We start from the raw sequence: 71,255 nt of genomic DNA on the forward strand, positions 1-71,255 counted from the left end.
GACCCTTAATTGACTTACTGATACGTTCACTCCCTAATTCAACAGTTGTTTATTGTGTCTCTGCTATGGGCGAAATGCTCGGGGTCAAGAGGTAAGGTCCCTGCCAATGGGACATACAATTCACTGATATAGACGAAATCATCATGTGATCCGGCACTTCCAAACTAGGCGCAGTGCAAGCTCACTCAGTCAGCATCTAAGCCGGGATTCGGGCCCAAAGGGCCAGTTAGAAAGTGCCCGGGGCAGGGCTATTGCCCACCTCTGATTGGCTGGAGCGCCCGGCCTCGGCCAATCGGATACCGTCACGGCTCGAAACTTGAAAAGTAAAGAGGTCCCAGGAAAGCCGGCCCCTCACTCCGCCCTTGGTTTTGGGTTTTGTCGCCTGAGAGTTTTCTGCAATTCGGTTGCCCAAATTTGCCGCTTATTAAGCCATATGGTCTTGGAAAGTCAACTTCTCTGAACGTCAATTTCCTTATTTGTAAAATGGAGAAAACAGAATTGTTGCGAGAATTCAAGTAAATCATGTAGGATGCATTTTTTTTTTTTTTTTTGCGGTACGCAGGCCTCTCACTGTTGTGGCCTCTCCCGTTGCGGAGCACAGGCTCTGGACGCGCAGGCTCAGCAGCCATGGCTCACGGGCCCAGCCGCTCCGCGGCATGTGGGATCTTCCAGGACCAGGGCACGAACCCATGTCCCCTGCATCGGCAGGCAGACCCTCAACCACTGCGCCACCAGGGAAGCCCCAAGGATGCATTTTTTAAATGTTAGCTCTTGTTGTCATCTGCCCAGTTTAACTGAATACGACTCAGGGCAGGCTGTCTAGTTCGCAGCTTCATGAGAACGTGCCCTTCTCGTTGGTCTCGGATCTGAAGAGGAATGGGATTCTCAGTGGCTACCAGCGGGATGCTGTCCTTTAGGGATATAAACCTCAGCTGACGAGGGTATTGGCATCCTTGGCAGAGGGTTCCCTGTTGCCCAGAGCTGCTCCAAACAGGCTGGCTGGTTTCACTGTCCCAGCTGGAGCCTCGGCCTGCACCTCCCTGAGAACACTCACCTGGATCAAACAAATGCCAATCACCCTTCCAGTAGGTGCAGGCAGTGAAATAAATTTAAAAAATTTTTAGTAAGCACCCTGAAATCAAATGCAAGGAAAAATCCTATTCTCAATTCCCCCAGAGACCACGTTTATCTCTAGGAATTGTGTTTCAGTGGAAGCAATGTAGGAATCACCCTCTCAGTGCTAGAGCAGCTGTACTTCGTAATGAAACAGCAGTGGAAAGAGGGTAGTGGGCACCCAGACTTCAATATTTGCTCTAAGCAAGATCCTCTGCCTCCATAATAACTTTAAATTGAGTCTTGATACTGCTGCTTTTGACTGTCATGAAAAGTTTTGCTGTGTTTGAGATTAAAAAGAGGGATAGTTGCCTCAAGATCTAGATTTTTTTTAAAGCGATTGTTATAACAGTAAGACAGAAGGAGCATTTTTCCCTTCGATAACCAACTAGCAGTCTCCCTCAGTGTTGCTGCCTTACGTGGAGTTAGAACGTGGCGCTGTCTCCTAACAAACAATGTAGTCTCTAAGCAGTAACTCCATTGGTGATGTGCTGGGAATTAGACTAGTCACTTGGGAAGACAATATGGCGTTTGGCATTCTTACTTCTGTAAGCATAATGTGTGCATGCCCTCTGTTTTGATCAGTAGTTAAGAACTGAGAAAACATTCTTACCCTCTCCCCACTTTTTTTAAGTAAAAATAAATGTTTTACTACCTCTATTTTTTACACTTTGATTTTCTCATTACATTGCTTTGTTTTATTTTTAATTGACATATACATAGATGTGCAATGCACAAATATTAGGTGTATAATTCTGAGTTTTGACAATTGTATACACATGTGTAACCACCACTCCAATTAAGATACAGAACATTATAAAAAAATACAGAACATTTTCACTGTTATCGAATGGGGGTCCTGCTGCTTGCTGCTTACAAAACCAATACTCACAAATGGTAAAAAGGAAAAGTGCCTTTAATCAGAATGCCAGCAATCTGGGGAGATGGTGGACTCAACATACCCCAAAAACCACCTCCGAAGATTCTGCTCATGAAACTTTTAAAGGGAAGGAGGGAAGTAATCTCAGTTAATCATTGAGTTTGGGGTCTGAGCCGTCGCCATCCCCCACTGTGTGCAGGCTCCTCAACTTCTTGTGATCTTCCTCTAGATGTGATCATATTCACACAGTTTGATCACAGAGTTTATTTGGGAGATTACTGAAGGGGAAGCTAGGGAAGAGATCTGGTCATCTGTTAATCACTTATTCTTCTCTTCTACTTCTTTAATCTGTGGAAAGGACCAACAAGTTAGGCAAGGCTTTGTGTGACTAAAAGATTTGAAAGGTGTGCTTGGGCCGTTGATGAGTAGAGCATGGGGGTGCTGGGCTTAAAAGCTCGTTACTATACAGCTTTACTAAAGTGACAAGAAAAGGGGCTTCCTGCTGAGGGCGGTCTCCTGCAAAGAGCTGCTTACATTGACTCTCATACAAATGGATTATACAGTATGCATCTCTTGTGTCTGGCATCTTTCCTTCAACATAATGTCTGTAAGATTCATCTATTTCATCATGGGTATCAGTAGTTTGTTCCTTTTCATTGCTGAGAAGTATTCCATTTAATAAATATACCAAAATTTATTTATCCATTCTCCTGTTATTTATTTATTTATTTTTGGCTGTGTTGGGTCTTCGTTGCTGCGCACGGGCTTTCTCTAGCTGCGGCGAGTGGGGACTACTCTTCGTTGCAGTGCACGGGCTTCTCATTGCAGTGGCTTCGCTTGTTGTGGAGCACGGGCTTAGTTGCTCTGCGGCATGTGGGATCTTCCCGGACCAGGGCTCGAACCCGTGTCCCCTGCATTGGCAGGTGGATTCTTAACCACTGCACCACCAGGGAAGCCCCTATCCATTCTCCTGCTGATGAACATTTGGGTTGTTTCCAGTTTGGGACTATTATGAGTAAATCTGCTGTGAACATTTGTGTACAAGTCTTTATGTTTCATTTCTCTTGGATAGTAACTAGGAGTAGAACTGCTGGATCACAGAGTAAGTATAGGTTTAACTTCTTGAGAAACTGCAGAACAGTTATACAAAACCATTATACCATTTTACCTTCTCTCCAGAGGCTTAAGAGAGTTCCAGTTGCTCCTGACAGTTTCCTTGCTTGACCAACATTTAGTCAGGCTCCTGAACCTTCTCCTAGGACCACCTGTGCACTTGTAAAATCTAGTTTTAACAAGAACTGCCCACCCTTGATATCTGACCGCCCTCACTATCTGGTCAGGTTCTTCATCCTCCACCATCTCCCAGGTGTTGTCTGATCATCCTGGCCTGTCTTCAGCAAGAATCCTGTTACATCAGTTTAACAAAAACTCTCCTTAACCCTGATGTTTCCTCTTAGTAATTTTCCATCCACTCCCCTGTTCCTTGGCTATAAATTCCCACTTGCACATGCTGTATTTGGAATTGAGCCAAATTTTTCTCCTCTGGTGCAAAATCCCATTGCAGTCATCCCTGTACTTATGGCGATGGTCCTAAGTAAAGTCTGCGTTATCATCTTTAACAAGTGCCTTTGATTTTTTTTTTTTAACATTCCACAACCTTACCAACACATGGTGGGTCAATCTTTAATTTTAGCCATTCTATCCAGTGTGCAGTGGTATCTCATTGTGACTTTGATTTGCATTTCCTTAATAAGTAATGATTTTTAATGAGCTCTTTTTCTTGTGCTTACTGACCATTTATCCTTTTTTTTTTTTTTTGCGGTACGCGGGCTTCTCACTGTTGTGGCCTCTCCCGTTGCGGAGCACAGGCTTTGGACGTGCAGGCTCAGTGGCCATGGCTCACGGGCCTAGCTGCTCCGCGGCACGTGGGATCCTCCCAAACCAGGGCACGAACCCGTGTCCCCTGCATCGGCAGGCTGACTCTCAACCACTGCGCCACCAGGGAAGCCCTATCCTTTTTTTTTTTTTTAAATATTTATTTACTTATTTATTTTAGCTGCGCCAGGTTTTAGCTGTGGCATGTGGGATCTTTGTTGCAGCATGCGGGATCTTTTTTTTTTTTTTTTAGTTGCGGCATGCGTGTGGGATCTAGTTCCCCGACCAGGGATCAAACCCTGGCCCCCTGAATTGGGAGCTCCGAGTCTTAGCCACTGGACCAGCAGGGAAGTCCCTCATTCATACATTTTGACATAAATGTTGCAATGCTTAGAAATGTGTCCTAGAGTAACACATTTTAACTAAAATCTTCATTAGTCTATTCAGCCATACATTAAAAAATATTTATTGGGTGTCTACCATGTGCCATGAACTTTTCTAGGTGCTTTAATCAACTGTGATTAAGACAGATAAAGTCTTTGCTCTTGTTTGAAGAGTTAATATTTTAGTGGGGAGAGACAAAAAGTAAACTGGAAGCAAACAAGTAATATGATTTTTGATAGGATGGAAATGCTCACTGAAGTGTTATCAATTAATAATAAAACATGGAAAAAACCTATATCCCTAACGGCGGGGGAGAAAGGGGGCTTAGATAATTTACGTGATATGAGACTGACGGACTACAATGACATTAAATCGACAACTGACTTTAAAAAATATTTAGCCGTATAAAAAGTCGAATTTAAAATTGTATGTGTACTTTGTTTAGGACTATGTAAAACACCTGTGCTACGATGCATATGTACAGAAATTAGAAGGACCCAGAAGGTAAAGAAAACGCTGGGGGCTTTTTTGGTTTTGTTTTTGGTTTTTGTGGTGGAATTATGGGGGTTTAGGGCGTTTGGTTTCGCTTTCTTTTTTGCTGTCTTACACGTTATCTCGTTCGTTAACAGAAGAAACTGGAATCATATAGTTTTCTCCTAGGACTTTCCTTTGCGCAAGGCTTTACAGCTCAGAGACTTACACATTTATTATGAGACGTGGCAGACGTAAAAATAAAATTTAGGTTACTTCAGAGTGACGTAAGGCAAAGAAGTGAGGTCTACGAGTTTCACCCCACAGAACTTACGGATTTCCAGGAACGATGAGGTGGCTCCTAGGGAAGTCCGCGGAAAAAGCGGGTGTGGGCACGAAGGGTGGAAGCGAAGCCAGGTGTTAGGCGCTGCGTGGCGCCGCGCGGACGGTGACGTCTCGTCCCGGACGGAAACTGACGTCACCTTCGCGCATCGCCACTTCCGGTCCGCGTGAGTGTGGTTCTTGCGCCTGCAGAGAGTTCGGGGCTGGTGTTACCTTGCGTGCGGTTGTGTTTTTCGCCAGTCGGCCTTCCTCCTCCGGGACCATGGCCACCGATTCGTGGGCCCTGGCAGTGGACGAGCAGGAAGCGGCTGTCAAGTCGGTCAGTGGCTTCAGCTCCAGGCGGGGCGAGCGTAGTAGGAGGGCCCAAGCCGACCCTGCTTGGAGTCCAGGGAGCTCCCTGGGTTGGGCAGGCCGTGGCCCACACACCCCTAAAGGTTTGCTGGGAGGAATCTCTTAGCCTTGATTTGCGGCTAAGGCAGAAGAGACCAGTATGGAGTCTTTTCCTTTGATCTGGGCCAGTTAAAGACTTTTATCCTGTGGCAAATCTGTCCCTGCTATGTATGCTGTCTTTTCTGCACTGCACCTCCTCCTCAGTGGGGATTGTAAGAAAAGGCGCAATGTTGATTCTCTTTTTCATCTGGTTTCTGAGTGATTCTCTGCTACTCTTATTTTACCATTTTTTAGATGCATGCTTAACATGGTTGGCGGTTTGTAGCAATTTGCAGAATAACAGATTCAGGTTTATATTTAGTGTTTCAATCTACTGCAAACGGGGGGAGGCACTACAAATTGTTTCATGTGTGTTTAAAGAGACATTTAATTTCATATACTGGTTCTTTGATTAATGAAGATCCATTCAGTGGGAAGTTAACTATAGTGTAAACTGTGACTCCCCGTTCTTTAAGTTACCTTTGGTGGTAATGGACCATTGATTTTAAGAATATAGGGGTTTTTTGTAGTCAGAAGTCTCTCCCCCCACCCCCCCCCTCGGTGCGGCATGAGGGATCTTAGTTCTCCGACCGGGGATCGAACCTGTGCCCCCTGCAGTGGAAGCGTGGAGTCTTAACCACTGGACCGCTAGGGAAGTCCCATGTAGTCTGAAGTCTTATGTAACCTTTTAATGCCTAAATTACATTTCTTCTCCAGTCACCCTTTATTGCTTTGGGAGGATTGTCAGTTTCTCAGCAGATAGTTGAAATGGGCTAAATCCAGGGAAGTTTAGGAAGAAGCTTTACAATCTAGTTAGGAAGCCTAGAATGTGGGAGGTGCTGTGAAAATGGTAAGAATAATGTGAGAAATGAACTTTGAATGGGGAGAGGATGTTTATGAGTAGGAAAGTCAGGGAAATTCCTCGTGAAAAGTTTATGTTTGTGCTGGATATTAGAAAATAATCATTTAAGATAGAGATGAAGGTGAACGGCGTTTTAGAATAGAATGCACAGAAGTGCTGGACTTGCCTAGAGAACAGGAATCAGAACTCATTTTTGCTGCAGCTTAAGGTTATCGGGTTGTAGTAGGAGCAGTACTGAAAATATCGTAGGAATGTACTTTGGCCCTTAACAAAGAACTTGATGAAAGGCTTTATTTGGCTGGTTTGGGGTTTTTTAAGAAGGATACTGACAAGATTAGATCTGAGAGCTAGCAAGATTTATTGGACTGCAGAGAACAGAATATATTAGGAGTGATGTCTAAAGGAAAGGAGATCAATGTGGAAGTTACTCTCATAGCCCAGAGATAGGGGGCCTATGTTGAATGATGAAAGTGAAGATGAGGGGATGGATTCAAGAGATAATTGTGAAGGTATGAAGATTTAAAAAAAAGAAAAGGGAGATAAAGGCAAAGATGACTGTTTTCACCCTGGATCCCACAAGGTGGTATTAATATAGTGCTAATAACAGGGTTAGGGGAGTGGGAGGAACAGCAGATTTGATATGTAGGGTGATGAGTTCATGTTTGGCTGTTCTGAATTTGAGGTAAGGAGGACAACTTGGTAAGTACCTGTGTTGGGAATCAGCAAGAGGTGTCCAGGTTCAATGATGTCCTGGGAGAACTCATAGCGCTCAGCATATGATTGTACTCACAGCTGTGATTTATTACAATGAAAAGCAAAATGAGCAAAAGGAAAAGACCTGTGTTGCAAAGTCCAGAGGAAACCAGGCACAAGCTTCCAAGAATCTTCTCCCAGAGGAGTCACAAGCTCCACTTAATTCCTGCTTAATTCCTCTAGCCACAGATTGTAACAACACATATGAAGTGTTGTCAGAGAAGCTCATTGGAGACTCAGTGCTCAGGGTTTTTATTAGGGGTCTATCACATCGTCATTCTTTGCCTAGCAGGTACCAAAATTCCAGACACCTGGAAGGAAACCAGGTGTTATCATAAAGCACATGTTTTTAGAAAGATAGTGAACCCCTCAGTGGTTCTGGGAATGGTGGGAACTCTCTCCAAATCCAAGTTTCCAGATGCCAACCAGGGGCCAACTTTGCAAGCTGGCCTTCCTAAGGATAGCAGTCAGACCTGCTGTGTTAACTCTTTTCTATACAGTGCCCATCAAGCATTTGGAAACGCGGCACTGGAGTTCAGGAGGAATCAGGTCAGAAGTATAAAATTGACAGCCACAAATAAATCAAAAAGTATTATAAAGGATATGATTCTGTACTCCAGAATTTAAATCTAGTATTTAGCATCAGCTATTCCCTAAAAGACAGTTACTGAGAATTGGTTTCAAATCTTTTTTTAACCTACAACCCTAATCTAGCTGTGTTATTATGAATAACACAAATATAGACCTAAAGATACTTGGTATCTAGTTTCGACCACTCTGCTTATTGGGTGGCTGATATAAGTAAATGTTTTAAAATGTTGCTTCCTGGGAATTCCCTGGCGGTCCAGTGGTTGGGACCCCGCACTTCAACTGCAGGGGGCACAGGTTTGATCCCTGGTTGGGGAACTAAGATCCCACAATGTAGCATGGCCAAAAAAATAAAATTAAAATTAAAAATAAGTAAATAAACATTGCTTCCTAACAGTTGGGTAAGACCCTCCCCCCTTTTTTGTTTTACCATTTAGACTTGTGTACATGAGCTTAATAAATGTAGTTAACCATTGAACAACTTGGGGGTTATGAGCCCCCAACCCTCCCTGCAGTTGAAAATCCCCAAATAACTAACATTGTCCTTCCGTATATGTGGTTCCACATCTTTGGATTCAACCAACCATGGGTTGAGTAATACAGTAGCATTTATCCTTGAATAAGTGAACCCTTGAAGTTCAAACCTGTGTTTAATGGTCAATTGTGTAATTCATGGTATTTGGTTATCAGGTGTTTCTACTCTTAAGTGTTTCCTTTTATTACCATTCAGATGACTAATTTGCAGATCAAGGAGGAGAAAGTCAAACCAGATACCAATGGTGAGTCACTAGTAACTACAAGCTACATGTGCACTTCTGCTTTGCACTCATAGGTGCAACGTGGAAAGGAGCTTTCATTTAGCACATTTGGCAAATGTCAGCACTGGATTTGAGAACCAGTAAATTCGGTTTCATTAATGATGGAGATAGATTAGTTTTCCACATTTTATCTAGCTTCTGACTCCTTAAAATCAAGAATCACTATTGGATTGTACAGTCACTGTTCACTTGATAATGTTTCCTTAAGTTTTTTTTTAATTTAATTTTTTGAAAGGTTAATCTGGGTTCAAAATTCAGAAAGTATAAGTAAGTGAAAGGCCTCCTTCCCATCCTGGACCACCATTTACCCAGATCCCACTCCCCACCTATATTACTTTGCTAGGGCTCCCACAACAAAGTATCACAAACTAGGTGGTTTAACAACAGAAATTTATTGTCTCAGATCTGGAGGCCAGAAATGTGAGATCAAGGTGTCAGCTGGTTTAGTTCCTCCTAAAGGCTGTGAGGAAGAATCTATTCCATGTCTCTTCCTAGCTTCTGATGGTTTGCTGGCTATCTTTGGCATTCCTTGGCTTATAGGCATTTCTGCCATCATCACCCCAGTCTCTGCCTTCATGGTGTTGTGCATGTCTATATCCAGAATTTCCCTTTTTTTTTTTTGCATTACGTGGGCTTCTCACTGCTGTGGCCTCTCCCGTTGCGGAGCACAGGCTCTGGACGCGCAGGCCCAGTAGCCATGGCTAACGGGCCTAGCCGCTCCGCGGCATGTGGGATCCTCCCAGACCGGGGCACGAACCCGCGTCCCCTGCATCGGCAGGCGGACTCTCAACCACTGCGCCACCAGGGAAGCCCAGAATTTCCCTTTTTAATAAGAACATTGGTCATACTGGATTAGGGCCCATCCTAACAACCTCATCTTAACTAATTACATCTGCAGTGAACCTATCTCAAAAGGAGATCACATTCTGAGATACTGGGGGGTTAGGACTTGATCATATGAATTTTGGGGGGGACAGAGTTCAACCCATATACCACCCTATGCCATAAGTAACCACTGTTATTGGATTTTTAATATTCTTCCAAAGTTTCTTTTTTTTAATTGAAGTATAGTTGATTTACAATGTTGTGTTCATTTCTGCTGTACAGCAAAGTGATTCAGTTACACATACATACACAGACTTTTTTTATATATTCTTTTCCATTATGGTTTATCATAGGATATTGAATATAGTTCTCTGTGCTATACAGTAGGACCTTGTTTATCCATTCTATGTATAATAGCTTACATCTGCTAACCTCAGCCTCCCACTCCATCCTTCCCCCAGCCCCCTCCCCCTTGGCAACCACCAGTCTGTTCTCTATGTCTGTGACTCTGTTTCTGTTTCATAGATAGGTTCATTTGTGCCATATTTTATATTCCACATATACGTGATCTCATATGGTATTTGTCTTTCTCTTTCTGACTTACTTCACTTGGTATGAGAATCTCAGTTGCACTTCCAATGTTTCTTTATGCAAAACAAATACAGATTTTTCTCCCTCTCCCTCTCTCTCACCAAAAGATGGCAGAGTATACACAGTGTACTTACTTTTTTCATTCAACAACATACCTTGGCAAGCTTTCCTTACCAGTAAATGGAGTTTCCTCACTCAAGTTTTGTAACTGCATAGTATTACATTGTGTTGATAGACCATAATTTATTTAACCAGTCATCTTTTGATAGATACTTGGGTTGGTCACATTCTTTCAGTGTTATAAAGTGTTTCATGGAATAACCATGAACTTAATTCTTTTTACATGTATGCAAATACGTTTGTAGGATAAATTCCCCCAAAATGGATATCCATGGTCAAAGGCATATGCACCTGTACTTTTTATCAGTATTTTTCAAGGTACCCTCCATAAGTATTATACCAATTTATATTTCTGTCAGTAAAGCATGAAAGTGTTTCCCTACAGCCCCACCACAGAATTTTTAGTCAAAAACTTGAAATTTTGCTAATCTGACAGGTAAAACATGGTGGATCAGTGTAATACATTTTGTATTTCATTAATAAGGTTGAATATTTTCATAAGTATAAAGGAATTTGTGTTTCCTTTTCTACTGAGCTTTTTGTCTTTTTTCTAAATATGAAGAACTTCATATTTTAAGATTGTGATAGAAGTTGCTAATACTTCAGTCAGTTTTGTCTTTTGACTTTTTTCTTGTGTATTTTTGCTCTGCAAACTTTTTTTTATTATTATTTATTTATTTATTTGGCTGTGCCGGGTCTTAGTTTCGGCATGCAGGATCTTCATTGCAGCACACGGGATCTTTAGTTGCTACATTCGGGATCTAGTTCCCTGACCAGGGATGGAACCTGGGCCCCCTGCATTGGGAGCATGGAGTCTTAACCACTGGACCACCAGGGAAGTCCCTCTGCAAACATTTTTATATAGTCAGACGTATCAGTCTTTTACATTATTATTTCTGGAATTTGAGTCAGTTTTGGTAGTTCAGTCTTTGATCCTTTTGGAATTTTTCCTGGTGTGGATTGTGAGGTATGGATCCAAAGTGTTTTCTCTAGTGTGTTTCACCTTTTTAATTTCAAGATGGCTACAGATTTGTTTCAGTGCCACTTTTGTAATAGTCCATTCTTCCTCTCTAGTTTGAGATCCACCTGTATTATATACCAAATTCTGCATTTTCTCATCTATCCTATCAAGTTTATTTTGCATATTCATGTACCAGGATCATATTCCTGATTGCTGGAGCATTATGACATGCTTTAATACCTGTGAGTGCTGGTCCCCATTCATTGATCTTTTTTTTTTTTTTTTTTTTTTTTTGGCTGTGCTGCACAGCATGTGGGATCTTAGGTCCCCAACCAGGGATCAAACCCATGCCCCCTGCAGTGGAAGCGCAGAGTCTTAACCACTGGACCACCAGGGAAGTCCCCATTGATCTTTTTTTAGAGTGTTCCTGGCTATTCTTATTTTCCATACGTATTCTGTTATAGTCAACTTGACTAGTTCTAAGAAGACAAAGAATCTTTTAGTATTTCTCCTAGGACCATGTTACATTTATAACTTAACATCTATATGCTATTGAGTCTTTTTATAAAACCTATGATTAAGTCTTTCCATTTTTTTCAAATCCCTTTTTGTGTCCTTTAGGAATGTTTTAATGACTGTAGCATATATGATGTCCCCTCTTTCATTTCTATTACTGGTGGTATGTGTTTGTTCTCTTTTTTTTGATGAGTCTACCTAGAGACTTATCAGTTTTTTTAATCTTTTCAAAGAGCTAGGCTTCGGCAATGTTAATTTTCTTGAATGTTTGTCTTTTATTTCATTGATTTCTACTCTGTATTTTTTTCCTTCTACTTACTTTGGGTTTACTTTCCTCTTCTTTTTTATCATATACTTCAAATAGTTTCAGTTTCCCTTTTGGTTTCTTCATTGGCCCATGGATAATTTAGAAGTGTGTTGTTTGATTTCCAGATATTTGGGGGGTTTTTAGGTATCTTATTAATTTCTAATTTAACTCCATTTTGATCAGAAACCATTAAATATGATTCTGCAGTTATTGGATATAGTGTCCTCTAAATGTCAATTAGGCCACCGTCGTTGATAGTGTTAGCTCAGATCTTCTATGTCTTAACTGTTTTTTGTTTGTTTGCTTTTTGGTCTAGTTCTTCCAGTTGTTGAAAGAGAAGTGTTAAAATTTCCAACAACAGTTGTGGAATAGTCTTATTTCTCCCTTTAATTTTGTCAGTTTTGGCCTCCTGTGTTTTGCAGATCTGTTGCCAGGTACATTCACATTTATGTCTTCCTGATGAATGGACCTCTTATTAGAAATATCCTTTATCTCTGGTGGTGATTTTGGTCTTAAAATCTGCATTACCTGAGCCACTCCAGCCTTCGTATGCTTACTGGTTGCGTGATGTATCTCTTTCCATCCACTGACTTTCAACTTATTTGTGTCTTTATATTTAAAGTGTGTCTCTTGTAGGAGTATAATCTATAAAAATTTTGAATCACTATGTTGTACACCTGAAACTAATACAATATTGTAAATTAACTATACCTCAATTTAAAAAAATTTAAAAATAAAGTGTGGGGCTTCCCTGGTGGCGCAGTGGTTGAGAGTCCGCCTGCTGATGCAGGGGACACGGGTTTGTGCCCCGGTCCAGGAAGATCCCACATGCCGTGGAGTGGCTAGGTCCGTGAGCCATGGCCGCTGAGCCTGCACCTCCGGAGCCTGTGCTCTGAAACGGGAGAGGCCACAACAGTGAGAGGCCCACGTACCGCAAAAAAATAAAAATAAATAAATAAATAAAGTGTGCCTCTTGTAGACAGCTGACAGTTGGATCTTGCTTTTTTATCCATTCTAATAATATGTCTTTTAATTGGAGTATTTTATCCATTTGCATTTAATGTAATTATTGATGTGGTTGGGTTTAGGTTAGCAATTTTACTGTTTGTTTGTCCCCTTATATTTTGTTTCTCTGGCTCTTTTCCTGCTTTCTTTTGGGTTAATTGAATATCTTAGAGTTCCATTTTAATTTATTTATGAGCTTTTTAGCTTTATCTCTTTGCATTAGTTTATGAGTGTTTTAAAGTTTTCTTCATATAAGTCTCACATATTTTTTGTTAATTTTATTTCTAGGTGCACTATTTTATCTTTTTAGTTGGTGTTATAAAGAGGATCTTTTCAATAATATCTCTATTTATAAAAGCTACTGATTTCTATTTATTTATTTTGTACCTAGCTCTTTTATCTTTTACTGAGATATCTTATTTTGTAGTCATTTTTAAGTTGATACTCTTAGTCCTGCAAGTTTACAATCTTTTGTAATCTAAAAAAGTGATCGTTTTACCTCTTCCTTTTAATTTTTAATAACTTTATTTTCTTTCTCATGTCTAATTGTGTCTGCTAACATAATGCTATAGTTTAAATATAGTTATACTAATGCTCTATTTTAAATAAGTCAGAGGTGACATATCTGATCACTCTGAAGTCAGCCAGCATTTCTAGAAATTTGAAATTTTCTTATGCACTAAACTTCCTAGGAATAAAAATCCATTAAATGTATAGAAACGCCAACTATTTAAATTTTGATCACTTAAATAAGGTTTGATATTTATATTGTTCCACCTTTTGAGTGGATTTTTATTTTAAATAAATTTATTTATTTATATATTTTTGTGGCTGTGTTGGGTCTTCGTTGCTGTGCACAGCCTTTCTCTAGTTGCGGCGAGTGGGGGCTACTCTTTGTTGCATTGTGTGTGCTTCTCATTGTGGTGACTTCTCTTGTTGTGCAGCACAGGCTCTAGGCGCGCGGGCTTCAATAGTTGTGGCTCGCAGGCTCTAGAGCGCAGGCTCAGTAGTTGTGGCGCACCACTTTAATTGCTTCACCACATGTGCAGTCTTCCTGGAACAGGGCTTGAACCCGTGTCCCCTGCATTGGCAGGCAGATTCTTAACCACTGCACCACTAGGGAGGTCCCCTTTTGAGTGGATTTGATACTTGCCTTTCTGATTATGATAACTTTTCTTGTGTAGGTGTTATCAAAACTAATGCCACTCCAGAGAAAACAGATGAAGAAGATAAAGGTAACTAATCTTTGAAACCCTGTAGCAAGAGACATAGTATCACCTAGGACGTGCCTCTCTGGAGCCAGAGGCATTCTGAGTTATAAGATCAAGGAGATGAGGGGAATCAGCCAAGGAAATTGAAAACAGTGAGATAGAAGGAGAACCAAAAGAGAGTGGTATCCCAGAAACCAAAAGAAGGAAGTGTTTCAAAAGTAGGGAGTCATATATAGGTAATAAGTTGGTTAAGAGAACTAAAAATTGTTCAGTTGATTTAGAGTGTAGAGTCATTGGTGAGCTTGACAAGGGCTGTTGAGGTCAGGTGGGGAGGTTAAGTTAAAAAAACCTCTTCAGTAAAGAGAAAGTGAAGACATGAGTATAGACAGCCCTGTCAGGGAATGTTCCATAAAAGGGAGCAGAGAACTGGGACAGTAACTGGATGGGGATGTGGGATAAAGGAGGAAGCACATTTATGATGAAAGGTGTTACAACGTGTATACATGCTGGTGGGAATGATCCATTAGAGGGAGAAACTGATGATGCGAGAGAGAAGGTCACTGCTGGGAGAAATACCCTTGTCTGAAAGACGGAATGGGACCCATTGTATAAGTAGAGGGGCTAGCCTCAGGAGCATGGCGGTGCATCCATAGTTACAGCAGGGAAGGTGGAAAGGACGCTCACAAACGCAAGTGGGTGTGTGGGTTGTCACGGCAGCGCTTGGAGGTGCTTCTGATTACGTTCACTTCTCAGGGAAGTGAGTAGCAGGGTCATTAGATGAGTGAGAATGTGGAGAGGTTAGAAGTTGAAGAGAGAAGAAGAGTGAATAAGTGGCGTATAGAAACAAAGTCTTGCTGGGCAGCTCAGCCCACTTGAGTCTAGCAGTCAGGAGTTTAAAGTGAGAGCTTTTGGTGTGATTATGTTTTTCTCCCACCTTGCTGGGCCATTCAGGTGTGGGTGCAGACATGGGGAGAGAGGTTTCACAAGGGTGGGGTTTGCCCAGTGAGTATGAGGAAGATCTACTGGTTTTTTCCTACAGAGGACAGAGCCGCCCAGTCCTTACTCAACAAGCTGATCAGAAGCAACCTTGTCGATAACACCAACCAAGTGGAAGTCCTGCAGCGAGATCCAAACTCCCCACTCTACTCGGTGAAGTCCTTCGAGGAGCTTCGGCTGTGAGTATCCGTTCCTTTGAACAACTGTTCCTTGCTAGTCCCTCCTTTATAAGACTTAGCATATCAGAGATCTTGTGGGAATTTTACTTTCTACTTTTATTTTTTTTAAATCTTAGTATATTTACTTTCTTTGACTAGTTAATAATTCACATGATTCAAAAGTTTAAAAGTATGAAAAAGTGATGGTCTCCCTCCACCCTTGTCTCTTGGCTACCCAGTTCTTCTCCTTAGGGATTTTTAAATGCCACAAATTTATTCATCATAGCTGAAAGTCTTTTTTCTTTTATGCTCTTAGAACTTTCAATAAAATATTGGCTGACAGGTGATTTCTGGATGTCAGGAACATTTCTTATTAGGTAAGCCCTTTTGTTAGACTATAGGGTTTACAGTGTTAAGAACAGTTTATCTTTTATAAAATCTGTCCAAGAAGCCTGTGCAGGATTCCCAGTAACTGCAGTGGAAATCAGCCTTCAGTGTTCCAGAATTTTTTTAAAAATCCAGAACCCAGAATTAAGCCTCAAGTGTGCACACTTATGCACTGTGGTGAGAATGACTTCTAACATGTCCTTGTTTTAAAGGCAGAGAATTATGTAATGTTATGCCAAGTTTTGCGTTTCCTTCAGTAAGTTAGTAAAGAGGTATTTAGGGTCATTGTGGGTGTTATGAGTAACACAAGACATAGCTACCATTCTTGCTGCCTGCCAGGACTCCAATCATTGACAGAAAATAGCTAGTGAATAAGAAAGTGGTGGAATGAATGGATTCTTTGCCTTTGTTCAGCAAAATCTATCATATGCCCACTGTAGGCAAATAGGGGCCACGTTTCTGCCAACTATTGCCACCACTTTAGAGTAAGAGACACTTAAAATAAGAGAGCTAACTAGAACCAAATCAAGTTGTTAATGCAGCAATAGCTAAGAGCAAGGTTTTTAAATGTGGCCTTTTTTTTGAATATTTTCAGGACATTATACTTTTCTATGTGTATTTTCTCTGTCAAAGGCTTTTTTCAGCAAGTCTGTCATCTCTGCTTCCATTCATAAATTCTGTCCGAGCAGCTAGATGTGCTCTGACAGCTTGCTTTTCCAAGTATCAGTGGTCTTTTTAAGTTCCTTTCATTTAAAGGACTGGAGTTCTCAGGTCAACCAGTGATGAACTGTCCTCTTTGAAAAGGCAAGTTCTTTCTGATTTAATTGTTAGTAGCCAAAGGAAACAGAGAATAAAACCTAGGTCACCTAATATACTTGGTCTATTTTTTACTGAAAAGATCTGCAAAATAAAAGAAAAATAATGAGCCACTGAAAGTTCTTGGATCACTTGAGTCCTCTTTCAGTAGTGACTTTGTTTCCTTGGCAACCAAATCAGAATCTGCTAAGCTTCACAACCTTTTCTTCCAAATGGATGTTACTTTTCAAAGTTCTTTGTGTCTGAGAACCACCATATGCCAGAAGAATTGCCTTTTAGAGAGCCTGTTAAACTCTAAGGAAGGCCTAGAGAACACTCTTGACTTGGTTTGACTTTTCTTTAAAAACAGTGTGGTGGGATTTTTGTCAAACACCCTGTCAATTTAGAGGTAGCAGAGAGCTTATTATAAATGTACTACAAAAGTAGCTTTATTTGATATTTGTTGTGTGGCTACTTATGTAAGAAGTTGGTGCTTTTCTAGTTTTGATTTTGACTAGACATAATAAGTAAATCTAATCACTTGTAAAGTTCAGTATGATAACTGAACTCCCTTTACCTATTTACTAGAAACTGGCTGAATCAATTTTCTTACCTCTCAATTGTCCCGAGTTCTTGCACAGCTGGCTTTGGAAGGCCCATGGAACACAAAATGACTGTGGTTCAGTGGAGCATCTGCACTGAGAAATGAAAACTGAAATCTCATTCCCTAAAGGGACTTCTGTATCTTAGCGGCATAGTAAGCAGTGTTTATTTTTAGATATGTCTTTTATAATTTATTTTCTACTATGAATTAATAAGTACCATTCTTCCAGTATCCTGGGAATGTTTGTCATCCAAGGCCAACCAAATTTGTGGGTCTCCTGAAAGATTAATTTCTCCAAGAAAGGAAACTAGCCCAGATTTTATAAATTGCATAATAGTTTCAGATTAAGATTTACTAGGGAAAGATTTTGGTTTGGTTTTGTTTTAGTTAGTATTTTTTAAGGCACAGGAAAATATGTCTGACAGGAAGTATCATTCTTTGCTAGATATAGGGAAAAATAAAATTCTAGGCTTTTAAAACAATTTCAACAACTAGGAATCCATCTTTCTCTCCCTGGCCTCCTAGGAAACCACAGCTTCTGCAGGGAGTCTATGCCATGGGGTTCAATCGACCATCCAAGATACAAGAGAATGCGTTACCCATGATGCTTGCTGAGCCGTAAGTATATGGACCCTGGTACACCTCTTCAGAACTGGGTTCAACGTCTTCCACCAAGAGCTGTAGTGTTCCTGAGCACAAGATGGGGTGTTGAGAGCAACGTGCTTCTTCAGGGGAACAGCTTAGACAAGTGCAGAGAGAGTCAGATGCAATTCAATACAGTTTCTGCCTTTTCCACTTAATAAAAACTGATAGAAAAAGTTAGTGCTGTTATTCTATGCAGTTTTAAAAACTGTTTTTTTGTTGTTGTTGTTGTTGCTATTGTTTTTTAATAATTTTGAAATTTTTGAGACCTGCAAAGAATATCAGGAGCAATACCAGGAACATCTCCGTAACCCCATCCTGCCAAGAAATAAAGCTGCCATTAATCTAGTTGGCAGTTGTAGCCCCCATGTAACTCCCTCCATTCACAGCCCCCTCCCCTCCCCCTCCCAAGTGAGCATCACTGATGTGGGTCATTATTCTCTCATGTTTCTTTATCCTTTTACTACGTAGTTTGCTTTCATTGTTTGTTTGTTTTTTTTTTTTGGCCACGCTGCGTGGCTTGTGAGATCTTAGTTCCCTGACCAGGGATTGAACCCGGGCCCCGGCCCTCGGTAGTGAAAGCGCCAAGTCCTAACCACTGAACTGCCAGGGAATTCCAAGTTTGCATATTTTTAAACCTTACATAAATGGTATCATACTTTTTTAGCAACTTTTTTCATTCAACTGTATTATTTTTGTTTGTTTGTTTATATTTTGGCTGCACTACACAGCATGTGGGATTTTAGTTCCCCAACCAGGGATCAAACCTGTGCCCCCTGCAGTGGAAGCTCGGAGTCTTAACTACTGGACCACCAGAGAAGTCCCTCTTTTTTAATGATAAAAATGCCACCTAGGACTTCCCTGGTGGCTTAGCGGTTAAGAATCCGCCTGCCAATGCAGGGGACACGGGTTCGAGCCCTGGTCCGGGAAGATCCCACATGCCGTGGAGCAACTAAGCCTGTGCGCCACAACTACTGAGCCTGTGCTCTAGGGCCCGTGAGCCACAACTCCTGAGTCCGCATGCCACAACTACTGAAGCCCACACACCTAGAGCCCATGCTCCGCAACAAGAGAAGCCACCGCAATGAGAAGCCCGCGCACCACAACAAAGAGTAGCCCCTGCTCACCGCAACTAGAGAAAGCCCACACGTGGCAACAAAGACCCAACGCAACCAAAAATAAATAAATTAAAAAAAAAAAATGCCACCTATTCCCATGACATTGGGTTACCTGAAGTGAAATGTGAAAGTTCCCTCTAAAGCATCTGACTTGTTCTCTTAAATTTTCCATAAAGATGAGAAAAGGGAGCACATAGTAGGGGCCAAGTCCTGAAGACACATTATGGCTCAGGGATTTGTCTGGGCACAGATGTTACTCTGTAGTCTTAATTTCCATAGGCCCCTTGGGGTATAAAACTAGGGCACTCTAGCTGTGCTAGAGTCTAGAATGAGGATTTCTTAGTGTGAGCCCATCTAAAATAATCATCATTTCACTTAATATTTAAGCAGGGTTTTTTTAACATATAAAAAGTTTATCATTGTACTCAGTGCAGAAAACCTGGATAATAGAAGCATGAAGGGGGGAAAATCCCTATTCCTACCACCCAGAAAGAACGTTTGGACACTTGATTGTTTTTTGTTTTGTTTTTAATAAATTTGTTTATTTTTGACTGTATTGGGTCTTCGTTGCTGTGCACAGGCTTTCTCTAGTTGCAGCGAGCGGGGGCTACTCTTTGTTGTGGTGCGCAGGCTTCTCATTGCCGTGGCTTCTCTTGTTGCAGAGCATTGGCTCTAGAACGCAGGCTCAGTAGTTGTGGCACACTGGCTTAGTTGCTCCACAGCATGTGGGATCTTCCCAGACCAGGGCTCGAACCTGTATCCCCTGCATTGGCAGGCGGATTCTTAACCACTACGCCACCAGGGAAGTCCCAACACTTGATTGTTATTAACCAATATTATTTTCATCTCTGTTCTTCCTTCATCCAGCCCACAGAACCTGATTGCCCAGTCTCAGTCTGGTACTGGTAAAACAGCTGCCTTCGTCCTGGCCATGCTCACCCGAGTGGAACCAGCAGAGAGATACCCCCAGGTGAGCGGGTGGAATCCTGGGGGCCCTGGCTTGCTCGTCCTGGGAATGGCTGCGCCATCTGGGGGGGTTGTCTAACGAGGGTGCCCCTGGTACGGTCTGAATGCGTCTGATGCCTCAGACTGTTGCTCAGGCAGAGCCCAATGGTGCACCAGGCCCTTACCTGGGTAGAATTGATTTGGAAGCAGCAGCCTTAAACAGTGGCTTCTGAAGGCATCTGCCAAGACAGGGCTCCCTATTGAAGGCTTCTGTCTACAGCTGAAATGTGGGCCTGGTTGACGAGGATGTGGTTTCCTACACTGTTCAAGTGGTAATGACATCAGTGTACTTGTTGCTTTAGAGCCTGTTGTCTGTTACTACAAGCCTCTCCTAAACTCATCTTCTATGATCTGCCCATTAGTGTCTGTGCCTCTCCCCAACATATGAGCTGGCGCTTCAGACAGGAAAAGTGATTGAGCAGATGGGCAGATTTCATCCAGAACTAAAGCTTGCTTATGCTGTTCGAGGCAATAAATGTGAGTATAAAGGGGCAAGACGTAGGCCGTGAGTTGGGGCGGGTGGTTGGGTATTTGAATTTTTTTTTTTTTTTTTTTTTTTTTTTTTTTTTTTTTGCGGTAGGCGGGCCTCTCACTGTTGTGGCCTCTCCCCTTGCGGAGCACAGGCTCCGGAGCACAGGCTCAGTGGCCATGGCTCACGGGCCCAGCCGCTCCGCGGCATGTGGGATCCTCCCAGACCGGGGCACGAACCCGTGTCCCCTGCATCGGCAGGCGGACTCCCAACCACTGCGCCACCAGGGAAGCCCGGGTATTTGAATTTTGAAGATGAGATGATGATATTCAACTTTCTAGTTCAGTCTGACCTTGGAGCCCAGTGTTGCCTTTAGCAAATCTACTTAAATACTTGCTGATTTGTTAACAATTCTCTCCACTCCTAAAATAAGATTTTAAGTTGTTAAAAAAAAAAAATCCCTGCATGAGTCATGGGGTTCTTAAAGTGTGGAGTATTTCACTGAGGAGCCAGGGTTTGAATTCAGCATCCAGAGTGCTGGAAGGTGCTTACAAGGGAGGGATGAGCACTGAAGATGGTAGGTTGGGTCAGTTCCCTTTCCTTAAAAGTAAAGCACAGCTTTAGTAAGAGTAATCTAAGAGCACGTACAGCTCACTTGCTTTTACCAAATCAGAAATCCTTCCACCAATTCTTTTTTCATGTGTTCTGCAGAATGTAGAAAATATGGGTTAAAATGGGAGGAGGGCAGGTAGAAAATGGGTAATGGAGAAGTTATCAGAATATATGAAACTACAAATCAATGAGAAAAAAGTAAGCATTCCAATAGGAAAATGGATGAGAGAGGCCCAGTTGAACAGACGCTTCACAAAGGAAGGAATTCAGATGGCCAGTAAACGTGAAAAGATGATGGGCTTCATTAGTCATCAGGGAAACGTCAGGTGAAACCACTGTATGCCTCTCAGGTGGTAGAAATGAGGAAGTCTGACAAACCAAGTGTTGACCAAGATGTAGAAGAACTGGAAGGCTCATGTGCTCCAGTGGGGAGTATACATTGGCACACTGACTTCCAGAAGCAGTTGGCATTACCTAGAAAAATGGAAAAGAGAGACATCCCTTCAACCCAGCAGTTTATAATCGCCTAGAGCAGCGGTTCTTAAACTTTTTACTCTCTTACACTCTTAAACATTACTGAGGACCCCAAGTACTTACTTTGGAAGAATATGAAGAAAATCTAGCCTTTCTTATAATTTTAGATATTGTTTTTTTGGATGCCATACCAAAACTTATTAACAAATGGTAATTACTTAAAAGTTAGTTGCCATGTGATATTTGAAATCATATTAATGAATTCTTCATACTGTTACATTAAAATTCCTTGGTCTCCCTTGCACTTTGAATGCATCTTTTGCCCAACTGTGATTTTCTAACATCATACCTTGGTCATTTGGAAAATACTGTCTTATTGAGTTACGCTGATCTTCCAAATGTTGACATATTTCATAATACAGAATTTTAAATAGCATTTAAAATGCATTAATATCACCACCAACCGACTCAGAGGAGTTTATACACGGAGAAACTCTCAAACCTACAGCAGCACATAGAAGTGTTCCAAAATTCTAATTTTCCCTTAAGCTGAAACGTTATCATGACAACAAATAACAGTCAGTTGTTTTCATTTAGAGATAGGCTCTCTTTGTTCATTTTCAAGAAAATGTATATCAAATTCCCTACTTGATTTTCTTTCTTCTTTTTTTTTTTGGCCGCACTGTGCGGCTTGTGGGACTTCAGTTCCCCGACCAGGGGTCGAATTTGGGCCCTCGGCAGTGAGAGTGCAGAGTCCTAACCAATGGACCGCCAGGGAACTCCCCCTGTTTGATTTTCTGTAGTTTGTCTGTCAGTCAACAAACAAAAACGGCTAGTACAGTTACCACACAAATAATCACACAAGGGCTTTTCCTGGAGGAAACCATCATGTTTCAGCATGCAGAAAGAGTACTTTAACCAGAAATTATTAGTATTTTTGTGTGTGTTTGATGTCTTACACTGATAGGTGCAGCTAAGTGTAGTGTACCAGAATCTTGTGACAACATGGATCTTCTCTAGATTGTTTTATAATAACAGGGGACTTCACTGTGTGAAGGATTAGTATATTAACTATTTAAGGTATCATTTTTTTTAAAGTTCAATTTAGACTGATGGGCAGTGGACAGTGAGAACCACAATGTATTGAAGAGTTCATTTAAAACTTTTCCAGTGGAGTTAATGAATTCCTGACCGAAGTCCCTTTCTCCTCGATCTTTAAATTTTGTTTTGAAAATAGTTGACATTCACATGTTTCAAAATTGAAAAGGATATATGGTAGAAACTTTTCTTTTCCCATACCCTTCAACCGCCTGGTTCTGCCTGCCTAAAGGCACCCAGTACTAACCCGTTCCTCACATGTCCTACCAGAGATAGTCTGTGTGGCCACAGGCAAGTGATAATGTGATAACGTGTAGGGACTTCCCTGACAGTCCAGTGGTTAAGACTCTGCGCTTCCATTGCAGGGGGCACGGGTTCGATCCCTGGTCGGGGAACTAAGATCCTGCATCCCTCATGGCACGGCAATAGAGATAGATGAGATAGATAGAACACTCACACACGCATGTACATATATTACATGTATTCTTTTTTGCCCCTATTGGTATACAAATTGCTCTGCAACCTCTTTTTCACATTTAGTATTTTGGAGATTGTTCCACATCAGTTCCTAAACAGTTTTATACTTTTATTGGTGTCATCCATTCGGTGTGTCGTATTTTGCTTAGTTATGTTTTAATGCATGCATATCCTTGCATATATGTTATTTCACACATATTCATGTACATACAGGATTGATTTGTAATAGTGGAAGCACTGGTCAAAGGCTACATGCATTAGTAATTTTGATAGATGGTTATATCAGTTTCAACTCCCACCAGCTATAGTTTGAGAGTAATGTGTTTTTTTCAATCAAAGAGAATTTGTACTTAGGAAAACTGTCTACACAATTAGAATGTCTAACAAAGCAAAAAATCACTGGGCCAGGATCCTAGGACTCAAAACTACCAATTTATAAGGAAATCAATGAACCATGAGTGAAGGGATGGTATAAAAAGAGTAAGTATTATGCTAAAGAAAAAGAATTGGGTGATGGGGAATTACAGGAGAAAGTAGAAAAAGGGAAACTAACACCCATGGAGGAGGGTTGACTGTGTAGGATTTAATCCTGACCACAGTGCAGTGAGATAGGTGTCATTATGCCCATTTTATAGTAGAAGAACACAAAACTTTTGGGTAACACTCCTGTGTTTTGAAATCTGGAATTAACTTGTTCTAGCTCTGGAAGGATGGGCAAGGAGGCTTTCATTTCGAAAGCGGGTTTAGCCATGGAAATACCCACAGAGCACATCTTGTCTCCACAGTGGAAAGAGGTCAGAAGATCAGTGAGCACATTGTCATTGGCACCCCTGGAACCGTTCTGGACTGGTGCTCCAAGCTCAAGTTCATTGACCCCAAGAAGATCAAGGTGTTTGTTCTGGATGAGGCTGACGTGATGATAGCTACTCAGGGCCACCAAGATCAGAGCATCCGCATCCAGAGGTAGGAACTCTTGAGCCAGGAGGAACTTCTCGGCCTCCTGATCTGCAGCGTCATCTCCTTTTACTTCACCCTCCTTTTCTTGCCCCCTGCCAGGTTCTTTACTCTGCAGCTTTCAGAGGCATTAGTTTGGTGGGCCGTTTCCATGTCGCACTGACCATACCCCCAGCCTGGGTTGAGGAAGGAGACTTAGGGACTCTACCACCACCCGTCCCTGCCCCACGTCTGCTCCTCCCTCCTCCCTGCAGTGCTCCTCCCTGCTTTGCCACCTTCCTGGGGACGCAGGTCATCCAAGCCTGGGGAGGCTGTGCTTCTGTTCCTTCCAGTGAAACACTCGGTCAGGGTCATGTCAAACACCTGGGCCTTCCCTTGCAGGATGCTTCCCAGGAACTGCCAGATGCTGCTTTTCTCTGCCACCTTTGAAGACTCTGTCTGGAAATTTGCCCAGAAAGTGGTCCCAGACCCAAACATCATCAAACTGAAGCGCGAGGAGGAGACACTGGACACCATCAAGCAGTATTACGTCCTGTGCAACAGCAGAGATGAGAAGTTCCAGGCCTTGTGTAATATCTACGGGGCCATCACCATTGCTCAAGCCATGATCTTCTGCCATGTGAGTAGCAGCAGCAGCAGGAGGAGGCCTGTGGGGGAGGAGCTCCACTGGAGGGTGTGGCCCCGCGCCCTCCCTCTCAGCCAGCGCCACGTAGTGCTGGGGCACCAGGTTCCTTCCCTGTGGCTGGAAAGGAAGTGGTTTGTGAAGATGTAAGAAACAATTTCTTCTTAGTATCCTGAGGCATATATATAGTCTAAGCATAGAGTCTCCTGAACTTTATATCATTTGTAGGTGATACATTAGAAAACCCAAGTAAATCAACTGATGTTTGTAGGAAAAATAAGAAACTAAACAGGATGGTTGGTTAGAAAATTACTAGAAAATAAGTAGTTTTCCAGTGTCAAACACAAACACTTAGAAAATGGAAGGATAGACCCCATTTATAATAGCCAAAATAATTTTTCAGGAATAGTTAAGATCGCTGAAGGAAACATCAAAATTCTGTTAAGTGATGTAAGAATAAGAGAACTCTTACTCTATTATTGGAATACTTGTAGATTAAAAAAAATTTTTTTTTAGAGTGGCATTGTTTTCCCAAACTCAAATGGAAACTTTCAAACCTACAGAAAAGATGAAAAAAATATGAAATGAGCACTTTCATGCCCTTCACCTATTGTCAACATTTGCTTTATCCATAAGCTTTTGTGTGTGGGATATCTGTACATTTTCCTGAATCTTTTTTTTTTTTTTTTTTTTGGCTGCATTGGGTCTTCGTTGCTGCGTGCCAGCTTTCTCTAGTTGTGGCGAGTGGGGGCTACTCTTCGTTTTGCTGCGCGGGCTTCTCATTGCAGTGGCTTCTCTTGTTGCGGAGCACAGGCTTTTGGCGCATGGGCTCAGTAGTTGTGGCACATGGACTCTAGAGTGCAGGTTCAGTAGTTGTGGCGCACGGGCTTAGTTGCTCTGCAGCATGTGGGATCTTCCCGGACTAGGGCTTGAACCCATGTCCCCTGAGTTAGCAGGCGGATTCTTTTTTTTTTTATTTAATAAAATACTTTCAGTTATTTTGCTTTGGGATATATATCTAATGCCATATATGGTAGAAAACTGCAGTATAGATCCTTTTGATTCACTGTTTTATTCCAGACATAATGTAACTCAGTATATTTAGAAAGTATGAGTGTATATAAATACTTACTATAAAAAAAACCTTTTGTAAGCATGTTATTCGTCTACTGAAATGTAATTTGATAGAAGCCATGCCTTACATTATTAAATTATCAGGTGATTTGCACCATGTAGCACTAATGATTTTCCATCAAAGAAATTGATCATTTCTCATTTTGTGAAAGTATCAATAAAGCACCTGACAGTTTTAAACAGTAAGAATTAGAAATTCAATATAAACAAATCTTGCCTAATGTAATTATTTTAAATTTGTTGTGTCCCTTTCTAGGGTAAGGGTTTTATGCACATTTTATTATTTTTTTAACATCTTTATTGGAGTATAATTGCTTTACAGTGGTGTGTTAGTTTCTGGCAGGTGGATTCTTAACCACTGCGCCACCAGGGAAGTCCCTTGCTGAAGCATTTTAAAGCCAGTTGTAGATATCAGGACATTTCCCACCTAAATGCTTCCTAAGAATGAGACGTGCTCCTGCATGAGCACAGTACCACTGTCACACCTTTCACAATGATGCAGCGAGTGTCCTCTCTGTAGTCCATCATATGCCACTTTCCCCATGTGTACCAAAATGGCCTTTATTGCTTTTGGCTGCTGCTGTTAAACCTAAGAGCCAATCAGAGATTGTCTGTTGCATTTAGTCTCTCTTGAGACTCCCTTAATCTATAACAGTTTCTCCACGTTTCATGACATGGACATCTTGAAGAGTCCAGGCTAGGGACTTCCCTGGCAGTCCAGTGGTTGAGACTTCGCCTTCCAGTGTAGGGGGTGCCGGTTCGATCCTTGGTCAGGGAGCTGGGATCCAACATGCCTCGGGGCCAAGGGGCCAGGGCATGGAACAGAAGCAATGTTGTAACGGGTTCAATAGAGACTTTGGAAATGGTCCACATCAAAAAATCTTAAAAAAAAAAAAAAAAGAGTTCAGACTAGTAAGTAGTCTTTAGAATGTCTCTGATTTTCCCCCCCTTGTGATTATATTAAGATTAAATATTTTTCTAAGATTAGCACCCAGGTGACATGGTTACTTCTTTATACCACATCATGTTAACAATTTTAAGACATTTAATGCTTAACTGCTAAGTTTTAGTAGTCTTCCATATCAAAAGTATTCTCTTAAGGTACTTTCATTTCTGAAATGTTTTCTTCCTTCCAGACCCGCAAAACAGCTAGTTGGCTGGCAGCAGAGCTCTCAAAGGAAGGCCACCAGGTGGCTCTGCTGAGTGGTGAGATGGTGGTCGAGCAGAGGGCTGCAGTGATTGAGCGCTTCCGAGAGGGCAAAGAGAAGGTTCTGGTCACCACCAACGTGTGTGCCCGCGGTGAGCAGAGACCGTGTCCTGGTCTGCAGGCTCAGGGTAGCGAGAGAGATCCTCGTCTGGGGGACACTCCGGTGGTTTGCGGGAGATCCTGTTCTCTAGGAGAGCCTGTTTGGATTCCCTAGGCAGAGGAGAACTTTCACAGAAGCCAGGAGTCCTGACTTGGTGGCTTAGAACGGCACCTGCTCTTCTTGGGGCCCCCAGGGAGGCTTTAGCTGCTTCTCCAGATACTGGTATCCAGCAGAGGCTCTCTGGAGCCTGATGGCTGATTTCATAATTTGGTCAGCACCTGCCACAGTTCTGTTTTCTCCCTCTGGGTTCTGCTACCTGCCCCTTTGTCTGAATCCCAGAGCTGGCCCATCCCAGACTCTTCCTTCCACCTGAGGTTGGTGTGTGTAGGCCTGACTGTGGACAACAGTGATTTCTGTCTCCCATCCTTACTCCTGTCCAACTCTCCTTCATGCAGGTATCGATGTGGAACAGGTGTCTGTCGTCATCAACTTTGACCTTCCCGTGGACAAGGATGGGAACCCGGACAACGAGACCTACCTGCACCGGATCGGGCGCACCGGCCGCTTTGGCAAGAGGGGCCTGGCCGTGAACATGGTGGACAGCAAGCACAGCATGAACATCCTGAACAGAATCCAGGAGCATTTCAGTGAGTCCCTGGGAGTGTCCCCTGCTGGGCCCTTCCCTTACAGGGGCAAGTCCGGGGGGGAGGGGAGGGTGAAGGGTAGGTTCTCCCGTGGCCCCGAGAGAGGCCTTTGTCTCTGTCCCATTCCCCTCCTTCCCGACAATGTGGAAGTTCTCAAATGCACACCTGGAGAGCTCAGGGCTCAGGGACTTGAATGACAGTCCCCCCTGGCCAGGCTGAGGGGCCTGGGGCTCTGGCTGTTGCTCTCTGTGTCCCTTGCTCAGTCACTGGAAGCCTTTGGGGTTCAGTGAAGGATCTCTGTGGCCAGAGGCACAGCACGTTCCTAGGCAGCAGAGACCTGTGTTTCCTCCCTCCCTGCTGTGCTGTTCCTTCCCTGAGTGTGTGTCTCTGTAACCCCATGTTGGTCTCTTTGAATTCTCTTTTCCTTCCCCCAGATAAGAAAATAGAAAGACTGGACACAGATGACTTGGACGAGATTGAGAAAATAGCCAACTGAGAAGCTCCTGCAGTCACTGGTGCCACCCTTGGTGCTCCCCCTGCACGGGACACTAGTGCTTTCACGGGACACTATTGCTTTCACGGCACAGGCCTCAACAGTCAAGACAAAGATGAAGGCACGAGTAGAGAGAAACTACCTACCTCATTTTAAATTACATTTGGACTTGACAAAAATTGCGCAAATGATGGGGGAAGGTAGAAGAAAAAATCTGCATTTTGGAAAATTTAGTCCTTTTCCCCCCATCCCTTTTCAAAGCCACGGTTTCCTCCGTCTTTATAATAACGTGCTCACTATTGGTAATCGCTGGCCCCAGGATCCCCTGCCTGTTTTCTGGCTAGGGGTGTTGAGACCAGCCTCTAGCCGCTGAAGAAACGATAGAGGTATAGGCAGAGGACAGGAAAGGCCCGGGCAGCTCAGCCGTGTGAGCCCTGTGCGTGGGTGGAGCGTGCGGGCGGCGGCAGAGAGGCCTGTGAGCAGCACCCGCATCCCTGACTGAGACTCGTCATGAATGTCTCTTGCCCTTGGCCGCCTTCCTTCTCCTCAAATCCAGAGACGTCCCAGCTGATCCCTTTTACCTCTGTTCTCTGTGCAGAGTATATCCTTCTCTCTCCCTGTGTGAGCATCTCGGCTACCTTGTAAACCCTAGATTTGGGGAGAACCACGGAAGCCAGTGAATCTTCAGAGGGGCTGCTCTGGCAAGAGTGCATGACCTGGGGCTGCCTTCTCCTCCCACAGTTCTGTCTGCTCAGGTACCTGGTGTCACAGCAGCCAAGGGACACCGGGTGGTTTTCTGACACACGCCTGGCCGAGAGAGTTGATTCTCACCCGTGGATGTCACACTGTGCCTGGAGTCGAGCAGCAGAGTTTGGAAAGGAAGTTATGATCAAGTGAAAACTCTGATTATGCTGTTCCTCCATAACAGTAGATGAACTTTAATTCATCATGGTCTGTATGAATAAGGATGGATAAATTAGAGCTATACCCATCATTCATCATGTTAAGAAATTTAAAAATTATGAAATGCTTTCCTAATCATGATTTGTTTTTACTTGTATTTTTCTGCTTATTAGACTAATATATGCTCATTAAAAAATGTGTGTATGTGTATATATATAAAGTGTAAGTGCTCATCCCCACCTCTCTGGGATCACCATTGCTAGCAGCTTGGTGAACATTCAGTATATTGCCTTCTGTTTGCATATATCACCCCACTTTTCTTTTACAAAAATGAACATTCTACTCACGCTCTTGTGCAGCCTGCCTTTTCACTTACCCGTGTATCTTGGACATGTGACATGGATGTGCCTCACTCTCAACAAGCATATTTCCAGTGCCCCAGCATTACATCATGGCTCCTAGTGATAGGCACATGGGGGCTTCCACTGTGTTGCTGCCCACGGTGAAAATAGCAGTCCTGCTCCTCTCTGAGCCCAGCTGAGACTCACTCAGGATGTATACCTGGAAGTAGAGTTGTTGGGTCAGAGTGGGGACCCTTAACATTTTAACACATTGTTAATATAGCCTGCCGAGAAGTTTTTACCACTTTTTGTTATTGCAGTGATAACAAAGATACCTAGTATGTGCTTACCAACCCCCTCTATTAATTTTTAAAATTGCCAGTCTGAGTAGCAAAAATAGATTACATAACTGCTTTTTTTTTTTAATTTAGTGATGTTTGGCAAATTTTCAGTTTATTGGTATTTGTATTTTCTGTTTTGGCATGTTGCCCATTCCTATCTCACCATTTTGCTACTGGCTTGTTAGTCTTCACTGAATTTTAGCCACCTTTCTATTTTAGGAAAATTAGACTGTCTTGAGTGGTGGACGTTTTCCTTTTTGTTTGTCTTTACAAAAGTTTGTCTTTACAAAATCATTTTTTCTTAATACTGCACAAAAGTTTAATATTGGTCAGAATGGCCATCATTAAAAAGTCTATAAACAATAAATGCTGGAGAGGGTGTGGAGAAAAGGGAACCCTCTTGCACTGTTGGTGGTAATGTAAACTGATGCAGCCACTATGGAGAACAGTATGGAAATTCCTTAAAAAAACTAAAAAAAGAACTACCATACAACCCAGCAATCGCATTACTGGGCATATGCCCGGAGAAAACCATAATTCAAAGAGTCATGTACCACAATGTTCACTGCAGCACTATTTACAATAGGCAGGACACGGAAGCAACCTAAGTGTCCATCGACAGATGAATGGATAAAGAAGATGTGGCACATATATACAGTGGCATATTACTCAGCCATAAAAAGAAACGAAATTGAGTTACCTGTAGTGAGGTGGATGGACCTAGAGTCTGTCACACAGTGAAGTAAGTCAGAAAAAGAAATACCGTATGCTAACACATATATATGGAATCTAAACAAAAAAAATTTGATTCTGAAGAACCTAGGGGCAGGACAGGAATAAAGACGCAGATGTGGAGAATGGAATTAAGGACACGGGGAGGGAGAAGGGTAAGCTGGGACGAAATGAGAGAGTGGCATGGACATACATACACTACCAAATGTAAAACAGCTAGTGGGAAGCAGCAGCATAGCACAGAGAGATCAGCTCCGTGCTATGTGACCACCTAGAGGAGTGGGATAGGGAGGGTGGGAGGGAGACGCAAGAGGGAGGAGATACGGGGATATATGCATATGTATAGCTGATTCACTTTGTTATACAGCAGAAACTAACCATTGTAAAGCAATTATACTCCAATAAAGATGTTAAACAACAACAACAAAAAGTTTAATATTGCTCAGACTTCATTATTAAGAAATCTGGATTTCATGTCATGGCTAGAAAACCTTTCCTCATCTCATTATTTACTCATGTTTTTGTAGGTTTTGAAGTGTCGTTTTGCCTGCCTGATTTGCTGTGAGCGATTACGGTTACCTGCGGGTGAGTGGGTGTGTGGGCTGGAGCCAAGACTGAGCGACAGGGTCCAGCTGGGATCGGGTGTGAGAGAAAGTGAGAAAGTGAGACTGACTGTCCTCGGGGTGCAGCAGGTACGGTGACTGCAGGTGTGTCGGGGGCGCATGCAAGCCACTGGTGCGGGAAGGGGTTCTGAGAAGAAAAGTGGGAGCGAGAAGTGGAGCAAGTTTCCAGAGAGGCCGGGACAAGGCGAGGTGGGGTAGAGAGGAAGCAGTGCGAGGGGTGCTCGGGAGACAGGCAAAGAGGGAGAGGAGGTCGTGTGCAGTGCCAGCATTCCAGATAAGTGACACCCACTTTGACCCCAAAACACAATAGTGATACAGAAAAGGTAAAACTAGAAAACAAAACACCGCCCGACCTGAAAAACGAGATGAATACTTCTGTGGACCAGTAATGGGGAAAAATGCAAAGCTGCGAGCAGGGCTGAAGCCAAAGCTTGCTGGGCTCCCGTCCGGGGACCGAGCAGCTGCAGGCTGTTAGGTCCCGCTCAGCAGAGGGGCCGGGAAGCGAAGCGCTGCACACAAAACCAGAACTCAAGGCAGCCTCGCCGCTTGGAGGGCGCTGGATTGGAGCTTCGCCTGCACGCCAGCTGGACAGAGACTTTCATCGAGACGCAGGCCCAGAAAGGAGACAGGAGGATGCGGATCCCCCTGCAACCGGTAACCCACACCATCCTGTCAACTGCCTGCCTGGTCTGATATCCTCTGATCTCACTGAATCAGCACACCTGGCTCTAGAATAAGGGCGAGAGGGGCGGGGAGCCGGATGGAGCCAATTGCTAAATCCACCTGTGGGGCTTCCCTGGTGGCACAGCGGTTAAGAATCCGCCGGCCAATGCAGGGTACACGGGTTCGAGCCCTGGTCCGGGAGGATCCCACATGCCGCGGAGCAACTAAGTCCGTGAGCCACAACTACTGAGCCTGTGGTCTAGAGCCCGCAAGCCACAACTACTGAGCCTGCGCGCCTAGAGCCCGTACTCTGCAACAAGAGAAGCCACCACAATGAGAAGCCTGCTCACCGCAACGAAGAGTAGCCCCGGCTCGCTGCAACTAGAGAAAGCCTGCACGCAGCAACGAAGACCCAATGCAGCCAAAATAAATAAATAAATAATTTTTAAAAAGCAAACCCACCTGTGGATTGTGGGGAGAGAAGAAATTGAATGCAAACAAAGACGCAAACGATAGAGGGAGGGTGGGGAGGGGCAAGATAGGGGTATGGGATTAAGAGATACAAACTACGAGGTATAACATAAATAAGCAGCCAGGATATATCGTACAGCACAGGGAAATACTTTAAATGGAGTATGATCTATAAAAACATTGAATCAGGGCTTCCCTGGTGGCGCAGTGGTAGAGAGTCCGCCTGCCGATGCAGGGGACACGGGTTCGTGCCCCGGTCCGGGAAGATCCCACATGCCGCGGAACGGCTGGGCCCGTGAGCCATGGCCGCTGAGCCTGCGCGTCCGGAGCCTGTGCTCCGCAACGGGAATGGCCACAACAGTGAGACGCCCGCGTACTGCCAAAAAAAAAAAAAAACATTGAATCACTGTGTTGTACACCTGAAACTAATATTGTAAATCAACTATACTTAAAAAAAAAGGTATCAAATTCACCCCAAATAAAATTTTTTATTTTATGGAATGGCCTCATAAAACGCTTAAAGTATGTTTGGATGCTCAAAGAGAAAGCGAAATGATTACATTTCACTGAAAAGAGCAAGAAACTATGAAGTAAATTTGGACAGAGCAGTGGTGTGCTGAAACTCACACAAGCTGGCTGGTAAATCACTGGCAGATTGAAACTGGCTGTGCTGGGAATATTTATACCACAGAAATCAGCAACACTATAAATCAGGGGTTTTAGTTTGTTTTCAGAGACAGTTTACCAGCATACCACTGGGCAGGAATAAAACAAGATTAGAAATTTTAGAAATGAGAAAGTTAGTCATTGAAATAAACTCAATAAATGGGAATCCTAGGTTTTAAATCCTAATTATACTCTCACTTTAAGGACAAGAATAAGAACAACCGAATTTCAGTAGATTCACACAATAAAACTATTTCTTGCTCCCATAAACTCTAAACTGGATGTTTCTGATTGGTTGGCTCTTCTGGACACTTTCCCCTGACTCTTTCCATTGAAAAGAGTGGGTTTTTTTTTTTTTAATAGAATTGATTTTTTTAGAACAGTTTTAAGTTTATAGAAAGAAAAGGCAAAGTTACCTCATAGCAAAAGAAGGACTGAACTCAGATCCTTCTGAATGCAGACACCATATGTTCTTTCTACGTCACCAAGCCTTCTCCCTGGAGAGAAGCCATGTTGCCAGAAAGAGCCTGTATTATTCTCAGGAGCAGAAACAGTTGTTAGATGAAAGGTGTTGTTTCTATATTCTCGGGGAGCAGGCTGGTCCCGATACCCACAGTTCAGCAAGTGTAAGGGGAGGGGCCATCTTGCATTTTTGTGCGTTAGTTGTCACACAGACAAACTCACCGCAGAAGCTGTGATTTTTCTGGAAGGGTAGTGACAAGGAGCATTGATTCCTAATTCACTCAGAAAGGAATAATTTGATTTTTTAAAGTGTTTTAGGATTTCACCCTTCCCCTCACCAAGCCAGGAATGATGTTTTCCTACTTTGCCAAATATGTCACAGGCAGCAGTTCCTTGCCTGCTGAATGGCAGCCCTCAGCCGTTCATTCCTCTGATGGGTAAAATATTTAATCGCTTCCTGCCCTTCCTCTAGCATCCAGCCAGAGTGCCAGCCAAGTGTGTATCCACCACCCCTGGTCAGGCCATAAATCAAAATGTTTCTCTCCAAAGAGCCCTCTGTGTTCAGACTGTATTACTGCTCACTCAAACATGGTGCCTCTTCCAGAGGAACACGCAACCCTGCTAGCCTGAGGCATGGACGTGGGACTTCTCTGACATCAAGGAAATGTGAACTTCTTGACAGAAGCATTCAGAGTCAGCCTGTGGCTCACCAGATACTCTTTTCCTGGCCCTGAAACAACAGATCCACCACAGACGGCACTCCTTTCTGTCTGGGTCCCAGAGTGACCATGATGAGCACAGCCCGTGATGGAAAAGTGGCTTGAGTGAGAAACAAATTTTGTTGTTTTAAGCCACTGCGAGTTTGAAGGGTGTTTGTTACTGTAGCACAACCTAGCTTATCCTGACCACCCTCCCTGCCTTGGAACGGCTGGTTCCCTGTCCCGTCACCCTAAGGTCAACCCAGATCATAGATACGCTCCATCTAGGTACACAAAATTCCCAAGCAGCTTCTTGATCCACTATTTCAGAGGAGAGAACAATTTCCAATTCCCAATTATTTTAAAAGCCTCCATCATGACAGAGAGGGGTTAAATAAACAACCACAAAAAATCAGCTCTGTGGAGACAGAGGAAAACAGAGGAAGAAAAAGGTGTCTGCTAGTATGTGATTAAACACCACACTTACCTAACTTTCCTTTCCAAGAGCTCATTGAATTTATAGGGAAGGAAGGAAAAAGGTATAAACTCACATGGACAAATAAAATGGAAGCAGTTACATTGGAAGAGGGAATTTAACAAAATGTTTGGAACACACAGAAAAGTGAATGTAAAATCTCCAATTTTTAGTAATACAGGGAACTATATAGAGCATGAAAAAAATTCCAATCCAAAAACCAGCTACAAAGCTGATAATATTCTGTTTGAATATATCAAAGAACTACTACTTTTAGGGTTTTATTTTTAACATTTAGCTCTGTTCACTTGGCATTTTGGTGAATGGTTTAGGCTATGGATCTAATTTCATCTTTTTCCAGATGGTTATCTAGTTATCCCAATAAAATTTATTTAAATAACCATCTTTTCCTAAGTGATTTGAGAGACCATCTCTATTATAAACCAAATTTCCATGCAGACTTGGGTCTAGGTAATCAGACTAATGAAAGAGAATTGAGTATCCAGAAATACTCAAGTGAATATGGAATGTCACTTGACAGGGTGGTGGTCACCTTCAGGGGAAGGAAGGGGGCTGTGCTTGGCAAGGAAGATGGAACAGGGAGGCCTCTGGGGTGCTTGCACAACCTGAGTGGTGGCTACATGAGTGTTCATCTTAAATTAAGGAACCGCCATACTGTTTTTCATAGTGGCTGCATCAATTTCAATTTCCCCCAACAGGGCACAAGGGTTCCCTTTGTTCCACATCCTCACCAGCGCTTGTTATCTCTTGTCTTTCTGATAACAGCTGTTCTAACAGGAGTGTGGTGATATCTCATTATGGCTTTGATTTGCATTTCCCTGATGATTAATGATGTTGCATATCTTTTCATGTACCTGGTGACCATCTGTATGTCTTCATTGGAGATATTCATATCTGCCCATTTTTTAATCAGATTGGGGTTTTTTTGCTATTGAGTTATATGAGTTCTTTATATATTTTGGTTTCAGGTTTTACATTTAAGTCTAATCCATTTGGAGTTTATTTTTTTGAGTGGTGTGAGATAGGGGTCCAGTTTCATTCTTTTGCATGTGCATATAGAACTACCATATGATCCGACAATTCCACTTCTGGGTACACATCCAAAAGAATAAAATCACTGTCTTGAAGAGACATCTACACCCCCATGTTCACTGCAGCATTATTTACAATAGCCAAGACATGGAAATAATCTAAATGTCCATCAACAGATGAATTAATAAAGAAAATGTCGTGCACATATACACAATGAAATATTCAGCCATAAAAAAGGAAATCCTGCCTTTTGCAACAACATGGATGGACACTGAGGGCATTATGCTAACTGAAATAAGTCAGATGGAGAAAGACAAATACTGTATGGTCTCACTTTTACATGGAACCTAAAAAAACTAAATTCACAGAAACAGAGAGCAGATTGGTGCTTGCCAGGGTGGGGGAACGGGTGAAGGTGGTCAAAAGGTATAAACTTCTAGTTACAAGATAAATAAGCTCTGGGGATGTAATGTACAGTGTGGTGATTATAGTTAACAATATTTTACTGTATGTTTGAAAGTTGCTAAGAGAGTAGATATTGAAAGTTCTCATCACACACACAAATATTTTAACTATATGATGTGATGTGTTAACTAATCTTATTGTGGTAATCATTTTGCAATATACACACACATAAAATCACTATGTGTATACCTTACATACATATATAAATTTCTATGTCAATTGTATCTCAATAAAGCTGGAAAAATAAAATTCTAGCTTTTCCAGTTCTTCCATATAACATGTTCAATCACCTCTTTTTTCTTCAGTCCATTTTGATATCCAAATGCCAGTGGAAATTGCTTTTCCTTTACCACAGGAATTATATAATTCTATCTATTTATAATCTATAATCTATATGTATTATATAATATTCCATCTTTGCTTTATGAAATAAATGTCCATTATGGAGCTTTTAAAAAATAATAATTCATGAAGCTATATATTTTTGTACATTTATTCTTATGCTCTTTTCTGTTTATGCATTATATCCCACAACAAAAATAGTTTTAAAAAATTAATTTAAAAATGTATTAGTCAGGGGCTTCCCTGGTGGCACAGTGGTTGAGAGTCCACCTGCCAATGCAGGGGACACAGGTTCGTGCCCCAGTGCGGGAGGATCCTGCATGCCGCGGAGCGGCTGGGCCCGTAAGCCATGGCCACTGGGCCTGCGCGTCCGGAGCCTCTGCTCTGCAACGGGAGAGGCCACGGCAGTGAGAGGCCCACGTACCGCAAAAAAAACAAAACAAAACAAACAAACAAAAAATGTATTAGTCGGGGGACTTCCCTGGTGGCGCAGTGGTTGAGAATCCACCTGCCAATGCAGGCGACACGGGTTCGATACCCGGTCCGGGAAGATCCCACATGCCGCAGAGTAACTAAGCCCGTGCGCCACAACTACTGAGCCTGTGCTCTAGAGCCCGTGAGCCACAACTACTGAGCCCGTGTGCCGCAACTACCGAAGCCCGCATGCCTAGAGCCCATGCTCCGCAATGAGAAGCCACCGCAATGAGAAGCCCGCACACTGCAACAAAGAGTTGCCCCTGCTCGCAGCAACTAGAGAAAGCTCGCGCGCAGCAGCAAAGACCCAACACAGCCAAAGATAAATAAATAAAATAAATAAATTTATATTAAAAAATGTATTAGTCGGGACTTCCCTGGTGGCTCAGTGGTTAAGAATCCACCTGCCAATGCAGGGTACATGGGTTTGATCCCTGGTCCGGGAAGATCCCACGTGGTGGAGCAACTAAGCCCGTGCGCCACAACTACTAAGCCTGTGTTCTAGAGCCCGTGAGCCACAACTACTGAGCCTGCACTCTAGAGCCCGCATGCTGCAACTACTGAGCACACATGCCGCAACTACTGAAGCCCGCACGCTCTAGAGCCCATGCTCTGCAACAAGAGAAGCCACTGCAATGAGAAGGCTGTGCACTGCAACGAAGAGTAGCGCCCACTTGCCACAACTAGAGAAAGCCCGCATGCAGCAACGAAGACCCAATGCAGCCAAAAAACAAAAATTTTAAAAAACCCCATCATTTCAAAACAATGTCTTTAAAAAAAAAAATGTAGGGCTTCCCTGGTGGTGCAGTGGTTGGGAGTCCGCCTGCCGATGCACGGGACATGGGTTCGTGCCCCGGTCTGGGAGGATCCCACATGCCGCGGAGCGGCTGGGCCCCTGAGCCATGGCCGCTGAGTGGGCACGTCCGGAGCCTGTGCTCCACAGCGGGAGAGGCAACAGCGGTGAGAGGCCCGCATACCACAAAAAAAAAAAAAAAAAAAAAAAAAAAATGTATTAGTCACGCACCTCTATGCTTCAGAGCAGCACTATCTACAATAGCCAAGACCTGGAAACAACCTGAATCTCCATCGACAGATGAATGGATAAAGAAAATGTGGTACATATATACAGTGGAATATTACTCAGCCACGAAAAAGAATGAAATGCCATTTGCAGCAACATGGATGCAACTAGAGATTATCATACTAAGTGAAGTAAATCAGAAAGAGCAAGACATATACCATATGATATCACTTATATGTGGAAGCTACAATGTGACAAAAATGAACATATCTACGAAACAGAAACAGACTCACAGACGTAGAGAACAGACTTGTGGTTGCCAAGGGGGAGGTGGGGTGGGAGGAAGGAAGGATTGGGAGTTCGGGATTAGCAGGTACGAACTATTATATATATAGAATGGATAAACAACAAGGTCCTACTGTATAGTACAGAGAACTATATTCAATATCCTGTGATAAATCATAATGGAAAAGAATATGAACAAGAATATATATGTAGGGCTTCCCTGGTGTCGTAGTGGTTGAGAATCCGCCTGCCAATGCAGGGGACACAGGTTCAAGCCCTGGTCCGGGAAGATCCCACATGCCACGGAGCAACTAAGCAAGTGTGCCACAACTACTGAGCCCATGTGCCTAGAGCCCATGCTCCGCAATGAGAAGCCCGTGCACCGCAATGAAGAGTAGCCCCCGCTCACTGCAACTAGAGAAAGCCTATGCACAGTAACAAAGACCCAAAAGCAGCCAAAAAACAAAAAATTTAAAAAAAAGAATATATATGTATAACTGAATCACTTTGCTGTATAGCAGAAATTAACACAATATTGTAAATCAACTATACTTCAATAAAAAAATTTTTTAATGTAGTAGTGATTGGGGCACCATCTTTAAAGAATTCTGGTGGCTGTTATGTGAGGGTCAGAAAAGAATGGATCTCAGTCTGACAAAGACGAGAAAGCCGTGCCTCCCCACCTGACACAGGGAGGCACATTTACCACAACAATCCAGTTTGGCAATTAGAGTTCTGACCTATAAACATTTGGGACAACAGTTAATCGACCATTAAGGTCCCCAGAAGTAAAACAGATGCTGGGCAGCCTACTAAGGTACAGCTTGATGTGTATGGCAGGGAACATTCTAGGAGTGCCGAGAAGAAACCTGAGTCACAGTGATGGGAATTTTTGGCTTCTTACCCAGTTCCCAGACCAAATCAGGTCACATGCCTGGAGTCTTTTTCAAGGCGATCTCAGGGTCCTTTGAGGAACTATTCTCTGATGTAGCAGGTATGTAGTGTGGCTCATCCCCCAAGCTTTTCCAGAGGAACCTATTTCCTGGAGTGACAATGCACTGGGGAAAGGGAAATACCCAGACCATCAGGAGTTATCAGACACTGGCTCTGAGACCCACATGCCAACGTAGTCCACCTTATTATGAGAGTTGGAGCTTACTATGCCTAATGATAGATGGAGCTCTGGTCCAAGTCCATTTAATGGTGGGTCCAATGAGACCACAGACCCATTTTAAGGTAATTTCCTTAGTTTCAAAAGGAAAGAGAGATATTTACTACCTGGCAAAATCACCATATTGACAACCAGACCCGTGGAGGGAAGGTGATTATGATGGGATGGGCCTAATAGAAGTCCCTGGAACTATCGCCAACATGGTAAGTCAAACTCAATACCACATTCCAGCAGGATTTGCAGAGATTGGTGCTGCCATCCAAATTGAGCTATGGAAGGGTGGGTGACTTCTTCCTCGTTTCATTCACTCACCATCTGAATCATGGAGAATGACAGTAGTTTATTGCAAAGGTAAACAAGTGGCAATGCTAACCTATGGTTCCAGATGTGATATCTTTGCTGAATCAAAGCAACACAGTCCTTGGCCAACATTAAAAAAAAAAAAAAAGACACATGATTTGGTGAGACTCCTGATTCTGGAGGTAACAGGTACAACATCTGGAGTGCTGCTCCCACAAAGTGTGGTGACCCACAACCCATAAGACTGGGGCCCAGATAAGAAACAATTCTCGGAAGCCCAGGCTATGTGCACGTCATCTGGACGCTGGACCTTAGCACTCAGCCAACCAAATGCTATTGGAGAGTGTCTGTAGCAAAGAGAGATGTCATATGCAGCCTATGGTAACTCCAAATAAGAGAATTACAGCCCAGAGTCCTAGGGTTTTAGAAAAAGACCTACGCCCTCCTCCACCAAAAAGTATTCTCCATTTGAAAAGCAACTCTGGGCTTGCTCTTGAGCATTGACAGAAACTGGATTGCAGGACACCAAGTGACTACAGACTCTAAGAGAGATCCATCGTGAGGCCCACATTATCTGATCCACCAGACTATAAAATTGTACATTCAGTGGCATTCCGTTGCATGATGGAAGTGGGCTTGAGTGGGTCCAGACAGCCCAGTTAACAGCACAGGCAGTTACCACAGAGCCCTGTGGCACCAGCTCCTACCATTCTGCCAATTCCCTGCCAACCCACACCTATGGCATCATGGTAAGTTCCACAGAACCTGGAAAAGGAGGGGTGAAAAGCCCCATCTTGGTGCCTGCTGGATCTGCATGCTGTGCTGGAGCCTTGCAGTGGACAGTGTCTGCCCTGCTGATCGACTCAGGGGCCCTGAAGGACAGTGGTGAAGGCCACCTTCCCAGAAGGCATAGCTGGCAGCTGGGGGTTGGGAAGCCTCACGTATAAGGAAAGGGTGGGAGTCGTGCCCTCCCCTCTTCACATCCACCCACAACAGTCTTAGCCATTACGTGATCACAACTTCCCACTGACAGATACACCTTTTCACCAGCAAACACATTTCAGAACAAACAAACGACTATATAGTTTCTTTGCTCTTTTTAATTCAGAAAGAGAAAGGGCAGAAAATAAAACAACATTTGTTTAAATAATTGTTGTAGAAAAGAAGATCTGGGCCGGATGCTGGGACCTACCTCTTCCAGAATGGGGATTTATTAATGTTTTAAACAAAACAAAATCCAAACAAAAGGAGAAAAAGGAACAGAAAACAAATAAATTATTCTGCTCAATACTGTTTGGCATATTGCATTGTTTTTTCATCTTTTAAACACTCAAAAGAGCCTCTTCAGGAAGCACTGAGATGAGACTGGCAAGAATACCTGGTACCTTGATTCTAAGATGACAGCGGGAGGTGGTGAGAGAGGCGTTCCGCTAAAGGCCCCCCTAACCCACCCGCATTCTTTACTCCTCCTACTTCTGGAATTGGGAAGGGACAGACTCAAGCTAAGTTCTCAATATATTAACTTTTGGGGGTGCCCAGTGCCCTGCCCTAACCCTCTAATACACTCCCCTGCTGGCTACTGTTCCCCCAGCCAGCTGCAGGAACTACACCAATGGCCAGGAGGCTGCCGGGTGGTATCAACTCACCAAGAAAAAAGGGTGCTTTTTGTGTTCGTCACTGTTGGGAAGGGGGATCCTTTTAGTGGTTTGGAAGCTTCACAGAAGCCCTTTCACTTCCCCAACCTTGAAAGGTGAGAACACCTTCAGCAGCCTCCTCTAGGGACTTAAGCTGGGTTCAGTCATGCAAGTAGCTTCCAGCTGTAACCTCTGGTTGTTAGCTTCGCAGCCCTTCTAGAGCTGGAAATGGAAAGTGGGTTAGAGGAAAAAGGCAACAGGTGAGCAAGGGGGAAGGGATGTGTGGGCGGGGAGGAGGCATGCAGGGTCAAGTCTACTCCTCCCCAGCTATTTGCATGGCCAGCTTACTATTTGCAAAGAATCTGTTGGCCAGCCACCCCTAGTAACTTCAGGTTAGCTAAATCATGAGCCCAAAGCATCTCCAGCCTTCTTTCCTACGTGTTGCTCCCTCTCCCTAAAGCCAGACAAAGGGGGAAGGGCGGGGAGCAGCAGTGCCCCAATCACAGGGCAAGTTTTGATTTTTTTTTCCCCCCAGAGCAACAAGTATGCTGGGGAGGGGGCCCAGGGCCTAGGGAGAGACACTTTAAAAAGGTTGTGGGCGAACAACAGGGGCCGAGGGTACACCTGAGTGTACCTTACATCTGATGTGACGGGGCTTCCTTGTCTCCTGCCCTATTCTTACACCTGTGTTCCAGAGTTAAGCCCTAAGCGAATTCCGCCCCCAGCAAGACGTGAAAACAATTCTAGTTTTCTGGTGAGACACTAAATGCCATGGTCAGAAAGGCCATTCCATAGGGTGGCCAAAGGCGGGAGGGGAGGAGGCAGGAGGAGGGGACCCACGTACCCTCTGGATTCTCACCGCATTTCTTTGGTGGGTTTGCACTCACCCATCTGCGCCTGACCAATAAAGGAAATGTGGGGTCTAGTTCTCTCGGAGGTCCAGAGCGGTTTGGGAGGGATCTAACTTTTCCCCTGGGGAAAAACGCGCTCCTTGGAAACCACCTGACCACCCGCCGACCACCCGAAAGCCTCCGCGAACGCCCCTCCGCCCGCCCCGAGGCCACGAGGGACCCCCGGGAAGGGGAGGCCGGGCCGCTACTGTCCCGCACCTTCCCCACCGTTTCCTCCTCCGCGCCCCCTGCGGGGTCAGGCCGGCCGGCGACTGAGCCGCCTCTGGCCGAGCCTGAGGAAAGTACTTCTTGGGGCCGGAACAAACTTCTACTCCTTTGAAAGCGTGAAATACCGATAAAATCCTACCCAAAAGCATACGGGAGTGGGGATTGATCGGCCGCCGGCCCGCCTCCGAAGGCCATTGATTGGAGGAGACGGGCCCCAGCGCCGGAAGTTCTCCTTGAGTCGCATGATTGGCTGGGAGAAACAGAGGCTCCGGCCGGTGGCAGCGCTGATTGATGCTAGGCCCAGGCAGCGCCCAGAGTCTCGTGATTGGCGGAGAATAGCCGGCGCTCGCTAGACTGAAGCATGATTGGTCCAACTGCGGCGGCGTCGCTCCCGATTGCCTGCTGACGCCCAATAGGGCGCCGCGCCCGCGCTTAGGCCACCACCCCCGGGCTGACCCTGAGTTCCGGCTGGAGCGCTTCCCGGCGCCTCGCGGGAGGGCCGGAAGAGTCACGGCTGGGTCTGGCTCAGTTCCCTCGGTAGACCTCGATCTTGCTGGCCTTGGCCAGCATGTCGATGATGTGGGCCTCGAAGTCGGCGTCATGCACGCCCGTCTTCCGGAACTCGCCCGCGTACCGGTTATTCTCCCAGTAGTGGTGCCAGTTGCCCCGGCTGTCGGCCCCGAACCCGTACACGTTCACCTGCGGGGGAGGGCGGCGCGGGTCACCCCAAGTCGGGGACCAGGGAGCAGAGGGCGCGGGAGAGCCTCGGGTCGTGGTGCGGAAGGAGAGGGGAGCCGCGACGAGCCGCCCCCAGCCAGAGGCCGGCAGCTCATCAATTTACAGCGCGCGGTTAGACCGGGAACACCCAGCCCTGAAGCTAAGGACACTGTCCCAGAGGGAGACTGCTGCTCCCTTCCGGTTCTCCTTCCAACCACCCTCTGATTACATCAAGAACACCTCAGTTTGGGGCTAGTCTGTGACAGCTCTCCAACCCTTGCTAACTGATTTTTTTAAATTTAATGGAGTACTTTTATTGAAAGCTGGTCAAGTACCCAGTACCATACACTGAAGAGTTTACTGGCAAAAGTGGGTGTGCTGGGCATGAACACTACCGTGTATGGCACAGTAGCTCCCCCTGCTAGAGAGATGGTCTCCTTGAATGACTAACCTACATTTTTAACACAGAGTAGGCCTGGGGTCCACAGCTGTGGAAGACACCATCCTGCTGAAACTTAACTACGTTGTTTCCATTCCATTTACGTTTATGCTTATTGTTTATGGCAAGTAATATCAATTATGGTGGTAGTATTCAATTTCCTTTTTAAATAAATTTAACGTTTCAATGAAATGGTTTCAGACTTGGTAAAATCATGAAAGTAGTTAAGTCTGGGAAATGCAGATCTATACCTTACAACCTAGAAATTGGGGGAATGAAAGCCACTTTGTTTTTTCCTGCAAAAACACATTCCCCTTGAGGCACTGCTAAGCCCCGACAAGGGCTGACTCCCTCTCGTCTTATGAGTCCCGTTATTTTATCAACTACCCACCTCATCACACACATGCAGAGCAAAGAAGAGTACCAGCATCCCAGTGGAAGGGTACCGCCCATGATGCTCTGTCCACCTGTCGTGGATGTACTTGAAGAAGGCTGGGTTGTAGATCTGGACCTGGGAGGAGAAGATGTAATGAGCACATGAGGGCTTCTGGGGCCTGGAGGCTCAGGCCAGGCTCTGAGCAGCTTTTGCCGGCCCCTCCATGCTTGCCAGTGGACCTGTTCATCAGGGTTCTCTGGTTCCCGCAGCCTCTGTGTGGGGTCAGGCATACCAGCAGATGGGGACTCTGAAGGTTCTAGAAGGGTTTTGGGGGGTATCTGAACCACAAGGCCAGGCACAGCACAAGTCAGGTCTGCACTGTTTCCTCTGGGGTGGGGATGAAGAAGGGGGAGGAGGAAACTTACCTTTTCTTTGTCCACCCGAAGGAAGGACTTCACTGGGGCATAGGTGCTGAAAGCAGAAAGAAAAATAACACTGAGATGGCTCCGTGGACCCAGGGATGCCTTTTCTCCCACTGAGGCCCAAGTGATGACAGCCTCACGACAGGCTCCCCTGCTTCCAGACTGCTGTCCCATAGCACATCACTGCAGTTCCTTGCTCAGAAACCTTCAGTGGCTCCCTATGTCCTTCAAGATGAAATAAGGATGTTTGAGACAAGCACTGGGGCCTTCCATAACCCAGCCCCAACTTTTCTTCCCACAAGGCTCTGCTGTGATCCTCTCACACCCACCATGTTTGTGCTCTTACCTCTGCCCACAATAGCCCTCTTGCTACTCTCCTCATATTTGGCACAAATCCCTCCTTCCCTATTAGTCAGCCATGGTGCCTGTAACCTACACTCCCATTTCTGAGTATCCATGGGACTTAAACTCTACAGCACTTATTTTAGCCCTTATGACTCGCAAACGTAAGATAAAGTCAGAAAACTTTATACTTATACTTCCGTGTTTAAAAAATACGTGGTGACAACAGGCAAAAGGTGGCAACAATCCAATTGTCCATTGACAGATGAATGGATAAACAAATCTGGTATATCCATACACTAGAATACTATGCAGCCTTTAAAAGGGATGAAATCCTGACACAGGCTACAACATGAATGAACCTTGAAAACATTATGCTACTGAAATAAGCCAGACGCAAAAGGACAAACACTATCATTCCACTTGTATGAAGTACCTAGAATAGTCAAATCATAGAAACAGAAAGAATAGTGGTTATCAGAGGCTGGTGGGAGGGGGGAATGGGGAGTTACTGTTTAGTGTGTACAGAGTTTTCATTTGAGATAATGAAAAAGTTCTGGAGATGGGCTGTGGTGAGGTTTGCCCAGCCATGTGAATGTACTTAATGCTAATGAACTGTGTGGTTAAAATGGTGTATTTTGTTACACGCATACATTTTTACACACACACACAAACCTTGGTGAGACAGAGAGTAGATTAGTGGTTGCCTAGGGCTGGGGCAGGGAGGAGGGAGTGGGGGAGATGGCTAAGGGGTACAGGAGTACCTTCAGATTATCTTCATCTTTAGAACATGCATGTATTCTAAAATTAATTGTGGTAATGGTTACACAACTCTGTAGACATACTAAAAGCCCCTGAACTGTACATCTTCAATGTGTGAATTGTATGGTATGTGAATTGTATCTCAATAAAGCTGTTAAAAAAAAACTACTTGGTGAATTGAATTTCCTAAGGTTCCCAGCTGTGATTGGGCAACTGCCTCCAAAGAAAGTTCTCAGAAGGCAGAGCTCCCACAGTAGGAGCTACCTCCTAGAAAGGAGATCTGGAAAAGTGTCCTTCTCCACCTTTCTACCATCAGTGTGCTGGCTGCCACCATGCAGGGAGTGACCCAAAACAAGCTGTGGCCTCGGCTAACCACCGTTTTGGGCCCTCCCTACCACTGCTTCTCTCTTCACCTGCCCCTCTTGGCCAAAATATTCAATTAAAGGAATTCTAAGATCCGTTCCCTGGACAACTCCTCCCAAGGTGGGCCTGTCACCCATATCCCACTTCTAGCCAGCAGAGGAGCTCACAATCGGATCTGCCCCGTGGACAGGGCGCTGGTGATCCACAGTAGGTCCAGGGCTTTGAAGGGCACCAGCACGAAGCTGACGTTGGCGGGCAGGTTCTTGGCACTCTCGGGGTACATGAAATGGTGGGTGGTTCGGCTGCCGACATCCTGCTCAAAGCCCACGGTTGGCGCCTGATTCATCCTGCAGGGACAAGAGGGTGGCATGAGAAGACACCACTGTGGAAAACTGGTACAAGAGTTTTAGAGGACAGTTTGTTGCTGGCCATCAAACATGTAAATAGGTGTGCACTTACCCAGCAATTCCATTCTTAAAATTTATCCTATAAAAATGGCTGCATAAGTGTGCAAAGGATATCCACTGCAGTATTATTTACAATAGTGAAAAGGAAAACCAATCAAACAATAGCGAACTGGTTAATACATTTTGGTACATTCATGTAACAGAATAGCAAGTAGTCATCAGAATGAACAAAGTAGATTTACATGTGCTGGTAAGAAATACGTCCTAGAGCTATTGAGTGAAAAAAACCAAGTGGCGTGAGGAATCTCACTTCTTTCCTTTTAACACATATCTTTTGAATACTTGTGCAGTCAGAGGAAATTACAACACAGAAAAGGAAAACTGAAAATTAGATAGTGTGATTCCATTTTTTGTGAAAGAAAAAAAAGAAAAAGAAAGGATAGAAGGAAAGGGGGAGAGAGAGAGAGAGAGAAAGGAAGGAATGAAGGAAGGAAGAAAGGAAGGAATGAAGGAAGGAGGGAAGGGAGGAAGAATAAAAACTAGCTTGTGTAAATGAATAGAAAAAAAAATGGAAGAGTATTAAAATTTTAACAATGGTTACTCTTAGGGAATGGGATAATTCACTTTTTAAAAATATATGTTTTATTTTTAGCTGCGTTGGGTCTTTGTTGCTGCGTGCAGGCTTTCTCTAGTTGCGGTGAGCGGGGGCTACTCTTTGCTGCGGTGCGCTGGCTTCTCACTGCGGTGGCTTCTCTTGTTGTGGAGCACGGGCTCTAGGTGCGCGGGCTTCAGTAGTTGTGGCACGTGGGCTCAGCAGTTGTGGCTCGTGGGCTCTAGAGCACAGGCTCAGTAGTTGTGGCGCACGGGCTTAGTTGCTCCATGGCATGTGGGATCTTCCCAGACCAGGGCTCGAACCCGTGTCCTCTGCATGGGCAGGCGGATTCTTAACCACTGAGCCACCAGGGAAGTCCTAGATAATTCACTTTTTAGTGCGTACATTTCTGGGTTTTTTTTTTTCCCAATAACAAGCACATATTACTTTTATAATTTTTTTTTAAAAGAAAAGACAGCCTTTCACAGCTTACAGCTCACCTGGCTGTTCTGTCCTCTTTCCTAGAAGACATGGAAGCAAGACAAGAAGCTGAAGCACCCCTTCGGCTCCCGCGCGGATGGCTCAGTTCTGCCCGTCTCAGCCACCCTGTCCCTGCACTTTAAGTTCTTGTCTCCCTTTCCACTCCAAGGCCAAGAGGGATGCCTGCGTTCTCACAGAGCCCGCCCTCAGCTGTCCCGGGCAGACGTGCAGTGTGGGGCTGTCTCTCCTCTGCTGTCTTAGAAGAACCTGGAACCCCAGAGCAATCTCCCCCCTGCCCATTCCCCAGGCTGTGACACACCAAGAAGGCTTCTAACTCCTTTCAAGTGGTGCAAAACAGGATCAAAGCTCCCTTTTTTTTTGGTGAGCATCTTAAAAACAAGTGATCCAGCTTTAAACACAAACCTGTTGGCCTTTTCTGTTGTGACGCATTCTGAGGACTTTCCTATCTTGTGTGGATCCCAGTTCAGAATCATACCACCTAGGCGGGTGACTGTAACCTGGGCCTCCACTGGGGACACAGGGATCTAGGAGAGAGGGAGCAAAGTCTCCTCCACGTGCTCTCCCAGCTTTTTATGCCCGTTCGAACGTTCCCTGTCCATAAAGTGGCCAGCACCCCCTAGCTGGGCCCTGTGTCACAGGGGTCCCCCTACTGGCTCCCTTCTGCCCATCTCCCATTGATGGCATGATGTGGTGACAGTGTGTCCAGGATGCCTGCCCCCCACCCCCACTGGTCGATGTGCTGTACCTCATGCCTCTCTGGTTCCCTACCCTTGAGGGACTGGAGGGTACTTTGGGCTGGGAAACCAGGAGTGGCCTGATTTGGAACTAGAGAGTGAGTCTTTGTTCTCAGCCACTTCAGCTGCAGTCTGCTTCAAGCAGAAGCCTAGAAACTTCCCTGCAGCACCAACTGTGCTCTGGCCCCCCAAACAGGGATTAAGATCCTGCCTCTCTTCTCCCAAATCCATTTCTTTAGAACTGCCAGTCTGCCTACCGTCTGGGTACTCCTCTGATGTCTTGGTCTTTAGGATTCAGAAATACTGTCTCCTAGAGGGGATGAGAAGTATTTTCCCCATTCATTAATAACAGCTTGCTGGGACTGCTTCAGCTCCACACACAGCATTGGTCCTATTGTCACCAAAGCCACAGTCTGGATCTGCCTCTGCCATGACAGCCCTGGGGTCTGTGAGGAACAGAGCAGGAGGAGAGCAGTTGGAGAGGAAGCCTTAATGGGGATGGTGTTTCTCAGCTGGTGGCTGTGGATGCCTGGATTTGGCCTAGCATCCCCCTCCCCCCCCACCCCTCAACCATTCTCAACATGAGAAAGGTTCTGCAAGGAATGCTGAAAGCCTCAGAGACATAGTGCTGCCTTGGTGTTGCTATGGAGACAGCAACAGTTTCTAAGACAAAGCCCTTCCCCCTGCCTCCTGGGAAACCTGGTCTTTCTGCAGTGCTCATCTTAAGAGATGCTTAGTGAAAACTGGGCATTTTCAGTATCTTTACTCTTAGGGCTCTTCCTCCACCAAGGAGTGGGATGGAAGGATCCCCACTGTGGCATTTCCTGCCGCAAGTCTAGGGAGGTAAGTCAGAAAACAAGGAAGTTCAGAAGCAGAATGAGCAGCCCATGTCCGGGTCACAAATCTACCTCTTGTCCCTGCTCACACTCGGGCTCCCTGCTCCTGTCTTCGTCTGGAATGAGTGCCCTCCCGGCCCTTCTCTGTTCCTCAACGCTGGGCACAGATGTCTGTAGAATGAACGAGCCCCTGCACAATCGAAATGCTATGAGGTAAAGGTAAGGGATGGGAGCCCAAAGCAGGCACCGACAGCTCCTTTTTCTGCCTAGGACGCCCCTCCTCTGCCAGAGGCATCACCTGTGGCTATTAAGCAAGACACTAGTTTGGGGCCCACACTCCTGGCCCAACTGCTACAAGGGACCAGGCAGGAGAGAGGGCCTCTGGGGGGAGTTTTCACAAGGCATCAGCCAGGAGTCTAGTTTCAGCTCTTTACAGAGGCATTCAGAGTTGGAAGCTGAGCGCGGGCCTCAAGCAAAGTTCAGAATGACAGTTCTGCCTCCTCATCCACCCCGACAAACACAAGTGAGAGATTTGAGCCTCTGTCACAGCACCCCCGGCAGCTGGCCGCTCCTACGCCGCCGGACAAGGCCAAGGAGGCCAGGGCCCCCTCCTGGAGGCCGGTCCTGGGTCCAGCCTTGAGCTCCCTGGGACTTACCTCATGATGAAGTTGTGCCCGTCCACATCCGGCCCGTAGCCAGAGCCCCGCAGGTTGCCCGAGTTCCCCACCACAGCACAGCGCCGGCACCGGCGGGGGTCCCGGAAACGGTAGGGGTTCTCGCCTGGTACTATCTGGAACAGCTTCTCCAGCACCTCGTTGGTGTTGTGTGACTTGAACTGGGGCTGCAACATCTGGGGAGGGGAGGGGAGAAGCAAGCAGGAGGGGTGTGATCGGGAGGGGACTCCCACCTGCTCCCTCCCTGCCCTCACCCTCCAGGGTCCAAGCAGCGCAGGCCTCCTACCCGGGCTGTCAGGGGGCGGAAGTCCTCCCTGAGCTGTAAGGACCCTCCCCTTGTTCAACAACAGCGCAGTCTCCCTACCGAGACCAGACCAGGGAGGGCCCTGCTTTCGGGAGTAGCTCTAAGGTCCTGGTTGGGCTTGGGGGTCAAGGTGCTAGTCAACACCTTCTCCAGGGATCTGCAGGCCTGTGCCGCGAAGCAGAGAGGCCCCTGCTCTGCTGTCCTCTCGGGGCAGCTCTGAGTCTCAGAGTCATTTTGAGGTGCAGTTAATGTGGAAAGCCCCGGGGAGCTTCAGGGGCTTATTCCCAATCAGCCTGCAGGGGGCACCCCTGGGACTCAGCCTGAAACTCCAGGCAAGATCCACAGGATATCAGGAGCCCTGAGCCCTGGGGAAAAGGCAAAGAGGCACAGATACTCTTTCAAAGTCAGAACAGCTGGAATGAAACCGGTCCCCCGCACCTCCCACCACCAGTGATGCAAGAGACCATGAAATGAAGCCAGGGCAGCGCTTAAACGCCTATAGTGCCAGGCAGGTAACATGCAGGAGTGAAGAGGCAGGTGGGGCCTACAGCCAACAGGAGCTCCCATCGAAAAGGGGTGACTTCAACCAATTGTTGCCTTGTGCGATTGTCAGCCCAGAGGACCAGATTTTCTGGTTTTTCAAGAGAAGCTGAAAAAACAGATGTCATGTGAAATATCCTGATTCCTAAATGATGGTAACTCATGCAAATAGTTTAAAAACATTGAGTGAGCTGGATTCGGCCCCTGGGCCACCATCTGTAAGGGCTTTAAAATGCTCTGTGGTCCGAGCGGTAGCGCTGCGGGTTTGCGGCTAAGCAGGAGCTGCTCAGGGGACAGAATGCATGGAGGGGATGGGTGGGCCTGCTTCTCTGCCTCTTCTCTGAGCACAAGAACATGAACTCAGCGTGGAGAAGCAGCTTAGCCCTGAGACAAGAATTTCTAAGTTCACAGCAAAAGAGGGTGGCTGTGGGGAGGAGCAGAGAGGTGGCTTCTGGGGCTTAAACAGCCCTGAGTTCCACCCCCGTGAGCAGGGGGCCTGGCCTGCCTCTCGGTCCACCCCTGCCCAGAGGCCTGTTCTGGCCGTTCGTGGCCACCACTGAGACCTACGACCAAGGCAAGCCCGAGGCACTCTCTGAACCTCGATCTTCCCCGTAAAATGAAGGGTGTGACTATGAGCAACGGGCAGGACCCTTCAAGGGCTCCAGGCTGTCATGCGAAGGGTGTGTGTGGCACCTGGTGACTCCTGCTCTGTACACTCCCCATCCTTAGGGACTCTGACAGTCCGGGCTGGGAAGCAGGATCTCTGAGCTGCTCTGATAAGCCTGATTGCAAGAGCTCATCCTCACAGCTGTCCTAACTGTGAGAAAAAGGGAGAGTCATCACCCTCCCCATTTGCCAGCTGGGGAAACCAGGGACCATGAGCTGCCTCCCAAGTCCCCCAGCAGGAAATGCCTGCAGCCTGCAGGCCCCCCTGGGTCAAGTACTGATGCTGTTCCACCTCTGACATGTGTGGCAACCAGATGGCCCTGGCAAAGCCTAGGGAGTGACGCTCCAGAGATGACAGGGACAAGGTGAAGGGAGCTAAAGCAGCAGCAAGGTGACAGGATCTGGAAGAGAGGGGAGGCTTGGGCACACCTGTCCCCCCATCCCCTCCCCGTCACCTCCCTTAGCCCCCAGAGGAGTTGCTGATGCTTTCCTATCCCAACCCAGAAGAAAGGCTTTTCCAGCAATTGGAAGGAACCAAATGAGTGGCATGGTGTTTCAAATTATTCTGAGCAAATATTTACAAATTAGGATACTGCCTGCATAGCAACCATCACTGGAGCTGAGCCGCTGCCTCCTTTATAAAGGGCAGGCCTTCTTCCTGATGCCATGCTCACTTCTCGCCATCTTCTCCCTGGGGAACCTGTTTCTCCTATCTATTTCACCTCCCTGGCCCAGCAAGGCATCTCTGGTCTATGTTTAGCCGCTACAGGCACTAGAAAATATTAGTTCTCTTTCCTTCCAGGCAAAGCTCGCTCCCCGCTTCACAATCTGTGATCCTAGGAGCTGGCTCTGGTCCAGTGAGCCTCACACTTTGTCAAGGCTCTGGGGGCCAGAAGACAGACAGCCCCAATCCAAGAGGGGGCTCTAAGGGTGACTCCCAAACGGGGGGACAGACCCCCAGAGAGGAGGCAGGAAGGGCCACAGCTTTCTCACCATCCACCACCTCTGGACCTCTGGGGGCAGGTCCATGTTCTCGCGGGTCCAGACCGGGGAAATGTTGCTGTTGAAGTGGCTATCAAACCACTCAGAGGTGCCGGAGTCGCCCATGCAGCGGCGACAGGCACAGCTCTTGCCGGCAGGCCCCTCCTTGCTGAGGCGCTGAAGGCCGGTGTAGCCGGGCACCAGCTTCACCCGGTGGGTCCCGTCCAGGGCGCCCGAGTCCAGGTAGGGCAGGGTGGCCATGCTGTGGTGGGAGTAGGTGAACAGCAGTGACATGATGAACACCAGCAGGAAGGCCACCGAGAGGAACCACACCCGCAGGGAGCACTTCATGGCTCGGCACCCCGGGGAGCCGGGGCCTCAGCCCGGCAGTCAGGTGGGTGTCACCGTGGCCGCTCCTTTCCCAGCCCGCTGATGGGCCAGCCACAGCGTCGCCTGCTTGTTCTGGCCCCACGCGCAAATGGCATATGGGCAAGTGCCAACCAAGGAGGGGATGGGGCAGAGGTCCCACACCACGCCCTCCCTCAGCGTCAGGAGAAAGCACGTCGGCAGCAGTGGCCCCCCTGTCCCTGAGCCGCCTGGCCCTGCTTATGGCTTCACTGGGTCTCTCCGTCACTAGCTGGGCCACAGAGGCTCTGCTTCTCCCGGAGCCCTGGCAAGGGGGAGGTCAGTCCATCCCAGCCCTCTAGTCCCTTGGGGTTGCTGGCTGCCAGCTCTGGGGGTCCCCCTCTTTGGCGGCTTGAAACGATCCAGTCTGGAGCATTCGGGGTCCTTGTGGCTCATGAGCAGATGCCGAGGCGGCCCCTCGTCCCCTGCAGCAGGGAAGCCCTTGAACCCCAATCACAGCAGAGAGCACGTGGGCTTCAAGCAGCCTGAATTTCATTTAAGAGTCTTCCCTCTCTCAGCTGGCCCTCAGGGCCCAACCCCTCTGCCAGGGGAGGAGAGGGAACCGAGCCCCAATCCAGAGAGAAGAAACCCAGGAAGCTCTGTGGGTTCCAGAAAACTCTTCAGAGACCAAGATCCTCCTGGCGTTAGGTTCTGCCCTTCTACTTCCCATCCGAGACGCCAGCCCCTTCCCCCGACGGTCGCAGCCCCAACTGCAGTTGTGTAGGGGTGGTCAAACTCCGACTCCTGCTCTGAGGTCCTCTGGGGCCTGGGACCAGCCGCTTCTCAGCAGGGTGTTGCTTCGAATGCCATCAGGGTCAGCCGAGCGAGTGTGAACCGAGCTCCAGGCCAGGGCCCAGGCCTCCGTCTTGGTGCTGCTGGCCCAGGCTTGGAGGCTGCTCTGCCCATCTCCGCTCCCCTGAGGCCTCTGTCCTGCCTTGAGCTAGCAGTAATCCCCTGGCAGGTTCCCCTCATTCGTCAGGCGCCAGGCTGCCGCAGCATGACTCTGAAATTGCAGAAAGGAAAAATAATGTGCAGACAGATCGCACATGCACACGTGCTCTCCCCCAGCCCTGACCCCAAGTCCCAGAGGGGCCAGAGCTGGCAGTAGAGGAGATGCCCACTTAACTGAAGGGTGGACAAGAGAAAGGGCTCTTCCCTCTAACTGCAGATAGCATCACTCTGCTCTCCTTAACTCGGGCCTCTGAAGACCAGATTAGCCCACCACCCTCACTCATTAGCCAGAAGGTAAACAAGGACGGAAAGTAATTTCCCTAGAGCCACAGGGCAAGTCACTGGAAAAGCCAGGTTTAGGAAGTTCCTATTCCCCCTATATGAGGTTAATTTCAGGAAACTTAAGAGAAAATGGCCCAGAGAAAAGATCGTAGGGGACTGCAGATATGACCCCCTGCCTGGGTGTTCTCTACCCCTGAGAAGAGGTAGAGAAGCCCCCCCAAAGTGAGGGGGGTGGTTGACCTGAGCCCTGGGATTTGCCCTCCCCCCTCTGCAGTGCCGGCTACAGATGAGGCATTCCTGGGTTAGCTGGGTGATTCATTAACAATCCTTCCAGCTCTGGTGTCAGGGAGAGAACCTGACCGTGTCAGGACGCTCAGCACCACCACCACTCAAGCCCTCTGGACAGCTGCCTTCCTCTGCAGGTTACCAAATAAATGCCACGGGCTACTGACAGCCTGAGGCCCTGTGCTGCCCTGGGCAAGAGCAGGGAGAAGAGGCAGCAGGGTGCTTTGGGGATCCACCCTAAGGAAAGGAGCCGGAATCCATGCCACATGCTAGGGAGCCAGGGTGATAGGGACAAGGCTGAGAGTGGAGCCCCCGGGCCCTGGCTCCATGCCATGGGGAGCACTTAATCCTAGAGGCCTGCCTGTCCCCACCAGCTCCTCTCCAAGTCCAGCCAACCCTGGCTCTGACCCGGCCCCTGGGCCTCACATTTGCGCTCGGAAAGCTCCAGCTCCAGCCAGCTCCTCCAGCGACTCTGGCTGCTGCCACCAGCTGCACAGAAGGCATCTCAGGCTCTATGTTCAAGAACCTCTGCCGCCCCCTCCATTCATGGCAGCTCCGATTTCTGGGGCCAAGCCAAACCACAAAGCCATCAGGGAACAGAACTAACACGTTCCAATAAGGAGACATTATTCTGGGGGAGGAAACAATGCTCACAGACGTGAAGGAACTTGCCTAGTCACAACCTCCAGAGTGTAGCTGAGATTTGAGTCCAGGTCTATCCAGTTCCAAAGCCTGCGACTGGCCAGGGCGTAGAAAGAAGCCCATGGGTTCCTTCAACTACCCAGAGGCTCCAGGGTAAGAGGCAAAGAGACACAGAAGTCGGCTTCCCAGGGTCAAGAGTGAAGCTCCGCCCACAGGCCTCACCGGGGCTCCCAGCTCTAACCCATGGACCCAGTGGCACTGGTCCAGTGTGCTCCTTCCCAAGGTTCTACTGCACCCTTTGGCATGCCGGACTCCATGCACAGCCTTTGGTGGCGCTGTCTGTAAATAGAAGCCAGGTCACTGTCTCTTCTAGGCATCCCTCTGCTCATATCCGTGACCAACATCTAAGGAAAAGAACTCTGTTTTGCAGGGTCTTGCCCCCAGCATCCTGTGACCTGAGGAGAGTCAGCCATGAGGCAAGCGGCCCAGGAGGTGGTGACTTTCCAGGCTGAGCAAGGGATGGTGCGAGGGGCCTGGCTGGGGAGACCTGGTTTCTGGTGCGTGGCCCACTGTGGCCCCCGAAGGCGGACTTGGGCAGAAGCCGGCACAGGAGGCTCTGAAGGAAACATCTCTCACGTTGGGGAAGACTTTAACTCCTTGCAGTCTCAACAAAGGGGGCATCTGACGTAACTGGCTGCCTTGTCAGGGGGAGGAAAAGCCCCAGCTTTGTCACTGTGTTTGGGAAGAGCAGAGAGGGTCTTCCCAAACAAGGGTCACCGGCAAAAGCCCTTGCTCTGGGAATCCCAAGGCTGGGCTGCTTCTGGGAACGTGTGCTGAGGGCAACTGAGGGCACAGCGCAGAACGGAGCAAGAACGGTCAGAGGCCCCAGACATGTACCCCGAATCCCAGAAGTCACCTGGTTAAGAGCTTTTATGCACGTCACTTGCTCTGGGGTACTCCCCATGCCCTCCGGTTGCCAATGCCTAATTCTCATTTCTCCCTTTCACAGCTGCTCTGATCTTTCACTTTAAGCCCATGCAAACCCCAATGTAAAAGAGTCGGGGGGAAGGGCATACATTTGGGCAACAGCTCCCACCTCTGGTGCCCACAGAGCGAAGCAGGCCAGTCTTCCAGGGCCACCTGGCTGGTGCTGGCTTATTTATTCATTCGACAGATACTTAATGGGCCGGCACAGGGCTGTGGGCGCTAGTGTGGGACAGTAAACACGCGTCCTGTCCTAATGGAGCTTCTGGTCTAGCGGCAAATACAAAGGCAAGGCACAGGGGATTACAATGTGCCATGACGGGGAAGCTACAGGGTGCTATGAGAGGGAACAGAGTACACAAGGAGGAAACAGCCTGACCTGTGAAAAACATGGCAAGAGGGGCTTCCCTGGTGGCGCAGTGGTTAAGAATCCACCTGCCCATGCAGGGGACACGGGTTCGAGCCCTGGTCCGGGAAGATCCCACATGCCGTGGAGCAACTAAGCCCGTGCGCCGCCAACTACCGAGCCCGTGCTCTAGAGCCCGCGAGCCACAACTACTGAAACCTGTGCACTTAGAGCCCTTGCTCCGCAACAAGAGAAGCCACTGCAATGAGAAGCCTGCGCACCGCAAAAGTAGCTCCCGCTCGCTGCAACTAGAGAAAGCCCGCACGCAGTAACGAAGACTCAATGCAGCCAAAATAAATAAATTAATTAAAAAAAAAAAAAGCATGGCAAGAAGTCCAGCAAAACTGGGGAGGGGGGCTTCCCTGGTGGCGCAGTGGTTGAGAGTCCGCCTGCCGATGCAGGGGACACGGGTTCGTGCCCCGGTCCGGGAAGATCCCACGTGCCGCGGAGCGGCTGGGCCCGTGAGCCATGGCCGCTGAGCCTGCGCATCCGGAGCCTGTGCTCCGCAATGGGAGAGGCCACAACAGTGAGAGGCCCGCGTACCGCAAAAAAAAAAAAAAACCGGGGAGGGTGTCGGAGAGGTAGGCACGAGGGGCCTGGACACAGAGGCCTTTGAAGGGATTAGGATTATTAATCTGATGGGAGGGTTTTGGGGAGGGATGTGTCATGACCTGATTTATATTTTAAAATGGACCCTTGGAGCAAATTTTTTAAAACTAACAGTACCAAGAGTTTAGAGAGGATGCAGAGTATCAAGAACACTCACTCACCACTGGTGAGAAAATAAATGGGTACAATGCTTGGGAGGCTAGTTTGGCATTACGTAAAAAATACGGACGTAAGTATATCCCAGCAGTATCTCTTTTTAAAGAAAAATTTAAAAACATCTTTCTCACAGAAAAAGATGGAACACTGGGGACACAATGAGAGGTTAGAAAGTTCCCCCATTTGTCCTGAGGTAATTTATTTTGTGATGTCCCACGTGAGAAGACATCCTCAGAAAATGTAGTCCTCCTCCAGTTTGGGTGGGAATGAATGGTTTCTCACCCAAAGGTTGAATATTTAGAATCAATGAATTATAAAGCTGGTGAGTTCAGCTTGCTTGTCCTATTAAGCAGATTTAAAGCTGAAGTTGAACTCTGACAACTAGTTGAATAGACTGTTTCATTTTCCCCCAAAATCGTGCCCCTACTTGGGACAATCTATTTTTCTCATTGAGGTTTAATTCACATATAATAGGATGCAGAAGTCTTTCAATGTAGAGCTGGATGCATGTTTACCCACGTGTGCCTGTGTGTAAACACCCAGTATAAAATACAGAGTATTTCCACCACTACCCCACAACCCCGGAAGTTCCCTTGTGCTCCTTCCTGGTCATCGTTCACTGCTATACTGCTTTGCTGAGTCCGGTCACCATAGATTAGGTTTACTTGTTCTTGAACTTCATATAAACACTCCTGCCTGGCTGGCTTCTTTTGCTCAGCACAATGTTTTGGAGATTCGTCCATGTTGTGTGTATCAGTAGTTTATTCTTTTCCATGTTTGGACAGTTGAGTTGTTTTCAGTTTTTGGTTGTTATGAGTAAAACTGCCCTGACCTTTCTGTACAAGTCATCTTGTGGACACATACTCTCATTTCTCTGGGGTAAATACCTGGGAGTGGAATTACAGGGTCATAGGGTACATACACCAGTATGTTTAACTTTACCAGAAATTATCAAATAGTTGTCCAAAGTGGCTGTAGCATTTTATGTTTCCACCAGTAACACAGGAGAGTGCCATGTGTTCCATGTCCTGGATATCTGCTATCTTTTTAATTTTAGGCATCCTGGTGGGTATGTAGCAAACTCTAGTATTTCTACAACCAGATGCACGTGAACATGTGTACCAAGAGACATACGAGAATGCTCAAGGCAGCACTGGGTAATAGCTGAAAACTGCAAACAACTCAAATGTCCATCAGAATAGGATGGATAAATTGTAGTCCATTCATGTAATACAGTAAAAATGAATGAATTCCAGTTTCAGACATAAACAGGAATGAATATGACCAAAAAACTATTATGTTGAACAAAAAGAATAAGTCAGGGATGAATACTTAACAGTATGAGTTCATGAAAAGTTCAAAAGTATGCAAAGCTAAGCAAGAAATTGTTTTAAGGCCTCTATACACACAGACGATAAAACAACAGATAAAATCAGGGAAACACTGTAAAATCCAGGAAGTTCCCCTGGACGGGAAGAAGGTAGATTAGACAAGACGAAGGGTCTATAGGGGCTTCAGAAGTACTGGGGAATGTATTACTCCTTAATCCAGATAGTAGAAACAGAGCATTTAAAATTTTTATTCTTTAAGGAATTTATATGATATATACTATTCTGAATGTGTGATGCATTTCATTATAAAATCTAATTTTTTTTTTTTAGGTTAAAACATTTTTTGCTAAGGGACTACTCTGGCTGCTGTGTAACACTAGCAGGGGACCAGAGAGAAGCTACTTCAATATCCCAGGCAGTGGAGGTGGTGAGAAGCAGCTGCATGTATTCTGAAGGGTTTAACTGATGGGTGAGATGGAGGGTGGTGGGTGGGAGAGGAAGACTGAACCGAGGGCACAGGGCCTTGTGGCCTAAGCAACCTGGTGGGGGGGGTGCCATTCTTTCATACAGAAAAGTCAGGAAAGAAATGGGTTTGGGTAAGAAAAAAAAAACAAGAGTTTGTTCTGTTTACAACAGGTTAAATTTGAGATGCCCTTTAAATGTCCAGGTGGAAATGGCAATAGGCAGCAGGACACAGATGTCTGAAGCTCATGGATGAGGTCAGAGCTGGAGGGACACATCTGAGAGTCATCAGAGCACAGTTCATTGTTAAAACTACAGGACCAGAAGAAATTATTGACGGAAGGCCTGGCATAGATAAGAGAAGGCTGTCAGCAGTAACCTTCACAATGGCTGATCCAGAGGTTTGGAGGGGGTGAACACCTGACTGGATGAGAAGTGGCCAACAGGCAGGTGAAAAGGTGCTCAGCATCATGAGTTATCAGGGAAATACATATCAAAACCACAATCAGACGCCACATCCCGCTCACTAGGATGGCTATAATCAAAAAGACAGATAATAACAATTATTAGTGAAGATATGGAGAAACTGTAACTCTCATACATTGCTGGTGAGAATGTGAAATGGTGCAGCTACTTTGGAAAACAGCCTGGCAGTTAAAAGGTTAAACAAAGAGTTACCGTATGACTCAGCAATTCTAATCCTAGGTCTATACCCAAGAGAAATAAAAATATATATCCACACAAAAACACGTACACAAATGATTATAGCATTATTCATATCAGCTCCAAAGTGGAAAGAACTCAAAGTTCCATCAACAGATGAATAAACAAAATGTCAAATATCCATACAATGGAATCTTATTCAGCCATAAAAAGGAAGCACTGATACGTGCTACATGGATGAACCTTGAAAACATGGTGCTAAGTGAAAGAAGCCTGACACAAAAGACTACATATGATGTGATTCCATTTATATGAAATATCCAGAATAGACAAATCCATAAAGTAGATTAGTGATTGCCTAGGGCTGGGGGTTGGAGGAGATGGGGAGTGACTGAGAATGGGTATGGTGTTTCCTTCTGGGATGATGAAATATTCTAAAATTGTTTGTGGTCTAATTGCATAACCATGTGACTAGACTAAAACTAACTCACTTGTACACTTGAAATGGCTGAACTGTATGGTATGTGAGTTATATCTCAATAAAAGTGTTACTAAATAAAGGGAATGAGATAAAATAGAATGGGAGATATTACAGAATGTTTGTATACTGGTGGGGATGGTTCAGTAGAGGGAGAAGTTAAAGCTGCAGGAAAAAGAGGATAATTAAGAAGCAGAGTCCTTGGGACTTCCCTGGTGGCGCAGCGGTTAAGAATCCGCCTGCCAATGCAGGGGACACGGGTTCGAGCCCTGGTCGGGGAGGATCCCACATGCCATGGAGCAGCTAAGCCCGTGTGCCACAAGTACTGAGCCTGCGCTCTAGAGCCCGCGAACCACAACTACTGAGCCCGTGTGCCGCAACTACTGAAGCCCACGAGCCTAGAGCCCGTGCTTTGCAACAAGAGAAGCCACCGCAATGAGAAGCCTGCGCATAGCAAGGAACAGCAGCCCCCGCTCGCTGCAACTAGAGAAAGCACAGCAACAAAGACCCAACGCAGCCAAAATAAATAAATAGATAAATAAAAAAGAAGCAGCAGCAGAGTTCTTGAGCAGCAAGAACGGGGCAGAGGGTGGGGGGAGCCAGTGCCCGCATGGAGAGGGTTGACCTGCCTAGCAGGAGGTGAAGCAGAACATGGGCACAGGCACAGGGAGGGATGCATCCTTATTGGTGGGGTTGGAGATTTACAGAGATCAGATGTGAAACAGTCCTCTAAGAGAGAAGGAGAGTAACGAGGGAAATTTAGTGGGAGGCAAGGCAGTACTAGTGTCTTCTGAGAGGTTTGTGGTCACAAATTTAGCAAATTTGGTGAGACCACTTAACGATAAATACCCCCTGAATGGCTGGCCGAGCTCAAAATGCTGAGGCTGAACAGAGGAACTGGAGACCAGAATCCAGAAGGTCAGGGGCAGCCCTGAAGAACGGATGGTCTTCCCTAGAGCCTTCTACCAATCAGGGGATGCATGCTTGAACAACTACGCTAATACAAGGAAACAAAGGAAACCAAAGGAGGCGCTGGCCAGCTTGCAGGTGGAAGAAAGAAAAGCAGGCATATGGGATTGAGCAGCAAAGCTTGCCCCAAAGGAGAATGGACGGAACTGGGTTTTGGAGGCTAGTGTGGTTTTAGAACCAGTCTCTGGTCAGTTCCCAGGAGACAACCCATCACATTAACCTAATGAAGCACAGGATATAGCACAGGCTCAGACCAGCACAGCTGAACACAATCTTCTTGGCAGGCAGAGAAAAGAAACGTCAAAATAAGGAGCAGAGGATGGGGGAAGGGAGACTGCTTGAATCTGGAGGGGGTGGAGAGAAAGAAAAAACTCCCAGCCCAAGACGCTGATAAAGCACCCTCTTTCCACCCACTGACACAAAGCCTAAGGATGTGTCCCAGAGCCTCAATGTAAAGGCATCAAACCACAGATTAGTACTCACATTGCATGGTGTTTTACGAGTTTCTAAGCATTTGCAGGCATAGCTTCTCATTTGGTATTCACAGAAGTCCCAAGACAGCTGAAACAGGTCAGCCAGGCGATAAGTGACAGAGCTTTAATATCATTCCAGGTCCGATGGCTCCAAGGCCAGTGCTCCTTCCAAAAGCTCCCACTGCCTTCCAGAGAGGCTTGTCCCACTAACTGGGGTACAACCATCAAAGGGTTCCCTGTGTCCCAGAACCTTGCCAACCTAGCAACCCACCAAACTCCCTGCTTGCTGGTGTGGCAACAGCTGACACCAGCAGAAAATGCCCTGGGGTGTCAGTCATTATCTGGAAGAAGAGACCTGACAGCCCCTCCCTCACACTCAACTGAAGCCCAGAGAGGCACATCCTTGATGTGTCTGAGAAGTGGTTGCTTCACCTCTGCATGTTTGGCTGACTGAAGTCATCACACTGCAACATGCTGGCACCACCCTCTGGCACACACCTCTCAGTTATCCTGGTGACTCAGGCCTCCTCGCTCCCCAGTTACAACCCCTCTGGCAGTGTCTTCCTGCAGGACACCTCACTTTGCCTTGATGTCGAGTCTGAGATCTCAGCTCCAGAACTTCTGACGCTGTCCTGAGTTGGCAGCCAGGAAACCAGAAAGCAAGAGCTAACATTTCTTCCAGCCTATGATCATCACTCTGGCTAACTTTCAAATAAGTCCCAGCGAAATAAGTCTTCATCGCAAGCGGATCGATGCTGCACCCTAAGAAAGAGGCTCTCAGGGGAGGAATGCTGGGCTCTAAGGCACGGGGAGAGGGTGGGGCAGGGGGACAGCTGGGATGTGGGGTTCCAGCTCTGCACCACACCTGCCCCTTAAAGGAGTCCCAGTGTGATCTGTTGGTGTTGGGCGCGGGGGAGGAGCCCAGGAATTTGTTATACATATCTACAGTAGGCAGGGAGCGATCTAGAAAAACAATACCGTCTCAGTCGCAAGGCAAAGCCAGACAGAAACTGTTGAGGAGAGGCAGGAAGATGGGGCGAGGAATAAATAGAAAGTTATTTAAAGAACAGAACCACCTGTAGGATGAAGGCCAGGGCGGTTCCTGTTAAGCCCCCGTGTCCACTGACCAGTCTCTCCAGGCTCCAGACCACTTCTTCTTTGCATTTTATCCAGTCTGGTAGTTTTTTTCTCTTTAACACATGAGTATAACCCTTTACCCTTATGTATTTGGACTCATGTTACTATCTTTGTTTTCTCTTCACGAGTTTTCCTTTAGTTCTTTTTTCTTTTCCTGACTTGTTGGACTGACACACTATCCCTACTCCCACCACTTTTTTTCCTCCTGGCTTGGAAATTATATTCCTCTTCTTTTAGTGGTTATCTTAAATTGTTAGCATATAGACATTGTCCTAATGAGGCCTACAGTTTTCAGCAGTACTATTCTGTTTAACAAGGCAGAAACTTGATGGGATTTAACAATGAAATTCCCTTCCTTACTTTACCTTATTCTTCCTTGATAATGTGGTCAACGATTTTAGTTTTCCTTTTGTAAAATTAAAAAACAAACTAGACACTGGATTTCTGTTTGTGTGTTTTGCTATCTGTGGCAGACACGGTTGGTTGCCTACCAGCAGCCACTCCCCCCTCTTTCCTGCCAACAGAATCCTGATTTTGCTCAGGTAGCAAAGAACCCAGTCCCAGGAGATGAGGCAAGCCTGTTCCCTTTTACCAGGAATTGGTGTAAGAACGAACCGGCTCGGGCCAATGAGACATAAGGAGATGTCTGCTGGGGCCTTCTTGGACAGATTCTCCTTCCCCAAAAAGGGGCACATTAGAAAGCTTCCTTTCTCTTAGCATCTCCCTGCCTTCCTGCTTGGGAAGCTATAGGGTGATGATATGTTACCTAGAGCAGCAGCAGCCATCTCACAACCATGAGAAGAAAGATCTTATACCCTTAAGATGGCACAGCAGAACAACGGAATGATCCAGGGTTCTTCATGTCAATATGAGACCACTGCCCCAACCCTGGCACTCCCTACCTCCACACTTCTCATTATAAGCTAATTAAATATTTTCTAGAGTTTAAGTCACTGTGAGTGACTTAAGCATCCAGATATACTGTCTATAGTTAAATTTACCAACATACTATTTCAATTTTTGCACTCAATGTTGGTGCTAGCAACCTCCTCCTTCCCCCGAGTTTTCTTCTTACTGAAGTATACCTTTAGTAGTTCTTTTAGCCAGGATCTATAGATAAAACTGTCTTAGCATGTCCAAAAATATCTTTATTTCACCTCATTCTTGAATGATAACTGGATATAGAATTCTAGTTTCTCTAAGATAGTCCTCTATCATCTCTGGCATCTAATGTTGATGAAATGTCTGTCGGTCTCATTGTTGTTTCTTTGAATTCTCTTATTTCTCTGGTAGTTTTAAATATTTTCCCTTTATTCTTTTATTTTATTTTATTTTGGCTGCACCACGTGGCATGTAGGATCTTAGTTCCCTGACCAGGGATCAAACCTGTGCCCCCTGCAGTGGAAGCACGGAGTCCTAACCACTGGACCGCCAGGGAATTCCCATATTTTCCCTTTATTCTCATCTGCAGTTTCACTATATCTAGGTATTTATTTTGTTTGGTATTCGTGCTGTTTCTTCTATTCTGGAATTCTCAGCCATTATCACTTCAGATTTTTTTTGCCATTTCCTTGACTCATATCTGGAATTCCTACTAGACTTGTGCTAAAGCCTGTCACATGTCCTCCATGTCTGTGCTGCATTCTAGATTAATTTCTCAGCATTCGCTTCCAATTCATGAGTTCTGTATGTCCAGGCTACAGCTATCCATTGTTTCAAATTCTAATTACACTATTTTTTGCTGCTAGAATTTTTAATTTAAAATTTTCATATTCACATATTCTTATTTCTTTTACAACTTCCCTTTCTTTTATTTAATGAATCTCCTGTTTCCCTAATCTCTTTGAGGATCCTTAACCTATTTCTATTAAAGATATTTTCTGATTACTCTGTTATTTTCATTTCTTCTGGGGTAACTTCTTCTTTGCTTTTGTTCTTTTTTCATATTAGTTTTCCTCACATGTTTCTGAATATATAAGCTCATCCCTCCCCCATCTGGGGGTTTTCACCTTTGCCTCCCCAGGTCCTTTGGGTCTCCTGGTCTAGAATCATATTTTGTAGTACCAGCTCAGCTTAGGTCCAGGCTCTAATGTTCTGTCCCCCTAGGTAAGCATCTTCATGATAAGCCATAGCCCCAGGGAATAGGTGACAGCAACTGTTTTCCCAGTCCCTGGGTTCCAGCAGTGGACCAGCTCTAATTCCATGCTTTGTGTTGAGCACTTCATAGCTCTGTTACCCCAGATTTCTGGCCACTTCTGCCTGCATCCAGTCTCAGAGACCAGCAGGCCTGCAGCCTCTGCCCTGCTCTCCCCTGTGTGTTCTTGCTCTATTTCTCATCACAGGGATGTTTATCATTTTGTGGGGGGAGGGAGGGGGAGTACATGACTATGTTTTCATTTAATTTTTTTTTTTTTTTTTTTTTTAAGATATTGGGGCACACAGGGGCCACTCTTCATCGCAGTGCGCGGGCCTCTCACTATCGCGGCCTCTCTTGGTGCGGAGCACAGGCTCCAGACGCGCAGGCTCAGTAGTTGTGGCTCACGGGCTTAGTTGCTCCGCGGCATGGGGGATCCTCCCAGACCAGGGCTCGAACCCGTGTCCCCTGCATTAGCAGGCAGATTCTCAACCACTGCGCCACCAGGGAAGCCCCATTTTTTCTTTTTATGTATTACTGCCATGTGTTTAGAGTATAAATTTACAGTGCCATCTTGACTGGATGAGTTGGATTAAACTATTTATACCAAGGAACTGGGAATCCCTGCCAATACCAGTCTCCTGAGAAGGTATATCAAACCATCTCTAACGAGATTCACAGAACTCCAGCCAATACACTGAGGGAAGCCGACTGAGACAGCCTGGGGTAAGCTGATCAAAAGTTCCAATTAAAACTGCTCTCCCATCCCCACCCCATCTTCATTCCAGTCCACCATGGGATGGAGGCAGGGGCGGGCAGACATGCAAATAGGATCTTTCAGATGTGGTCTGACCAGGCCTTCACTGAGCAAGGCCAGCCCTGCCTTCAGCCCCTCTTCCACCACACCACTTGGGCATTTCCCAGTGTTTCACCTGGCTGGGGAAACATGCATACTGGCCACATGGACACTCTTGATAAAAGGTCCGTCCGACTCTCTTCAAGTCCCCAGCCCACCTGCAGCAGGCCCAGCCTTTAGTTTCAATTACATCAGAACAGCAGTGAACTCAGGAGCCATATTCGAGTCCAGGCTATTACCAGGCAGCTAGCCACTTTTTCTTTCCAGGCCAAGGTTCTTGAACCATCAGAGGAAGGCTATCCCACCTCCAGCCTCTTCCTCTCTGATTATCTCCTGCTTGCTCCTGCTGACCACCACTTTGACTTTCAAGCCAGCACAATCAGCTTTCTTGACTCAGACCCTTCCTTGCTTGTTTCTTTCAGCTGCTAATGGATTCTGAAGGTTCGGCCCTCAGCCCTTTTTCTCTGCCTCTGTACAGTGCCCCATCCCCCTCCAAATCAAGAGCCTGCCCTTCTACCCTAGATTCTAGATTATATTCTCAATTGCCTCTTTAGCCATGTGGCATTTCAGATTTAACAAACTCATCACCTTCCTGCATTCAAAAGCTTATGAGATGGAGATGCAGCTCTCTCAATCATGGGGCCAAGGTCAGGCTCTTTCACATAGCATCCAGAGATCCCCAAACCAGACCACCCTCCTAAGCCTCATCTCTCACCATGTCCTACCCTCCAGGGGTTATGAGCTAATTTGGACCACAGGCCCAATCTGGCCCATATTTATTAATATCCTACACAAAACCTAAAAAGACACAGACATGTTTATCTCCTTCACTTAAGCTCTAAGTGTACAGACACCATGTTATTTAATTCACTATCTAGCATTGGCCTTCATATAGTAGGCATCAAAAAATATTTGTCGGGCTTCCCTGGTGGCACAGTGGTTGAGAGTCCGCCTGCCGATGCAGGGGACATGGGTTCGTGCCCCGGTCCGGGAAAATCCCACATGACGCGGAGCAGCTGGGCCCATGAACCATGGCCGCTGAGCCTGCGCATCCGGAACCTGTGCTCCGCAACGGGAGAGGCCACAACAGTGTGAGGCCCATGTACCGCAAAAAAAAAAAAAAAAAAAAAATTTGTCCATTGTGGGGAGGGATAATTTAGGAGGTTGGGATTAACATATACACACTACTATATATAAAATAGATAATCAACAAGGACCTACTGTATAGCACAGGGAACTCTACTCAATACTACGTAATAATATGGGAAAAGAATCTGAAAAAGAATAGATACATGTATATGTATAACTGAATCACTTTGCTCTATACCTGAAACTAACACAGCACTGTAAATCAACTACACTCCAATATAAAATAAAAATTAAAAAACATTTTGTCCAACTGAATATCACCTCTCTACATAACCCCAGGGTTATAAGAAGCAGAAGAGGGGAGCTCCCTGGTGGTCCACTGGTTAGGATTCGGAGCTTTCACTGCCGTGGTCCGGGCTCAATCCCTGGTTGGGGAACTGAGATCCCTCAAGCCACACGGCATGGCCAAAATAAAAAATACATATAAATTTTAAAGAGTAAAAAATAAAAAATAAGCAGAAGAAATAAATGGTAATGAAAAAATGTTTTGAAGCCACTTTCATAAATCACTGTATAAATATGCAGATGGAAGTGATCATTATAATCAGCCCCCACTCTTTCAGCTTTGACATTCTAGAAGTGAAAGCTTTCTCTAACTTCTCGTGGACCACCAAGAAACACGAGGCCTCGGGTACAAACCAGATTTCACAAATCGGAGGCAATGAGAACGGTGAGTGTGTAAAAGCTAGAGAAGCTGCCGGGACGGTGGGAACAGCTGAAGTGGACTGCTCTTAAGCTTCTGTCAGCAGAGACACACCAGGGCTGCTAGGGACAGTACTCTCTCTGGTGGCTCCCCTAAGCACCGCAGGCTGCTGGCTAAGTCCTCCCTAGCTAGGACTTGTCAGATCTCACAACCATCCACCGCAGCTCAAAGTCCCTTTCCAGTCAAGCCTCCCAAAATGACGAAGGCACTTAGAAACACTTGGCTTCACATTTTGGTTTTGCCACTTGTCAGCTATTAACCATTTAGCCCCTCTGATCCATGCCCTGATCTGTAAAATGGGAGTACCATCTATTTTGGAGGGTTTCTGGAAGGACAAGAGCCAGAAAGCTCCCAGCCTCAGTGCCTGTGCTCCTGGGTTGGACAGGTGGAGGGCCACGGTTTGGTTAGTCCCAGACCCAGCCTGGCCAGCTTTCTGGGCTGCAGGCCCATGACCCTGGATAAGCACCACAGGTTCCTCAGCCCCATTCCAGCCCCGGCTTCCCCAGGCCAGCACCGCCAGGGTCTTGCTCCAGAGCTTCCTTCCCTGCCTAACCACAGGCACTGCCCGCCCATCCCATCGACCCCCCACAGTGGCAGCTTCCAGGGAGGTGGAGTGGGCAGCGTAGACCTGAGGTCTCAGAGCCAGCTCCGCCTCAATGACCCCCACCCCCAGGCTGCACAGCGAGCAATGCTGTGTCCATCCTGTGGCAGAGCTTGTGGGTCACGGAGCCTGTCACCTGTTCCCTGGCTTTATCACACTACACAGAACAGAGGCCTGCCCTGAGCTGGTTCTAAACAGCTCACTGAGGTCCATCCCATACTTGGCCACCTCTGTGGCTCTCTAGACACAAGTTCGCAGCAAAATTCTAGAAGAGACACACAGCATCTCACATGCGTTTCATTCTACAGATGACGCGCCTGGGAGAACTTTTCAACTGAGAATTTTAAAAGCCTTAGTCTTTGATGTCTTTTTTTAAGTTTTCAAACTGTAAGTACTGGGCTTTGTATTTTGATGAAAACTCAGAATAGTGGCATTTGGGGCCTGTGACCAGTAATCAGACCAAACTTGTAACCGACCATGGATCTGAATAAACCTGTTCTTGGTCCTGAAAAAAAAAAAAAAAGATTCTAGAAGAGACAAAGTTTATAAGGGGGTTCCTCTAAAAGAGAGAGAGAGAGGCAGGAGACAGGCGAAAGACCCTGAAGGTAGGAGATTGGGAAAGAAATCTAAGCTTCTTTGAGGACTTCTGGAGGAAGCAGGGAGCAGGATGAATTAAATGGTGGCCTAAGGCAAGTCAGAGAGGAGCCTGGAGAAGCTGAGGTCTAGACCTTATTGCCCAACTCTCCCTTCCAAGGCCAATTAAACTTGACTACCCCACCCACACCCAGGGTCAGGGGACCATGGTGCTTACAGTCTGATCTGATTTCCTCTAAAGATAAGGTTCAAAGCGTGGGAGGCTTGGCTATTCTTCACGGTTTAAGATTCAGATCTCAGTCACACCAGAGATGTAATGAAGAGCCACAGAAAAGCTGCCGGGCCCTCCTTTTCCTTCTGCACCTTGTCAGGATGCCTAGGGAATCTCAAGAGAAAAGCATAGGATGTGTTCACTCAGCAAATATTTATCGTACCGGGGAGTGGCAGACAGCATGGGAAGAGCCCCAGGCCTCTCCCTCCTTGTAGAGCCGCATCCCTGACCCCTTAGCAAAGCTCTTCTCTCTCCAGCCTCGCAGCTCCTGCTCTGTCGAGGAGGAGAGCAATGGGACTCCTCTGTTTTGAGGACGCCCCACCAGCCCCTCTAGTCTGCCCGCCACCCAGGCCTCCTTGGTTTTGCCGGCCAGGCTCCCCCTAGGAGAGCTGCTCTTCCAAGCGTATGCCAAGAGCAGCTGACCCCAGAGACCAGCAACCCAGGTCCCAGCTGTCAGCCTCTCCCTCTAAAGAGGAGGGAGCTGGTGACAGCATAACCCAGAGGCCTTCAGAGGGGCATAACCAGAGCAATACCCACCAGCTAGAACACGGGTGGAGGGCAGAGCCAAGGGCTTCCAGAAGGAAGAGGTGAGTCAATCCTCAACTTACAGACCCCTTGGGGAGAAGGATCATGCTTCCTGTCCAACTCACGCTTATCACTGGGAGTCCTCCTTGCTCAGAAACATGGGTTACTCCAATCCTCCTCAATGTTGGCTCCCCCAAACGCACACACCCTCTACCCTGGGGTGGGAGGACGAGTGTAGGTTTGATAGATAGAAGGTTTAAAAGAGAGTCTCATTGCATTCCATTGCCCCCGCCAGAACTGGGTGAAAAGAAAGGAGTAAATGGTTTCTCCAGGTAACCTTCAACCCCCGTCTCCCCAACCCATACACCCACGTGGCAGGGGACGAGGCTGTGAAAACCTGTTCCATACACCCAGACAGCTTCCTGGAATACTCCCAGGCAAGGGCATGCAGACTGAGAAGGAAGGTCCAGGGGCTGGGGGCCAAGGGCAAATGTTCTCCTAAAAGAGCAGATTCATACACATGGCAGAGAGAAGCAGGGCATTCCCTTTCTAACTCCCAACCAGCCCTCTTAGACAGCAACCCCAAGCAATCCTGAATCTGATCTCTCTCGCCCTCACCACTGGGGAAGCGACAGGACTGGTGCTGCTGTTTTCCGCCACTGCCCTGGCTCGCCCCCTCCCAAGCCTGCACTGCACTGCGGCACGGGGCTCCGGACAGGGTCCTCCTCCCTATACTGTAAGCACCGGAAGGTTGGCCACCTGAAGAAAGCTGATGGGGAAGGGCTGAGCTAGGGTCTATACAAGTCCTGCCAGTACACACCTAGGGAAGGGAGAAGCTGTGCTTCTAGAATCTTCCAGGCCACCATCTCTGTGGCTCACAACTCCAGCCAGGTCTTGGCCCAGGCCCAGAGTTGAAGGATTCAACTTAAAACTCCGGCATCTATCCCCACATCCTCTGTGGGATGAGGGGATGGGGGAAGAGAATGCCGGGGAAGAGGTCATAACCTAACTGGCCAGCACTGTGACCCTGCGGGAAAGGGGCCCAGGAAGCAGGGTGGCTGATGCTTTGCTGGAAAGGAGGGCTGCAGGACCGGTGTCTGTGTAGTTATTGTATGTGCACGACCCAGTAGGACTCCAGGCCCTCAGCAACCAGGGGGCAGACACTAGCCCTTCCTGTGGGGCATACTGGGATGGACCTGGCCCAAAGCTCTGATACACAGGGCAAGCTCTGGCCCTTGACAAGGCTGGCACAGCTCCTGAGATGCGAAGGTCCAGAAACAGTGCTTCTGGGAGCACAGCAGCCCCCATTCTGGGGTTCTTCCGTCCCCCAACCCGGGGTGGAAGTCAGGGGCGCACTCTCACTCCACTAGGGCCAGCGTCACACTTGAAGGTGCAAGTGAGAACAGGGCTCTGTGTCCGCAGTGCCAGGACTGTGCAAACCTCTTCCCCTGGGCTGGTATAACCTATGGCTGGAACTCTTCAATCCTCATGGCCCAGCCAAGCCACCCAGGTGGGAAGTCTGCCAGAGCCTCTGGGACCAGGCGATATCATGAAGGTGACAGTCCAGGCTGCAGGCACGGAGGCCTACTTTGTCTGGGGCGAATTTCTCTAAAGGGCTCCAACCTCAGCAGGGTAGCAACAGTGGGCTGTAACTGTCGGCAGACAACCTCCCTTACTCTATCCACCCTGCCCCCACATTTCCTTATCAGGCGGCGGTTCTTCTGATTGTTTTGCTGCTTCATCTGAACACTGGTTATGAAATGGGAGCACCTTGCGTGCCGGCAGGCAGCCGTTTGGGGCGTGGACACCGTCTGGCTCCTGGGCACCACTTACACGCCAGGCAGGATGCAGAAGTGGGGCTGCAGGCTGGAAACTCCGCTTTGTGGTCAGGCGCTTATCTCCTTCTTTCATCAAGACTAGATGACTTCAAAGTGTTCTTTTTGCTTTTTTTTTTTTTAAACCAGAACACTCTTTCCCCCCAACCCACCCGAAAACTTCCATCAACCAGGCCAACTTATCAGTTTCTATTCTTGTGGCCCAGTGGGAAGAGGGAGGCTGGTGGTGAGACTTGTATAATTCCTGCCAAGATCAGATGCTGGAGAACCACCAACCCTTTATGGCAGCTTGTGGGCTAAGCTGCGGCCTGAGTGCTGTGTCAAGAGATGGGGCCCTGTTACAAGGCTTACTTAGAATAAATAAGGTGACACTGTTATAGGTAAAGTCATGTAGGCGCCAATTCCCTGGGGGACCTCGGG

At 46.3% G+C, this 71,255-nt stretch overlaps 2 protein-coding genes and 1 long non-coding RNA gene across 5 annotated transcripts; 1 reads left to right on the forward strand and 2 right to left on the reverse strand.

The window, feature by feature from the left end:
- Positions 1-2,013: 2,013 nt before the first annotated feature.
- Positions 2,014-5,182, reverse strand: LOC307066647. Its single transcript, XR_013811387.1, has 2 exons — positions 5,058-5,182; positions 2,014-2,341 (listed from the first exon to the last, which is right to left on the reverse strand). It is a non-coding gene; the product is annotated as an uncharacterized lncRNA (long non-coding RNA).
- Positions 5,183-5,327: 145 nt separating this feature from the next.
- LOC307066143 (ATP-dependent RNA helicase DDX19A) lies at positions 5,328-28,106 on the forward strand (the record flags this gene model as incomplete). Of its 3 annotated transcripts, XM_079723239.1 has the most annotated exons (12): positions 5,328-5,384; positions 8,428-8,476; positions 14,025-14,075; positions 15,091-15,226; positions 17,517-17,609; positions 19,619-19,721; positions 20,119-20,233; positions 23,672-23,849; positions 24,222-24,459; positions 26,733-26,895; positions 27,359-27,550; positions 27,982-28,106. In XM_079723239.1, 12 exons carry the CDS (start codon positions 5,328-5,330, stop codon positions 28,041-28,043), a joined length of 1,437 nt encoding a protein of 478 aa, XP_079579365.1. In that variant the 3' UTR covers positions 28,044-28,106. The 3 variants fall into 3 exon arrangements, with proteins under 3 accessions (XP_079579365.1, XP_079579366.1, XP_079579367.1); XM_079723240.1 differs by lacking the exon at positions 17,517-17,609; XM_079723241.1 differs by lacking the exons at positions 5,328-5,384; positions 8,428-8,476; positions 14,025-14,075; positions 15,091-15,226 and adding an exon at positions 15,560-15,582.
- Positions 28,107-42,803: 14,697 nt separating this feature from the next.
- On the reverse strand, positions 42,804-52,285 carry ST3GAL2 (ST3 beta-galactoside alpha-2,3-sialyltransferase 2; the record flags this gene model as incomplete). The annotated part of the gene is made up of 6 exons (XM_079723571.1): positions 42,804-42,977; positions 43,826-43,945; positions 44,236-44,281; positions 45,867-46,046; positions 49,426-49,619; positions 51,947-52,285. 6 exons carry the CDS (start codon positions 52,283-52,285, stop codon positions 42,804-42,806), a joined length of 1,053 nt encoding a protein of 350 aa, XP_079579697.1.
- Between the last annotated feature and the right edge of the window lie 18,970 nt (positions 52,286-71,255).

The sequence above is a fragment of the Hyperoodon ampullatus genome (genome assembly GCF_949752795.1).
Source record: "Hyperoodon ampullatus genome assembly, chromosome: 18".
Lineage (NCBI taxonomy): Eukaryota > Metazoa > Chordata > Mammalia > Artiodactyla > Ziphiidae > Hyperoodon > Hyperoodon ampullatus.